General features: G+C 47.5%; 2 protein-coding genes and 2 long non-coding RNA genes across 6 annotated transcripts; 3 read left to right on the top strand and 1 right to left on the bottom strand.

Annotated features, from left to right (window-relative positions):
• The first annotated feature begins 7557 nt into the window (after positions 1 to 7557).
• On the top strand, positions 7558 to 12401 carry LOC308176955. Its single transcript, XR_013938749.1, has 3 exons — positions 7558 to 8150; positions 8543 to 8751; positions 10023 to 12401. It is a non-coding gene; the product is annotated as an uncharacterized lncRNA (long non-coding RNA).
• A 1381-nt stretch (positions 12402 to 13782) lies between these two features.
• Positions 13783 to 24326, top strand: CHMP1B (charged multivesicular body protein 1B). The gene is made up of 8 exons (XM_080553444.1): positions 13783 to 14120; positions 16024 to 16121; positions 16781 to 16927; positions 17581 to 17649; positions 18064 to 18171; positions 19172 to 19215; positions 19947 to 20019; positions 20692 to 24326. The coding sequence occupies exons 1-8, from the start codon at positions 14114 to 14116 to the stop codon at positions 20734 to 20736; spliced, it is 591 nt and encodes a 196-aa protein (XP_080409570.1). The 5' UTR covers positions 13783 to 14113; the 3' UTR covers positions 20737 to 24326.
• A 2583-nt stretch (positions 24327 to 26909) lies between these two features.
• On the top strand, positions 26910 to 40489 carry LOC308176954. 2 transcript variants are annotated; one of them, XR_013938747.1, is made up of 3 exons: positions 26910 to 29066; positions 29236 to 32539; positions 36967 to 40489. It is a non-coding gene; the product is annotated as an uncharacterized lncRNA (long non-coding RNA). The 2 variants fall into 2 exon arrangements; XR_013938748.1 differs by having other exon boundaries at positions 26910 to 32539.
• A 204-nt stretch (positions 40490 to 40693) lies between these two features.
• TBX22 (T-box transcription factor 22) lies at positions 40694 to 46701 on the bottom strand. Of its 2 annotated transcripts, XM_080553443.1 has the most exons (8): positions 46109 to 46687; positions 45866 to 45995; positions 45492 to 45593; positions 45225 to 45399; positions 44984 to 45148; positions 44818 to 44882; positions 44639 to 44724; positions 40694 to 42208 (listed from the first exon to the last, which is right to left on the bottom strand). In XM_080553443.1, exons 1-8 carry the CDS (start codon positions 46242 to 46244, stop codon positions 41598 to 41600), a joined length of 1470 nt encoding a protein of 489 aa, XP_080409569.1. In that variant the 5' UTR covers positions 46245 to 46687; the 3' UTR covers positions 40694 to 41597. The 2 variants fall into 2 exon arrangements, with proteins under 2 accessions (XP_080409569.1, XP_080409568.1); XM_080553442.1 differs by lacking the exon at positions 45225 to 45399 and having other exon boundaries at positions 46109 to 46701.
• Positions 46702 to 66037: the final 19336 nt, after the last annotated feature.

Raw genomic sequence — 66037 nt, 5'->3', positions numbered from 1 at the left:
CTGACAAATGCTGTACAGAACGTAAAGATTTGTTCTGATTTTCATTCTGAGTACATCCTTTAAATGCTCAGTAAGGCACAGGCTGGCCTGGTAGCAAAACTCTTTTAATTCTTGGAGCAAGGGAGCAGTCACGCAGGCTTCTTGGTGGTACCCTGCCACTCGTCCTTACCTGGGAGCTGCCACTGGAGCTGCCGTGCCTCTGCTGCAGGACCAGCGCCAGCTGCGGGACTCCTCCTGTGGGGCTTCCTACTCACCAAGGCCTCCAAACTGGAAATGAATCTCTCCATTGCCTCGCCGCTCCAAAACTCAGAAGGGAACCCAACAGGCTGCTGACGGCACCTGAGCGGCCCAGCTGTCCCTCGGAAGAGCAGGAAGCAGCCCTAGGCAGTTCAGCATTTCTCTGCTCCGAGAGTGAACAAAGAGCCCAGGTGCTGTGTCACTTCACTGGAAGAATTCCTGTGTGGTTCCTGAGTCGGATCACCCAGCGATTGCTTTATGGGGAGCTGGCACGTTGTTTTAGGATGTCTTCATTTAATTCAGCCGTAAAGATTCATGCTTTCCATCGATCCCCACCGGTGGCTGTCTGCACATCAGACACATTTGCAGCTCCCTTTAACGAGCAGAAGGATCCTTTGGAGAGGCGGCAGCAGGATTCTGGGACCAGCCAAAAAAATGCTTCAATGGCTGTTAAGCGTCAGCGCTTGGTTCTAGTTGAAAGGCTGATCATAAAAATGAAGTTGTAACACCATCTGTGAGGCGCCGGCACATGGCAGGTTGGCCCGGGCAGTTCCACCACACGCAGGTTGTGTGCAGCACCGCTGATCGGACGGAGCCGTGCGCTGCTGCGCGCCCCGAGCGGTTCCTGAGTGATGCTTTGTGTTCTGGCGGGCTCAAAGGCATATTCATTTGTTCTTCTATTGCTTTCGTGCCTATGTTTTCAGAAACCGTTGTGAAAAAACAAACGCCTTTGGAGAAAAATTGCTTCCAGCAAAGGAGCTGATGGTAGTTGCTGTTTGACTTCTCAAAATAGCAGTTTTAGTAGCTCGGGGACTCCAAACAACCTCCCAGAGCTCAGGAGGCACAGTTGTAGCACAAGCTTTCTAATAATACAACAACATATTGCTCAGACCCCTGAGAAACGGTGTGATCGTGTTTTCTTAGTTACACTTGCTCGCGAGCTTGCATCAGAGGACTCCTACCTTTCTAACGCCTGTTCTTGCATTTACCTCACCAGTCACAACCACGCAACATCTCCGTGATATCCACCAGAGGAGGCAAAGTAATAATCTACTGAACACATTTTTTACCTTTTGATACAGCCTTCCAGCTAGAAACCAGATTACCACCAGCAAATGCTTCACGGACAGCTGAAGTCCTTGTATTGTTTAGGAACCAGTTGAAATTAAGGTCCTAAAAGCTGTTCTTCAAAACTAGCAGTAAGCAGCATCTGGTGCATACCTTTATGCATAGACATAAGGTATTGGGTTTTATTACCACCAGGTACTGCTTTTCACCTGTGGAGCAAGCAAACAGAAAATGTGCTTACGAAAATCCAAAAGACTCCAACTAAGTGGTGCTGTTTATCACAATCCTGCAAAAAGGCTTGGGGTTACCGGCTTACGTATGGTGAGAAATCTCCGGCATGTTTTTCCAACCACTCAGCATGTGATTATGCAGGGATGAAGCACTAATGTTAACACCGGTTGCTCTGACATTGTCACAGTACACTCTGTTTTTTCATACAGATGTTTTCTTCCATCAGGGAGCTGAAAACGGAAAGGCTGATGAAAGCGAGGATCAAAAGCTTATGCAAGCCGGATCGTGTTGGTTTGTTCTTTCCATTACCGTGACATCAAGGATGCCCGAGGGATGGAGAGGCACTGAGCACAGCTGTGATCAGAGGTCTCTAGCCCCATGGTTACCACCCAGATTTGTGATGGTGAAGTCGGGGAGAGTGCCTGACAAACAGACTACAAATGGTGCTCTCCATCCCAAAATGGTGCTCTCCATCCCATGCTCAGGTGGTCACATCTACTGAGCAGGGACGGAGAGGTGTCTCATCCCACCTGGGTCACCGCGCAGGGGATGTGCCCTGGCAGGGCCGGCCCTGGATGTGCAGCAGGTCCTGTAGCACACCTGGCTTGCACGTAAAAAATACGCTATTTCAGATAAAAATGTGTGCCTCCTGCAGTCTCCGGGAGCCTTGGCAGGTCCTTATCCTCCTCTAAGGCAGAGGACTTAACCCCAGCTACACAGCCTGTTCAGGTGGCATGGCCATTCCTGTGCCTACACACCACCTTTGGATTAATTTATTAAAGAAAAGGGCATTTGGTTTTTAAAAATAAGTAAATATATGTATTTATTTTTTTGCAGGTTCTCTTAACCGGCATGCAACTCCTCTAGCCCTTTTCCAGGAGAAAAATCACTTCCCTGTCACATTAATTGAGTTTCATTTTCTTCTTAAATCTATCCCAAGCCTCTCATCTGCTCAGTGGCTGACAGAGTATTTTCAAAGTCTGAATATTAATCTCTTTAAGAAAAGAAATAAGGCATTTTGTGAAAAAAAAAAAAAAACTTTCAGATCTTCTTCAGCATGAACAGTCTATTTTCTTCAAACTGTTTTTGGTTTGGGTGAAATTCCATATCCTTATTTTAAATTGACTACCAACATCCCATTACAGAACATGACCATTACAGCTCAGTAGCTGGCTGTGTCAGTCTTACTGGGAGAGATAAGCTGGAAATGTACATCAGTAAATTAATGGCAATTGACCATGGGCAACATTTACCAAAAATTCACCCTAGTGATGTGGGGTCCCTTGGTTTTTACTGTACCATTGACTATCAAGAAGGTCTAGCTTAAACCGGCACCATTTTTTTCTCAAAATGACACAATCTGGGATCATGAAAAGTCTTGACGGCCGTTATGGTGAGAACACACACACACGTCCTGTGTGGAATCACGGCTTCTTTTGTCGTGTCTCTGCGACCCACAGGCAAAGTCCTGCGGCCGGGAGGAGCTGTGGCTCCAGCAGGCACCTCTGGGGACCTGCGAAAGGCTCCCAAGGGGCTGAGCATCCTTCTCCAGTGCTAGCACGGGTGCTATTCCCCGATAAGCCCATCTTCCATTCTATTTTGCCTTATTTGTTACTTAAAAAGACTGACCCGTTTTCATTTTAAAATCAAGTGTATTGCTCTGGTGGACCTCAGAGGTACAGAATCAGATAATTAATGACAGTACTGGAGAGTTAAATGGCTTTATTGAACTGATGCTTTTATGCCCTCCAGCTGCCTGCTTTTCAGATCCCGGCAGGTTGGGTCTGAGTACCTAGACAGCGTGTCCAGCTAAGGAGGTTTCACATGCCTGCTTTCCTTCCTTGCTCTCCAAAGAGATGGGAGAAATCCCTGTGCTGCTTCATATAAATAATGCCCATATTGTTCGTTTTGGGTAAAGTACAGGTCAGAACATGAAGGTATTTACAGCATGGCATGTATAAGAAAAGCTATTTGTTGTCATCACACCAGTCAACAGCACCCTGGTCTTCTAGCAGAACTATTAAATAGCAGTTCTGCTCTGTCTCCCTCTTCATCCATGCATGGCTGAAGGAAGGAAGCCAGCTGGATGCCGGCACTTTCCTTCAAGTTGCGTTTGGTGTTCTTTGTGTTCTCCTCAACACAAAAGCCTACAGTGTGTTAAGAGCATGAAGAATAACAGAAAATTAGGCTTTTTAAAGAAAAAAAAACAACTGTGAATTGTTGGACTCTTCTGTCCACAGAAAATTTCACAATTTCTGGTATTCATTGCAAATGGGAGCAATTTTTGCTGAATTTTCTATGGAACTGAAACTCTTAGTTTTGACCACTTCAATGGCATCTGTTAAGCCGAAATATTGCAGAAGTATCTTTATGAAAGAAGAACCAGTAGTAACGCTTCAGTACTGAATGAATCAATGCTCGCATTAAATCACCAGCTCTAGCGATCAGCCCGTCTCCTCCTGTTGCCGTATGCTAGCGGTGATTGTATTGAGTGATGGAAATGCTCATGTTGTGATTTACAATCACACAGTCTGTGGTGCAAAAATTTGCCTCCAGTTACAAGCCTTGTGACGTCCACTGGTACATGCTCCCTATAGCCAGAGCATCCACCTTTACCTGAGTACGAACGTGGGTAGACCTATCTATATTTTTTTATATTTTATATTTATTTATATTTTGCCATCATCTTTCCACGTTGAACTGGTTCTAACTGCACCTCATCGTTAACGCTTTGAACTCGGCTTGCTGCGGCTGCCAACCATTTGCAGTGGGAATCTGGTGTGTCACCGACGTTTCTGGCCTTTAGCAAACCTCACTTGCAACAGAAACTGTTTCAGAGTCCATCTGCCGTAATGAATATTGCTGCGAGTAAAGAGCAAAGTAGGAAGTGGGCAAAGGTTGCGGGCTCCTGTGCCAGGGCTCCTCCATTAGGAAAGCCTGGGGAGGCCAAGCTGCCTGGCTCGCTCCAAGGGCTAACACAATTCAGCTTTCCATAGCCAATTGGTTTTGCTTCAGAGACGCAGAAGGGTATTGGTTAGCAAATATCCCATATACCCTAACATCTTGATCACTTTAATTTCTTTATGCTATAAATACAGACTTTAAATACAATGTGGATCAAATCCTTATATTGCTTTTACTTGGCATCTGGTAAGAAAATTGCATTTTAGTTATAGCAGTGTTCTCCACAACTTCAAAGTTTTCAGTAGCGTTTGTGGGATTCCTACATTTACGTCCAATGTTCTGTCCCCTGAACTTCTTTTCAACAGTTACTTTCTTTTGCACACCATGCGTGACTGGTGCTATGAATGACTAATTGTACAGATCAATTACTGTGATTAAAATCGATCCTCCCTGCAATGTCCTCCTGGCGTCACAGTTCACAAACCAACGCACATGAGCTCACTTGGCTTGGTCTTGCACCGATTACACATTGTGAGAATTTCACCGAATAGAGTAGGGCTATTTCTTTGTCCAAATTACGGCATTGGATCATGAGGAGAATAAAGTGCATGCTGTGTTTATGTACTTTATACCTAATTGTAAAGTCGTATTTGGTTTTGAATGCATTCTAGAAACGAGCCATTTTATAGCAAGAGCCAGCCTGGAGGTTTTATGCAATATGGGACCTCAGGTATCATGGAAGTAAAATGTGCCTTTGCTTCTCCTTATAAAACATGAACAATAACACAGGTTTCTACAGGCTTAGCTGAAAGGCATCAAACAAATACTATTTGTAACACTTTGTTGGGCACGGATAAGCCCACCATAAATAACCAACCTGTGACAAGACTTATATTTGTCTATGTCTGCAGGTAATGTTAAAGCATGTAGGAAAGGGGAGGAAGAGACGGAAAAAGTGGCTGATGAAGGAAGAATAAGAGCAAGAGAGTCTGAGCTGAAATACCACAGACGGAGGAGGAGAATTTTATTTCCTTAATGAATGCTTTAAACCTCACTGCCTCATTCCTGTCCTAAAAGCCATCACCACCTATAAGTGTATGCGTTAAAATGGCAAATCCATACACCTCCATCATGTGTGGAAATTGAATTCTACTGTACTTCTTCAGCACTCTCATTTAATAATTCTGGTGGTTTTTTTTTTTCCTTATTTTCAGTTCACTTCTTTCTCCTAGCTCATCCCCTTGTGCAGCCGAGTTTGTCAGTTTTATTTCTCCAAAGTGCTACCGAGGGCGCAACGTGTAATTCACAACTCAATAAAATTTGAAGAAAAATAAATGTTTGCTGCATCAAAGATGAGATGGAGATTGTGTAGGAGGGAAGGTGAGGGGAGGAAGTAGGAGGCAGACTTAAACTAAATTGCTTCTTTTGGAAGAGGTTTGAGAATTGAGGGTAGGTAACTCGGCAGAGCACAAATGTTCTAAAATGGATTTATCAGGAATTAAAATGCAAACAGTGGAGGAAAGCATTCAGAAATAGTGGCTGTGCAGGGTGATTTCAGCCTAATGAGAAGTTAGCAGTTGGTACTGGAAATCTAAATCATGATTGGTTTGAAGTAAGGATTAAATTGTTTAAAATTGCATTGGCTGGAAAAAGTCAACAACTGCATCTTCATCTTTCAGAAAGACGGGACACGGCACGCTCCTCCTCGTTTCAGAGAGGCAGGAAGGCTGTACCGATAGTTCAGAGACTGGTCAACAGCTTTATTCATTTCAGAGAGGAAGTCGTTCAGATAGCAAATAACAGTGACCCAGATGTCAAAATTACCAACACTCCTTTTCCTAGATGAGACGTGATGGAGGGTCTTAGCACGGCCCGAGTTGCCGTAAGTGATGCCTCATTCTGCCCCAAAATACAGCTTCTGGCCAGCTGAGGAGATACTACCCTGCCAAAACGGAGTTCTTACTGGAGGAGGGACGAGGCAGCACGAGTTAACTGTCGTAGAAAGCAATGAAGAGCCGTGCTGCCCTCCTGGAAATTCCTGCATTTGGGCCTTCTGAGTGCAGAACTGCAGCGGTTCAAACCCTGCCTCTTCCACGGCCGCTTTATAGCCTCCTGCAGGAGCGCTGGCTGGGGCTGGGGCTGTAATTAGCCCCACGCTCCTCTAACGGCGCTGGGCTGCGTGTCTGCAGGTCTCCCCGTGCTGTGAGATCAGCATTTTAACAAATCTCCGTGAAGGCAATTTGCCCTGGCAGATTTATTCCCTTCTCTGTGAAGTAGTAAATTTCAAATGAAAACTTGCGGAGAATGTGCGATTTATGTATTTTAATGTACTTTCAGTATGTTACTCTAATGAAAATGCTTACAAATATATGAAATGTGTAAGCTTCTTTGCTATTTACTAACTTCTTGGTGTGTCTATAACTTCACCCACAGTAGGCAAGATATTTAATTCAGGTTGCTGAAGAGAAGTGCCAGGTAATATGAATCTTCAAAAATTTTTATGTTCTTTTTAGTCATTAAAATTCAATGATTTATGTCTGTTAAAAACCTGAAATTATAAACTGTATTTCCCTAGTAATGCTGCTCGCCTCTTAATCACTGCAGCACTGATAGGATTTGATCATTAACTGGTCAATAGTCCTTACAATCTTCTCTACAGGTTAATCTTCTTAAAGGTGACAGGACTGCAGAGAATAAGCCATGCCATCTGCAGATAAGCTCGAGAACAGTAGGTTTATGGGAGGGTGGAGACCACTCGGTGTTCACTTCTGCGGTCGAATGCTGCACTCAGGCACAGCTCTCCTTAAACAACCTGCTGCTTGGGGTGAAATCCATCTCCCATCGAGCCGACAGAAATCCTAGTGCTTCACATCCTCGATACTGATATTAGCCTTCCAAGTAATTGCAAGGCAATAAAATCCCTTTTTCTTGTGGTACAACTGCAACCACAACGTTGCCATGGCAATGATTAAGATTCATTGGCAATATTTCCCTTACAATCCTCCAGCCATTTAAAGGTGTGCAGGGTTCCCTCCCACCCCCCAAAAACCAACCAACCAACCAACCAACCAAACAAAAACATAATAAATGACTGTGTGAGTCAAAAAAAAAAAAAAAGGATAATTTATCTAGGTTTTTACTAATGTGAAATTAGAAAGCAATAATTAACAAGTTTTCACGGGTGTCATACGTGGTTAAGCTTACTGTTCAAACAGTTCAACTGCCCTTTGTGCTGTTAAGTTTCAGTTTAACTAACACGGCTTTTAAAGAACATCTTCTCTACCAGTGGTGCCATGGTACTAACTTCTTGTTCGATCACATGGAATTCCTAGCTTGCTTCGGGGTTTCTGAATCGAGTAGATTCTGGCTCTCCGTGAGCTGAGAGGCACACGGAGTGGTTCCTTGGGGCCCCATAACCCTTCCCTGATGCCCGTTGACCCCACTGGTGGCCACGTAGGTGGGGGAACGGAGTCCAAGAGCAGCTGCCAGGCGTGGCGTTGGGAACGCTCAGCCCTGCAGGAGGTTCGTGTTCGCCAGAAAATGGGAAGGGACCCCGAGGAGCCCATCACCAGGAGGATATTTCTTCACAGGCCACAGGGGAAGAGGGATGTAGGCTGGAGCTCTGGTGGCATATGCCCTGATCAGCCTGGTTGGCTCCCTCCCGTGTCAGCTGTGTGAAGCTGATCAACCCTTTTTCAGGTTTGACTGAGGTAAGCTCCTATTTCTGAGCAGTTCTTCCTTCTTTGTTCTCTGATATTGTTGTGTATAATTAGGCCATCTTTACTTCTCTTTGACATCACTGGAATGAATCATTTTTTTCCAAGTAGATGATCACTCTAATAGTTCCTATCTAACGTTGCTGTCACCTCCAAACCATGTCCTAATTAATGAGTTCCAGTGAAAAAAAAAAAAAAGAGAGTGGATATTCAGTGATCTAGTGTCTGTTTCTGACCCTGGAAAACCTTACTCGTTTAAGTAACTATTATACATGAGATTGTGCAAGTTTCTAGGAGGTTGATTATAGTTGGGCTGTTCACTCCCGAGTAGTCTGCTCGCAGTTAGTTCTCCATTAAATGTGTTCTCTATTAAATCACTCCTACAGCTCTCCGAAGAATTGGTTTTAAAACCACAGACAATAATACCTGCTTCTGTGAAAGTGATATTGAGAATTATCTACCAATGCGAATTGGATCCAGAAAATCGTACACCATAATTGTGTCTTTTCCCATCTCCTGAAAAGGTACTTTATATACACGTCTCCTGCTAAAACAGAGAGCAGTGCAGCTGCTGGTCACCGCATGTCTGTCACAGGTAGGCATTACAAAGCTTTTACAGTCAGGATTCAGCAATCTTTATCATTATGAATTCAGACTCCCGAGACACAAGCTAGAATAATTACTGTTACTAGCTTTGCTCAAAAGTGCCTGCTGCCATGCTTATTATGGCTCATTTGCTATAAGTACTCCTACATTATTACCATATCTACAAGCTATTCATATATGAATTTCGGATAGTGGAGGCAAATGAGGAAGCCGTCGGTTCAGATGCATCACTTCTCCTGGCAGGTTTTTGCCGGAGATGCTTCAGCAGCACCCGACGCCGGCCACGCAGCCAGCAAGCTCCCGGCCCTACTGCTGCTCAGCCTGAGAGCAGCCCGAGGGCTCCTTGCTCCCGCACCGCCCCCCGACGGGAGGGCAGGTAGCTCCTCGGGACTGCTCGAGCCAACCTCACACTTCCAGAGAAGCTGGAGAAGTCCCATGCACTATATTGGGAATTTAAAAGGCCAATACTAATATAAATACTTTATACTAATAAAAACTTTATACTAATAAATACAGACTTGAATTACCATAAAGCAGCATTAATCTCCTGTTCCAACACCTTTTTCTGAACACCTTATTTATGAAGAACATAGATTTATAGGGCCGTGAGATAAGTTTATTCATGTAATGAGAAAACATGAACTCGTGTTCGAAAGCTTAGCTAGCTAAAAACAATAACTCAGCACTTTTTTTTTCCTAAAAATTCTGCTGTCTGAAGGAAACCTCCTGTGATGAAAGACAAGCAGTGAGGATGAATGTTTTCTCCCAAATTAGCCTTGACCGATTTCCTCTGCTTCCCACAGCTTTCAGCTACCAGCCAGAATGCATTACCAGACTACAGTCAGTTTGGTCTTATCCATCACGTATTTGAAGAGAAAATCAAAGTCTTACTATTTATTAGCGCAACAAACAGCTGACTTAAAAAGACTACTGTAGAGTATGAAGAGTATGAAGTCTAGTTATGTTTACAGCAAGCTAGAAAAATTTGTTAAAGAAAAAAAAAAGCCTTAACGTGATAGTTTATTTCATCTAAAGTAAATGACGAATGAAAACTAAAACCCTCCATGGAAGACTGGGTCTTCAGTATCTCATCCTAAGCCTAACTGCAAATTATACTCCTCTAAATTACGGTGCAATTAACTCTTAAAACCATTGTTACATTTACCTTGTAGCAAGGAAAGTCTGACCGAGAAAAAGTTAGGGCTTGAAGTCAGGGAGCAGAACATGTTCTGTATGTGTGACAAAACTTCTGCCTTTCAGATTGAGTAGCTGTCAGTTCTGCATTAACAGTCGAGTGCTATCAGAAATTAAGCTTATGACACTTCTCAGATGGGGGATGTCACGGCTGTATCACTTCGGATCACCAGATGGCTGATTTTCTCCCATTCGCTACTGCCAAACTAGATGAGAGTCAAACAGTGGAGATGGCAACTGTGCTTTGGGGAATGACACCGAGAGGTTTCTTAATTCCCCCGAGTTCTTCTGGGGTGGTGACAGACAGGCAGATTTACTTTATGGTTAGCTGCAAGTCAATAAATTAGTGACAAGAGGACTTTTAGCATCAGAACAGATTAGAGCCAGAATGTTGGTTGCTGTGTATGGCTCCTATGCTGCTTGCAACTTCATCAGGTGATGCCTTAGCCATAGTTATCAAAGGAATGAGGATTAAAGGGAAATTAAATAAAAATATTACATTTACTTCTCATTATGTACTTTGTATTTAACTAGGATGTATAACTTTTTATCAGGCACTTCAATCACTTCATCCTGCAAAAAATATGTATTTAATTAAAAGCTGGAGCACACTCTCTTCAAGTGATTTAAAGGGTGAAAAAAGTCCTTCAGCTGATGACATGCTTGTGAACTTTATTTCAGAAAGTTCTGTTCCAAAATCTATGTTCCGTCTCACAGTAAATTCAATGGCATAAGTTCTTATTTTTTGCACTCTTTTCTAGGTGTTGAATGGTTTATTAGATATGATGCAGGCTACTGTCATTTTGTTATTTCTTTTTTTGGACAGGCTGGGTTTGGGTGGGGGTCTTTGTCTTAGAAGAGGTCTCTGCAAATAGTTATGCTCTTGTTAACATACAGTGCAAGAAATGAGAGTCCTCCTTGGTTGTTTCAAAGTTATTGGTTCAGGCTCTCAGCCTTTAAATAATTAGACACCAGAGCACTTACTTTAACAGCTTCTGTCTGAAAGATATAATATGAGGAAAAAAAACTTGCATCTCAAGCTATCAGAGTGACTCAGCAAGGTGACTCAAGAAAATAATTTAACTTTCTGGAGGAATTACCACTTAATAAGGCAGACTGTCACGACTTATAAAATGACACCTCCAGCAACTCAACAGTGAACACAGCTCACGTTTGCTCTTTGTGTTCAGGTTGATCTAAAGAGAAATGCGGCACACTTAGTCGAGTATCTTTGACTTACGCATACTGAAATACGTGCGATAAATGGCAGAATTTGGGAACATGATAAAAATACTGTTTGGTATCAAATGCTTGTACTAGTGGCTGCTTGGTGCTATGAAGATTAAGGTCTCTGTTCTTCAGAACATTGTGCATGTGAATATTTGTACTAAATAAAAGTCAGTGAAAGTTGTTCTAGTTATGTAAGTGGGCGTTAAATCTGTATTTTTTTTCCCCAGTTTATTTGTCTTTTTCATAACATACTCAAATTCTGCCATACAGTCAAATTCTATTCTTTTCAGTCTCAGAGGGAAGACCAGAGATGGCACTATCCCAGAATAGCCTACACCTACAGGTAGGACATGCTGCAGGGAATTCAGGTGAGGGACACAAAATTTATAAAAAAAGAATTGAGTAGGAGTCACAGATCATTTAATTAGCTCTGTGCAATAACATTCTGCTCCATTTGAAAAGTAGCTCCACTAGTTTCCGTAGATATTGGAGGACAACAAACAATAGCAATAGAAACATCTGATATTACAGTTTTTCAACGTTTTTCCCAGTGTATCATAATTTTATGTTATTTGCCTGTCAAATTAAAAATGTATTATTACTAAAAAAAGTATTACAGTGTATTAATATTACATTTCAATATTTCCCAAGTGAAACGCCATATCCTGAGAGGGGATACTATTAAAAAGGAAACAGTTTTTTTTATGAAAGTATAAATAAATTATAGGTAACATAAATATGTAGTCTGTTACCCTTGCCCTACATGTATAAAGCTCTCACGTATGTGTGTGCATGTACATATACAAATATATACATCTTATATACTCTACAATAATCTAGCTTCAGCCAGAAGTATGATAATTAACATGAGCTATAGCACTAAAAAACAACCGAGCACGTATGTGTCTTTAAACTTATGAATTAGTCCCATCATTCTTTTGGTTTGTTTGTAGCTTGTTTGCAGAAGTTTAAATATGCTGTAAGGTTTGGTGAGCCAGAGATATACACGCAGCAACAGACAGAAAAAAATATTGGTATAATGTGCTTCCCTGTCTTCTTGGTATGGTAGCATACTTTGTTTCTTTTATATTTCTGTAGTCAAAACAAATCCGTTTTATGTTCATACCTTTTAATGTAAATATAAATATTCTGATCTATTCTGAAACCTGGCACAAAGCATTTTTGTATCAGAATCAAATAAACATCAAATCAGCACATTTTAGCTATTTTATTTTTATTTTTTTTTCAGGCAGAAATAAAGAATACAAATCTAGTCAACATTTTCATACTTTACGGAAAAAAATTAGTATAATCCTGAGGTTTTTTTACAAATATTTATTTGATATTTTAGAATCTTGATGTTAAATTCTCACTAGGAAAAGTCCTCTCTCCTTACTTATTATTGTTACATGCTTAAATTAACATCTACTAAGTTGGCTTATTAGCACCAACAGGACAACACAGAGTGCCCACCATTAAGCCTGCACATAAGGCCCTTCAGGCCTGAGGGTTTACGTTGCATCTCCTCAGAACAGGGATCCTGTTATGTTTTAGTTTAGGCCCTGTTTAGTGAGGCTGCTATTTAAACTGAGGCAGCAAACTTTGCTCAGGTTGGTACGTTCTTGGTGGGAGGATGAGAGGTGGTCGTGAAGAACTGCGGGTAGCCAGTTTTGACTGGCCAAAAAATGACAGATGAAATTCAGTGCAGATATATGTAAAGCAATGCACTGGGAGGAAAAAAGAAAATTATAAAATTTTTCAAATATAATGAAAGTTCTGAGCTGACTTTTATTATTCAAGGATACGTGCTGGGTTGTGATAAAACTAAACAGACTGTTGGGAACCTCTACAAAGGAATGGGGAGGAGAAAATAAAATTACTATTATCAACAATTTTATATGAAAACAGTTCTTTGCAAGAAGTGAAGTTCAAAAAATGCTTGAAATGAAGCAAGACTGAAAAAAATGGCTTTTTTTTTTTTTTTAATTTCTACGGAACTGTGTCAAGGAGTGCCAAGGGAATGACTGTTTACTGCCCCTAGCGATCGCGCTGTGATGTCGTAATAAAACAAGCCAAGAGGAAGCTGAGAACCGAGGTACTTCACGGAATGCACTGCAAGTATTTCAGGGAGGACATTTAGGATGCTGGAACTTTTCATGAACCCGGGGTCCTCAGGTGCGAAATGCAGCCCCACCTCTGCTGCTGGCTGCCTGGAGAGACCTGGGGCCAACGCTGCTGGTGCTGCCCAGGCCTCGTACCACACTCAAAGCGCCTGCTGCCAGCCCTGGGCCTTGCTTTGCCTTTGTGTACTGGTTCTGACGCCCCTTATACACAAATCGCCACACAAATGTACGTGTAAGCTGTTGAAACTTATTTAATAAGCGTCCTGGTCTCAGACCCGCAGCAGCTGCCACCAAACACGCCGTGCCGTTTTCCCCCAGCCTGCTGTCTCGTCGCGTTCAGCACGACCCACTTCGGTCCCTACGGCTGCCCCGGGAGCAGCCCCCAGGTGCCGCGCAGCACAGCTCGGTGCTCTCAGCTCTTGTTTTCAGCGGACAGAGAGGGGCCGAGACAGCAGCTGGAGGAAATCCCAAGCGCTCCATCCGCCGGGGCCCAGCAGCCCAGGCCAGCCCCGCTGCCACCCCGGGCTTCACCCGGCCCACACCGGGACCGGCACCGGGACAGGGGCAGGGACCGGGGCCAACGGGGCCCCACGGGGCCCTCTAAAAGCGGCCGGGCGGAGCCGGGCCGGGCCCAGGAGGCCGGCAGAGGCCCGCAGCCATGCGCGGTCCCGCCCCGGCGCGGCTGCGTGGAGGGGAGCGGAGCGGGGCCCGGAGCCACCAGCGCAGCGCCGGCCGAGGGGAAGGGGACGAGAGGAGAGGCCGCAGCCAGCCCGCCCTGCCCTGCGCCGGGCCGCCGAGTCCGGCATGGAGAGTATCCGAGGGGAGGCCGCGGCCCGGGGGCTGCGGGGGGAACGGGAGGGAAGGAAGGAAGGGGAGGAAGGGGCGGGCGGCTGGGCCCGGGATGCGGGCGGAGCGGGGTCGGGGCGGCGGCGGTGCGGGGCTGCCCCCGCTGCCGGCCGGGCGCAGGGGGGTGGGGGGCCCGGGCTTTCCTGCCGGGTGAAGCCGTCTTGATACACAGACACAAAAGAGGCGTAAAAGTTGACGGAGGCGGCAGTAGCTGAGGGGTGCAGCTGGCGCTCGGCCCTGCCGGTTGTTGTGGTAGGGGCTGGGAGGACGGGGCGCTGGAGCGGCTGGCCGTGAGTCGGGGCTGGCCGTGGAGGTGGCAGCTCCCCCCCGGGGCTGTGGGGGCAGTGAGGGGATGAGGGGACGCTTTTCCAAAGCAGCCGGGCACCGGGATCCCAGGAGGTCAAAGTTAAATGCCCACGCAAGTAACCAAGGAAGTTGTTCCAGAAGAAGCTGCGCCGAACTCGCCTTCCCCGTGCGATGGGTGTGAGCGGGTGAGCTCATGCTGTGCCCGGCTGTTCTGGTCTCTGACCTGGCGTGTGCCCGAGTGAACACCCCAAAGGTATTTTGCTGCTCGGGAAATCATCCAGGCAGTGACTCAGTGCAATACGCGTATTGCTGCGGAAAGGGATGCCGGCCTAGGTTTGAAAACAAAAAAATACAAATACACGGAGAGATTTTAGTTTTACTGCTGTAGTTACCTTGGTAGGTACACTATGGGTATAGGCACAGCTGTCCCTTTTTTTGTAACCTACTTGTGATGATTGCGCAAGGTAACAAACATCAACAGACTTCATAACCTCTTCAAGTTGCTGGCAGAGCTCTAAGATGTGTGAGTGGACTGGAGGAAAAAATGGCTCTAGAATAACTTACATATTAGAAATACTAAAGAAACATCATAATGATTAGTCTTGTACTTTCAATTAACTGTTACTCATCGTAGTATTTGCTGCATCTTTCTCTGGGTGCGTCAAAATGTGGCATGACAGAAATATAAAATATCTGTAAACCTTTATGCTGCTTTTTTATTTGAGAAAGCTCCCAAACAACATCAGTCTTTCATCAACAGTACTTTAAAAACGTGTTATTTTCTTGTAAAAAAAATTTTGCAACACATACTTTATTGTCCTATGCTAACAGTTTAATGTGAATCATTTAAGTCCCTGTGAAAGCCTGTTCTGCTGTCTTAGAGCTTTCGTCTTAAGCAGAAGTTGAAAAATTAAGAAAGTTTCTCTTGCAGACTTAAGCGTTCTTCCCCAAACTGTCAGGTGACAACCACCAGGACCCAAGAAGTGCTCACATGACCCAAGGATGCGGGACTGCATGAGCAATTCCAACCCGAGATCATGTTGTGGCTGGGAAGGACAGCCCTGCCTCCTGCCTTGCACCTGGGTGTGGTCAGCCAAGCCAGTTTGCCCTTACCCTGTAAATTATTCTGTTGTGCTGGGGCGGATCCAGGCGGGCCAGTAAACGGCACTTCCATTTGCTGTGCTCTTCCGTTTCACTGAGAGCCAACGAGTCTGGGTGCGTGAGCGAAAGCTGGCAGAGTAAGGCTTTCGATTTCGCTTGGAGGATGTTTTGTTTTGCATATCTGTCAGAACTAGGTTTGCTGTGAAATGGAGCCAGTTGGGATCTGAGCTTGGTCCTTATGGCCTGTGATTTTAAAACCCGTATGACGTGTCCATATAATTTAAAAACAGCTTGATAGGTCTCCCTATCTTGTGAATTTCATGGGCTTAGTTAAATTACGCTCTTCAGGTTTTAATATCATTAACAGTATAATGCTGGGTTGGTAGCACTTTAAACAGGAGAGCAAAAATACTACAGTGTAAGGATTGATTCTGTTCTTGGACCCTTAACTTACGCTGCAGAACATCTGTTTAATTTGAAGTTTGCTGCAAAGGAACTCAATAGAAACTCAAAAAAATGCGACAAAGAAGAAAAGGCTGAGAAAGCAAAAATTAAGAAGGTAAGCACTGACTCTGAAACATGCTCTTTAGATCTTTCGTTCACATACTATAGCTGAAAAACTTGTGGTTTGTTCCTGTTTTCTTGGTGTGCATGCTGATAATACTGATAAAGGCTTGTGATTTAAATTGTACAATTATAAATCTTCCCATGCTAATAAGTGTAAGGATTCATTTATTAAGAACTTGTGGCATTTACTTACTAAGAAAATTGTCTTAAATGTATTACCCCAGAGACTTATTCTCAAAATTAAAAATGTATAATCTTTTTGAGCTTGTATTAAAAGGGTTTACGAAGAGGTACTTGAAACTAGTTGTGAGTCCTTAAAATAGTAAAGAGAGACCCTAAATTCATTTGACTATATTTTTGTCATGAGATACAGCCATACCAACTGTATCTGCATTTGGGTCTTAAGACTGAAAAAAAGTTTTAGGAAAGAGGAACTTTTTGTAGTTCTGTAAAACCTTCCATGGGAAAGTTAGAGGGTTCACATCTTGAAAAAGTTCTCAAACTATCGGGGGTATTTTCTGTTTTTAGAAACAAGAAAAAAGGTATTGTGATGAATTGATGCTTACTTCAAAAATGAAATAGGATATTTGGAAATTGTCTTCACAAAGATCAAGGAAAGCTAAAATGCCTTTTTTTCCCCTTTTTGAACAGGCAATCCAGAAGGGTAACATGGAAGTTGCACGAATACATGCAGAAAATGCAATCCGACAGAAGAATCAAGCAATTAATTTCTTGCGCATGAGTGCCAGAGTGGATGCTGTAGCAGCAAGAGTTCAGACTGCAGTGACGATGGGCAAAGTAAGTCAATTTTAACAAATATGTTGAAAGAATGAAACCTCTGATCCTCTTAGAAATGACTTAATTCTACCTATAATGAGTTGAAAAGTTTGAGTTTTTCAGACGTAGCCTTTAGTAAATCAGGTACTGGAATTCTCCTGGCAGTTGCCCTTTAGAAATAGGTTGCTATCCTCCATGTTTTTAGCTTGTAACTCCTTTTGCTTGTTGTTACTCGTGCTTCTAAGGAGATTCTGTTCCCCTTGCAAATACATATGATCCTACATGTGTAGAACTAGTGATTCCTGAAATATTTTTAGCTCAGGTAGTCTGTTAAGGTACCCTGCTGTACTGCTCTGCAGCCAGAGAGGCTGTTCTGCCATATGATTTGTGTACCAATTATATCCCTTACCATATGGCAGGTTTTGGGACCCTCAAAAGTTAATGCCATGTAGATCTTAGTTTTTAGTGAGTTTCTGTTCAGAATGCATATTTCAAGCAAATGAGTGAATTTATAGAACTTCAAATGGTAGGAGCCTTTACAAAGTGGTATGTGAGATGGCAGTAACATGTGCCCTGCTATTTGATACTGTAGAAGCTGGACAGAAATAAGAGAACTTGGTAAGAAACTATTTATTTTTCTTTCTGTGTAATACATTTCTTTTGCCTCATTTCAGGTAACGAAGTCAATGGCGGGGGTAGTTAAGTCTATGGATGCCACTTTGAAGAGCATGAACTTGGAAAAGGTAAATAGAAACCCTTCATGGAGACGCGCATCAAAAGCGGAAAGGGAAACATGCACAAGTTTTTAAAAGGGGGAATTTCAAATTAAAGAGAAAATGTTTTGCAGTGGGTGTGGTAGATCTGGGTACAGGTTGCCCATGACAGTGTGGTTGTCAAGCCCTGGTAAGAGGAGGTAATTGGAACATGACTGGATAGGGCTCTTACCAGCCTGCTTGAACTTCAGGGGTAGGTCAGCTTCAAAGTCCCCCCTGTGTGAGGGGTGGGCAGAGCTGGGGGGGGTGAAGTGGCACAAATTGATCTCCAAAACCTGCTTGCAGCCTTATAGTGTGCTTCTAGTTTTACCAGTTGAGATGTATTTCTTTTCTGTTAATCTGCAGATCAGTGATTTAGTTCATGTTTTGTTGTGTTTTTTTTAGATATCTGCACTAATGGATAAATTTGAGCATCAGTTTGAAACACTAGATGTTCAGACACAGCAGATGGAAGACACAATGAGCAACACTACTACGCTAACAACGCCACAAGTAAGAAGAATAATTTTTTTTTAAAAAAGTGATCTTAAAAATTCCAATTGTCTAAACTGTCTGCTTCTGTTCATTCTGCCTGTTTTGAGGCAGCAGGAACTGGAGCATTTTCACTTTGTGTTTATGATGAAGAGACGAGTTCAAGTTACAGTCCCAAGTGTGGATGATCACACGTATTTTACTCAATTTCACTTTTATCAGGCTTTATTTTATATTATGTATTGAAATCTTTAACCCTGCTATTGAACAAACAGCATTTCAATGTGTTCTTAGTAAACTTCTTACCCAGAAGATGCTTTAGCATTATTTAAGAAAAGCAAAATACTGCAAGAAAATCAAGTTCTAATTCACTGATAGTAACAAAATGACATTAGTAACCACCAAATTAGTAGTAGCATGTGTAGTGAAAATGTTGATAATTACCTTTATATATGTTTACTAAAATTCTTAAACAATTCTTAAGATAGTTAAGAATACCGGGATAGTTAATAATGGGATAGTTAGCACCCGTCCTCTTGTGCTGTTCTGCAAGATGCTAAATGTGCTATTTTATCAGAAATTGTCAGAACTTTTTTGGAGATAATGCTTTGTAAATAAAAAAGTAAATAAGCCTAAACCCAAATGTATTAAAGATAGGCTTTATTCCATGTTGTGCAAAGCAGTGTTTTAGCAATTCATAATCAGCAGTTGATAGCACTTACTGTGTTCAGGTGTATGTTTAATTTTTTACAGGTAAGTTTAATTATTTGGAAATGGTTATTTTTTGTTACGCTTTTTTTTTCAGAAGCTAAAGTTCAATGGGCTTTTAACAGGCTTAGCTCTGCTGCTCCTTTTGAGTTCATACAGGGCCCTCTGGTGGTTAAAAGCACAAATAGGTTCTATAAAGGTCTTTTCCCTTTAAATCAGTTTTGTTAAAAATTTGTTCTCTCAAGATTGAACAGACGAGCTTGTTATAAACTACAGTGATGCAACTGAATCGATTTTGTTTTCCTTTCTCTAGAACCAAGTGGATATGCTTCTACAGGAAATGGCAGATGAAGCAGGGTAGGTAAAATGTTTGAATGACTATTTCTTGCGTAGGTCTGTTGGTTCCACCAGCCCTCCCAGGTAAACATGAAGATCAGATACCGATGCTTTAAATGTGTCTGTCTCAGAAGCAGACAAGGATCACTATTTTCCTTTCACCTCTGGGCATCGCCAATTTATTGTTTTGTTGCCAGTATTTCATTCTTTTTTCACTCAAAGCTACTGTGAATGCTGATAACGCATTGACATTGGGCAAAAGCCTAAAATCAAATTGTCACTTGTCATGTCACGATTGCTTTAGCATTAGCAATCCTTGCATTGTTTCTCCACACTTTTTCCCTTTTTTTCCCCTGTTATCACCTTAAAACTTCCTGTAGTTCTGTTCTCACTAGTTACAGAAATATTTCAGAGAATTTTGCTTTCCTTCTTGGTGACACTTAAGCTGGAAGTGCTGCTCTGTTGTCTTAAGGACTCATTTTTAGTAAAAGCCTTCTAGGCTTTCTACCTTTACATCACTTGCACGTATATTGTCTGATGCACCTTTGTTAGACTGAAATCTTGCTCAGTCCTGATTGCTGGTTCTTATATATGACTTGGGTTCTTTGTGATGAAGCTAGTTTCCTGGTCAAGCTGTCTTAATGAGCAGAATTGCAGTGTTGTGGGATACTAGTGACCTCACACTATCCCAGTATTGCTCAACTTGGTGACTATTGTACTTACTCCTTTGTTTTTTTTCCCTTTAACTATAGTCTTGATCTGAACATGGAACTACCTCAAGGACAGACAGGTTCTGTTGGTACAAGTGTTGCCTCAGCAGAACAGGTAAGTTAATTTCAATAGAAATCAATGTTTTCTAGAGAAGTGTGGGATGAGAATTAATGCTTCATTTAGTCAAAACAAGCTTGCTGAATTGTATTTAGATGTTAGCTGTCTAAAAGCAATAGTGTGTAGTTAAAGAAGTCATATAAGCAAAACAATTTTAACAATGTTCGTCTGTTTAGTGTATCCAGTAAGTTCAGGTGGTTTTGGATGGTTATTTCAGACTTCCAAAAAGCTGACTCTGTTAACATATGCAAGGCAGGGAGCCTCCTGTTGGCTGATTTATGTAAGAGAAGCTGCAAATATTCCCAATTATTTTTAGGTTCAGTTTCACCTTGCATGTGACCCTCCAGAAAAGTTAGGCCTATGACTTAGTCAGTCAAGGCTGCATCCAAGAATGCAGTTCTGTAAAAGCTGACTTAAACTTGCAAAGATCTTACATAAAAATTTATCTGTGTGCGCTATGTTCTGAAACTCCTTTCTCTGCTAGAGATCAGAGCGCTATACTGATCTCTGGTCTAATCTGGTATAGCTGTTCTTAAGCAAATCTTGTTCAGATGGTATGAAATTATCTCATGTAAAGTTATAACAAGAGATTACTTGACCATTGCAGAACTTTCCAAAAGTTAATTTTCATATTGCTGATAGTTGGTTTCTATGTTTCACACTTTTCAGGATGAGCTGTCACAGAGACTGGCCCGCCTTCGTGATCAAGTTTAAGTTAAACAAAGCTGCAGTCTGTGTACATGCTTTCAAAATGCCCTTTCTGTGACTAACCCTTCACTACAAACGTGGCTTAGGTGTTTAATATTTGTAATATAGGGTACTTCACTCCAAGCTTGCTCTTCTTTCTAAATACATTGAGTAATCCAAAAGTATCAGCTCTCTGATGTCTTTTTCTGTACATTTTGAAGTTGATATATTTTTTGCAAGCTTTTTTCACAAAATCAAGTTGATATTCTAAGTCAGCTAGTAATGTTGGCACATTCTAGCTAAAAGAAAAGCAGAGTGTCATTGATATATATTTTAAATTATGAAGTGATTTTTTTTAAATTATGAGAACTGTTTATGGTTGGAAAACTGATGTATTCAGTTCTGATGATTGTACTAGCCAACTTTCTTACACAGCCAAACTCCTGGAACACGGAGGTGGACAGTGTGGACTTCATGAAAATACGCTTGTTAAAAAATGAGTGGACTTCAGTCTGTGGTGGTTTTAGTATTTTAAAGATAAGGTAACTGTTCTGAAATTAATGGTTCAGTTCAAAAGTGAGTTTCCAAAAGCTGTTTTAATATAATTGGGAACTTGTACGGTTTCATCACTTTAGTACAGGAGGAATAAAATGTATTTTTCAACTCTTTGTCAGTTCTGTTGAATGCTTTAGCATACTTGTTTAAGGTTGAGTGCTCTAGCTTCTTTTTGCTTTCTTCTCAGTATCCTGAGGTGCAGCCAGTAATGCCACTCTCACCTCTATTTTGACCAACATAGTATCTTGCTCCTGCTGATAGGGAGCTCATGCTATCCATTCTTTTTAGGTTCAAGCTGAGAAACCTTATATGTAGCTGAAGCCTGCTTTTCTTCATTCCTTGTCATGCTGGCTTTTCATCTGGTCACTTTTTAATATGCAAGAAAAAAATCTGGTGATTGTAACATGGCAGAAGGCTGAAGTATGGAATAAGAAATACAAAAGTGCTTTTCCTCAAGCTCACATCTTCAGAGTCCTTCATGAGTCACGGTCCCAACTCTGTCTGCTGTAACCAGGGCACTCACCCAGATCAGCCTTTTTCTCCTCTGCCCATCGCAGCTGGTCTGGTGCTGGGGGGAGAGGTGAGAAGTGGAAGGGTAAGGTAGGCCAGCTCTGCCTCAAAGGGGCAGGCTGCTGGATGGGCGCATCAGTTACGTTGGATTAGGAGCAGCTACTTCATTTTGTAAGGTGCAGTATTGCTGTCTGCAGCTGGAGTAATGTGACTTGGAATATTGCAGTCACGTCTGGAGAGGCTAGTTTGTTTTAGTTATCCCTTCACATTTCTGCGCAGGAAGAGAATCTGCTTTCAGTAGCTTCAAACTCTTGCTGCAGTTGTGAAGTAAAGAAATGATTGTAGACATTTGTAGCAGAAACTACTTGTGATGTGTTGTGATAAGCAGTGATGTTAAAAATCTGTTCCTGACTCTTTGGGCTCAGTTTGTTTTATATTTGTAGGGGTGAGAAAGGTGTATAGCACTAGACTTAGAATTAGTTCTTTATTCACTGTTTTCAGGACCACATGGGTTTTTCAGTGTTGGGGAAATATGAGTTAAAAAAGCAACTCAGCTTTTTTAGTCAAGCAGGATTTTTTCAGTGAAAACATGCAAAAATGAGGAAACATTTCAGAGCTGTTTCAAACTGTTTTTGATGCATTACTCCAGTTACTTTGCAGGTCTAGCAGGATGCTACATACTAAGGTATTCAAGGGTACTGTAAAAATAAGATACGGAAAGTTAAATAACACAATTCCACAACATTTCAGATTGTTTTTTCTCTTGGACCAGCAGCCTAAATTAAAATGATTTGTTTAAAATGTTTACACTTCTTTTCAATGCAGCATTATTTTAAACACCCTTGAGTGTTCCTCCTGTAATTAGGGGAAACTGGAAGGTGTTTTAGAAACCACGTACTCACAACTGTAGTCTAGGTACAATCCTGTAAAACAATTAGTAAACATCTTAAGAAAGAGGCCATGTAGTACACTCTTCTTGCTAGCTACTCCTGAACAGTGTGACAAAAACATAATGGTGTATCTATGCAACCAAGTTACCCACGGTTGTGGAAACTGCTTGTGTGTGCCTTTGCTTTAGTGAACTTTTTTGACGTTTGCTTACTGTACATCTTATGACAGGTCTGGAAAGTTACTATTGTGTAATAATTCCCCATCTGAATTTACTTTGCAGTTGCTTGTTGTTAGAACTGTACCATAAACTACTGAGGTTTTCATTATCTGGTAATTAGACAACTCCAGATATCTTCTCTGGTTTATTTTGTTTTTTTTTATGTTAAACAATATGCTGCTTCGGGACTATTCTTGGTCTTTATTTGAGGGGGTAGACCGCTATTCTCAGGCCTCATGTATTTGATTTTCTGAGTATGTTGCCTTGCCTTGAACCTTGGAGGAATTTCAAAACAGAAGGAGATGAGCCTGATTAAGTTGCTGCAAGACAAATACTAAATAAGCTTCATTATCTTACTGGCTATATGCAGCCTGTTTCATAGTTTTGATCTCCCAGAGGTCCCAAGCTTGTTAGCTCTGGTACCAGAGTAGTTTTCTGGATCTTGTTAGGGATTAACAAATAACCTAGTGGCTTGATTGACATACTCAGTGTAACCTCTGCAGGACTAGGATGCAAAGAAGTAGGCACACTTAGCTGACTCGAGGGAAAAAACGTTGGAAACAAAATTTTTGCCCTGCTGCTTTCACTCAGTGTTGCTGTGCATTTGAATGTTGCCAGGATTTTGTACCACTCACTTCTGCATGGAGATCTGCCCTCTCCTGGGGAAGGAGCGCTTGTGTATGAGAGCTGGCGTTCACAGAGATTTAACACTTGCATTTTTAATGTATATATCTTTCTCCAGTCTTTTGGAAATGCTTAAAACTGGAAGTTACTCTTAAAGCAATATTTGACTTTTGTATCGTTCTTCCATTCAGGTTCTCCTTGAAACATCTGCTCTTTTCTGAACAACTCTGGCTCCTCACTATCTATTTTTCTAGTGTTTCTTGGAAGTTGACTGTGTATGTTTGTAGAAGCCCATCTCATGTTAAATAAATTGTACAACTCTTATGTAACCTCATTACCAAGTAATAGCTCAATATTTGTATTTATGAGCAGACACATCTAAAGTGAAACATTGCTTGAAATGCTTCAGGATGTTTTTTCTTGACAGTTTTTTCTATTTTGCTGAAAAACAGCGGTATCTTTGCATTATATTTCCATCTGCTAGTGTAATGGTAGCCTTCATTCTTTTGAATTCGAAAACTGAAAGCCATGAAAAGCTTCAGATGAGAAGAGAAAAAAGTGATTTATCTTTCTCAATTGTGTTGGGATAAAATCATCACCTTGCCTTTGTGGAGATCCTCAGAGCCAAAAAAAAAAAACAGTGAAATTTTGTCACATATGGTCAGCAACTATGTACAGAAATAAATTCTGAAGTTGGTGACGTGTATAGAGAAGAGTAATTTTTGTAGCTCTGATAGTGTTCATCTGGAAAACTGCATAACTTGTACGGGACAATTTGTAAATGTAACTGCGAATGGTAAATAAAAATTGCACAGCCAAATGATTTCAGGTGTCTTCCTAGGTTGTGTGGCTACCTAGTGGCACGTCTCAGTACATGGATAGACAAGTGGATGCCGTCAAGGTTTTCCTGGGAGAAAATAACCAGAAAATTAGAAATAAGGAGAAGGTGAAGTGGGTGCTATCGAGAAAGGCTTGGGACAATGGTTTGGGAAGTAATTATAATCAAGTATAAGAACATGAAATATAACCTAAGTAATTTAAATTTAATAATACTTATAAATATGTAGTCTGGTCTGGAAGCCAAAGCATTTCCCTCAGGTTTAAGCATCTGAGGGGCTTTTCTTTCCTTAACCTACACAACAAGGGAAAAAGGGCAGGAGCTGGTGGGTGTTTGAGTTTGTCCTCCACAGAGCTAAAAATAAATAAATAATAATAATTTTGACTTCTATTTTCCCCTTCCATTGTTGTTTAGTAACCAGCAGAGGGAGCCTCAAGCTTTGTTTTTGCAGAGGTTTTGTAGCAATGATCTTTGAGCCCTTAAAACAAAGGGGGCTTCCCAGTCACCACCAACTTGTTTAAGCCACTGTTTGTCTCTGGTGGCCCCTCTGTTTCTGGGTGGTGTCCAGCCTCGCTAGGAAGCGCCTGTGGCAGGGCTTTCATCCTTGCCTGGCCGCTGCCCTGTTTGTTGCCCAAAGTGCAAACTGGAAAGGAGTCTGGTCGAGCCATCAGCCGGTTCGTGTTAACATCCAGCCATCTCTGCTGAACACGCCAGGGATTTTCTTTGCTGTTCCTCGGGCATTAATTTGGGTCTTGGAGATCCACTGCTAGGGATGCAGTAGCGTATAATTTTGTTTAAAATTGTTTCAAGTTCCTTAATTTTTAGTTCTTTCTTTTGACTGTTGTGTGGTTCCGGTTTTGTACTGTGATAATTATATTTTATATGGAAGAAAACACTGTATGCAGATGAAAAATAGATTTTAACAGAAACTTTCATTTTCTCATTACAAGTGCTGTCTATGTCAGGTCTTTATTTGATGAAGCATGTGCTTACTTTGGTTTTGGGACTTTCTGTACAGTGTATTGTATTTTATTTTTGGTTTTAGCATTGGCACTTACTCTGTTGCAAAGGCCTGGTTTGAAGTGACTGCAGCATAGTACTCGGCGCTTTCCTTTTTGTCAAACAATATTTTTTCAACGAAATCACAAGAAGGGTCAGTGGCCTTGCTTGTATCGGAAGCAGCTCTCTTCATTACCGTTCGGATAAGGGAAAAGACCGACGTGAACAATCTGCAACTAATTTCGAGTGCCAATTGAGCCTTTTTAACTTGGAAGAAGATGCAGTAAGTGAGCCTTACAGGCTTTCGCTTGACCTTTACTACCCTTTATTAAGAAAGTCACGCTGAATCAGCTGCGATACACAGTTCGAGATAGGAAATCGATGGGCCGTAGGATCTGAGCGCTTCCCAGCTCTTCGGAAACCTTTGCGGTGTCTTCCAGCAGCGCGGGGCTTAAAGGCAGGCTGCTTTCAAGCCGTTACTTACAGAGGGCTGACTTCAGAGTGTAAAAGAGCCTAAGCCTCAGGTTTTTAAACCAAAATGTTTTGCTGTTCAGACAGGCTGTGCGTATTGGTGAGAATGGTCTAAAATAGTTAACTCCAAATGAAGCAATCATTTCACAAAAGTCCGAAGTAATAAATGTTGCACAGTAATAAACACATATCTGAGGAGATAATAATCAGCTTAATTTAATTTCCCTACTATCAGATTCGTAATACTTTATTATAATCAATTTCTGTCAAAAAGAGCTGTCAGGGATAGGAAAACATTTCAAAACTCCATTTAAAGATATTCAATATTCTTTTTTGTGCTTTTTACTGTTCGCTTTTCAGAACTGTCCTTTCTTTTTTTCAAAGATGACTCCAAAAAGCTTTAACGTAGCTTTGTAGTTTTTATAGGAGAGGTTTCGCTTGGTGCTTAGAAAAGTCAGGACTTTATTTTTTGTCTCTCGCTGGGAAAGGGGCTAACGCCAGAGCCATTCAGCGCTCTTACCGGTGATTTTTCAGTTCCAGGTGCCCGCGCGGAGCCCCAGCGTGGGACCTGAAACTTGCCGGCATGGCAGGCAGCCCCGCTCCGAGTGTTGTAAATTAGTTCCAGTCTCCGCGAGACTGCTGTAACTAATCGATATGACCTGGAAGTGGATAAAGTCCATAACAGTAAGATCGACTTTTCCTCCAGTAATTTGACAAACAGAATCTTTTTTTTTTAAAGTCCTGCGTAGATGCCATCCCCCATTTGTTCACTGGTGATGGACGTTGTTTCCGCATGGAAGTGATAATGATTTTCCAGATTTCTGCTGATTTGTATAGCAGGTGCCTTAATTTATTAATGCCAGAAGAAGGGAAGGATTCAATAGCAACAACAAAAAAAGGATTCCTGGCAGTGACCGTATATCAAAGCCTTTGCTGCTCCAGTTACGTTGCTGCAAGCATTTCGCTGCTTAAAAGCTTGATATCTCTGTGCAAAGTGTGTGGTTGTAGCAATTTCTTCTGCAGAGATATGTCTATTTGTAAAGATAGGATTATTAACGTACATTACCTAGTGGTAATTATTACATTTAACTATGTCATTGCTTTTTTAAACAAATATTTAAATATGTATTATTATAATATATTTTTTAATTACACATTATTGGACAGGCTAATACTGGAAGGTTTATTGTGATGCTTGGGAAATCTGGATGCTTTCTCAGGACACTATTTGCAGAACAGCACAAGTATTCTGCCTCCTGCTCTACAAAAAGCCACGTAGGAAGGCTGCCGGGCTGTGGCTGGAGCTCACTGATCATCTTTAGCTCGTGGAAATTGGGAAACCTCAGCGTTTGTATGGGGTTGGACTCGCAGGGCACAAGCTGATGGAACGGGACCCGTGTAATGGAAGCTATTAGGTGCTCAGCATTTCAGTGCCCCATTCATTTAAAAATGAATAACTTTAGGACGTCACTGCAGGAAAGCACACGCAGGTTTTTGCACACAGGTTTCTGCATTTGGGGAATCTCTCGGCGTGCCCGCAGCCCCCCCGGCAGCGCCGGCCGCCCCTTCACCAGGGCTGGTGGGACGTGAACCCTGCTCTCCAGGGGTGAAAGGTTAGGGGACGTGTGTCTTGTTTACCTGCGCTTTTCAGATAGTGTTTTCCTCTAATCTGTTAAGCAGACGCACCATTTTGTCCCATGGCGTACAACGGGATCACTAATGATGCGCTTAATTACTACCAAACCCCAAATGAGTGACCGATGCCAACGGACAAGTGTCAAAACAGTTTGTCAGCCCGGAGGAATTCGGCGAGGCTTCTCTCCCCCCTCTCCCCCGTCTTTAATAGAAACATCTTTAGACAAGCGCTCTAATGTCTGCCTGATTTACAAACAGCTTCAGCAGTGGGATTAAATCCGGTCGGGTGGCTTTCGTAGGAACCTCGACTAATGACGAAGGGAGAAAACAGGTATTTAAAAGTAGGAATGAAAAAGAGAATGAATTTGATTCTTGTGGAGGTTATTTAAAAAAACAACACAACCCCCCCCCCCCAAAACTACAGATGCACAGATTTAATCCAACCATTTTATCCACTGCTGACTTTCAGCACTTTTGAGGCTTTTTTCTTTGCTGGAACTATGACGTTTAGACATTTGCATGTCGTTGCATACTGAAGAAGGCATTTGGACTTAATTTTTGGCACTGCTGCCAAGCTGTTGTGTACTTTAATCAGCCAAGGTATGGCTCGGTCACATGCTGCGCCTGGGCTGCTCTGCAGACACAATAGGATGGAGAAGATACAGCAACACAGCTGCTAAGCATATTTAGCGTCGAATAGTTAGTCACACTTCTGGGTTTTAATTGAATTACCTTTGACAGTGAACAGCAAACCTGGTGGGTGATCTACTAAATTAAACTGATGAATGGGCTCCCTAAAATCAATTAGCATAGAGGGCTGCGAGCATGAACACATCCTGCTGCTCTGCAGGGACCCGCTCGGGGTTAGAATGACAGCAGCAAATGTGAGACAAAGTGAAAGCATGCATCTCCTCCCGCTGCTGACCTCTGCTACCGACATGAAAGCAAAACAGGGGGCTAACAGGAGCTGAAAGAATCTGCCAGTAAATCATTTAAGCTCTGCTTTGCAGAGCTGATACAGGATGCTTCCAAACCGTTTGATTAATGCCGGGCAGTATATTAAAAGCAAGACGTGGTGGAGCAGGGAGGGTGCTGCGAAGCACCAGCCCCGGTGCACCGAGCCGCAAGAAAGAGCAGCTGGCTGCCCCATGTGCTTCTGGTGCTCAAGGCAGTGGGTAGCCAGGAGGAATTGGCTACCTTCCTTTATTTTGCCGGAGTGAGAGGGTCCTGGCGGTAGGCACGGAGCAGCGTTTGCTCTCTTGGCTGGCTGGAGTTGCCGCCTCGTGGCACAGCCGGGCTGGAGGCTGCTCTGACCTCTGCCTCTGCGCAACCTGACTCCGCGCACCGCTCAGCCCGAGCATGTAATGAGCTACAGATGCTGCAGATAGGATAATTAAATACACCAAAATATTCGAGGGGCTCTCGGGTTGTGACAAAGCGACAGAGGCAGCGAACTTGCTGGGGGATGCTGTCCTCCGTTCTGGGGGGAAGGCGATGGAGCCAGCAGCTGCCTGGCCCTGGTGGCCAGGCGAGCTCTGCCGTGGCACAGAGCCTGTGCAAATACTCGATTTATTCGGTTTGAGTGTTGTCTTAAGTGAAGAAGACTCACTTTGGACTGTAAGCTGGTGAATCCCCCTTCCCTGCAGGTTCCCGCCCCACATCCCCCTCCCCATGGGTACCACCTCATGGGGTGTCCTCAGGGCCGTGGAGGGCGCAGCAGGGCTTTGCTCCTCACCGTTGTGAGAGGCGAGCACGGCAACGCCTCGTCCAAATTTTTTTTTTCTAGGCAAAATGTTATAAAATAGTGCTTCCTAAGGAAAATTTCTCAGGGAAGCCCCTCTCGGGAGCTCTGAGGGGAGCACGACGTGGCGAACACCAGGCAGTGCTGCCCCTTCCCTCCAGGCTGGCATCGCCTCGCAGCACCGGCACGCTGCTCCAGGACAGGGCGAAGCCGCGAGGTGTCACTTCGTGCTTCCCATGGACGTGCCACCAGGAGGACGCAGTCATGGCTGGAAGCCATCCCCGACAGCCCCGGGTCTGGGTTTCAAGCTGGCTGCGGTGGTGTGGGAAGAGCTGGAGGAACCTCACTCAGGAGGCGAGAGGAGCCGGGACGAGCAGCCTTCCCCTTCAAACGCAGCAGCCCGGGGCCCGTCCGAGTATTTGGCTTAAAAGGGATAAATGGGAGCACGGAGCTGAGCAGCAGGATCAGCCCCTCAATAGGATTTCATGCGTTTTCAAGTGATATCTGTCTTGATTCGAAAAACAAAAAACAACGAAAAGACAACAACCGAAAACCTTCGCAGTGCACAAAGTGAGAAATGTGGCTTTAATTTGGGCAACTAATCGCTTCCAGCTGAACCAGCCATTAAAAACAGTTGAAGAATTACAATGTAAATAGATTAATGCAGACAAAGCAACATGTGCACTATTCCATGTCTTCTTGTTACCTACAAAATACTTCAGCAGTGACACACTGTTAGTCTAAGCCACTTGTTAGGTTCTGTGCTAATCAGCTAAAATTAAATAAACATGACTGATAAAAACGAATGTTGTGTTTGAAAATTGATGCACCAACAGAATTTACTCCAGGAGATAATTACAGATGATTAAGTAACAAAGAAATAATTCCCCCAGCAAAGGGGAGAACCCCGCGGTGCAGCCAAGGGCCACGTCCGCGTGCGCCTTTCCTTTTTTCCGAGGGATGACCCCGCGCAGGAAGCCCTGCGGGCAGGCAGTGGGACGTGGGACATCAATTTCCAAAGCAAAGCCACAGCCGAACCCTTTGGATGCTCTTCGCTGGATTCTTGACCGTCACTTGTTTTGCTTATTGCTGCCTCATTGACGTGCTGGAGCTTTGTAGACCTTGGTGTTCACCCGCGTACGGCTTGCTTGCAACCTGTTCATTAAATTTCGTCCCTTTAAATCCTTGGTGTTGCATGGAAGTGAGCGCAGGTGAATCACACAGGTGAGAAATACGGTATGTTTCTAAATAACAGCATTAATTTCAAAAACAAAGCCAATTTCCTTTGTCTTCAGAAGGAGAGCAGATTAAGGTTGGTCTTCCAAAAGGGAAAATATTCTTCGGGCATTTTTTTTAAGCATTCATTCTTAAAGCAATTTATTTTTAACACAATAATATTGACTGGATATTTAAGAAAGGGCATATTTTCCAAATTAAGGAATAAATGCTTTTTTTCTTTTCTTTTCTTCTTTTTCCTCCCCACAAGGCGCCTTGGCAGTAGCTCGGTGGTGACAGAGACATCCAAACGGTTGTCAGGCTGACGGAAATAAATAAATGAAAGTCGTCATTTGCAAAGCACGGGCCCTTAATTAATTGAACGAAAAGGCCCTCGTTAGTCACAAGTGAACTTTATCATCGCCTCCCAGACGAGCAGCTCGTCCCGGGAACCGTAACAAGACACCCACCCAGGCTCGGGTTTGTAGGGGCGGCGCGATGTGACCGAATTGATGGCAGCTGCACGCTTTGCTCTCCCCCTGTCCCTCACGAGGGGGCAAGGGGTCAGCTCCTCTCCCAGCGGCGAGGGTGGGATGCTTACGTTCGCCTCTGCGTGCAACATCTCTGATCTGCACATGTTTGGGTTGGGCCCAGCCCAGCGGGGACACCGAGGAGCTCTGGTCACTCGGAGCAACCTCGATGTCTTCTCAAAGGCTTGGCTCCAACCACGTGCTAACAATTCTGCTCAGGCTGCACATAAAAATTAACGTTATTTGCTGCTGTAGCGCCCTAACACATGTGTGAAGAAGATAAAAACCCTATTATCATTTTTTTTTTGGGTGTATTTTAGCTATTGACCCCACTGAGGAGCCCCTCGAGATGCCCCCAGGCACATGTCCAGGAGAGGTGCTGGGGACCCGAGCCCCTGGCAGGCGAGGGAGAAGTGAGCTGGGCACGTGCTGAGCACGTCAGTATTTGCAGGCATGGTGCAGCCGAACACGTGCTGGGTCCGGGGGCAGGGAGCGGTTCCAGCTGCCGTGAGAGCCGCAGACACCAAGTCGGGATTTTCACACATTTCACTGTGTTAAGTGTGATGTTTTGTCACAGCTCCCTGCTGCATTAAATCGACTCCTTCGCAGAGCTTAACGCAGATATTTCTGTGTCACTTCTCTGCTGTATTTCCTCTAGCACCTTCATATCCTTTAGTGCAGCTCCAAAACTCACGTCCACGTTGAGCTCAGCCCCCGTGAAATGAAAATCGCTTGGGGTGCAGAGGGGGAAGTGGAATATTGTTCTTCACCCTGAATGGAAATGCTAGAAGCTGACTTCTGAGCTATACTTCGGGTTACGGAGATATAAATGAGATTGAAACTGGCCTGCTATTCGGGGAGCAGCCCGGAAAGCTGCAGGACCCGTCCGTGCCGGTGCCGAGGAACTCCCCGGCCATCCCGGATCCCTCCCTGCCCCTGTAGGGCTGCGGGCAGGGAGCGGGGCCGGGAGGTGGGAGCAGCACGAGGGGCTCTCCCCTGATTGACGTGCGGGGTCAGGATGTGGAAAGCATTTGTCGGACCCTGTCAGATCCCAGGGAGCTGCTGACAGCTCGCGCCGCCGCTCGCTTCCTTCCCTCGCCGGCGAGATTTACGCCGCGATCGGCGGGCGCTAATTAAGCTCTGCTTTGCAGGGACAACCAAGCCCCCCCCACACACACCCACAACGCGCACATTTAACTCTGGCCTTTTATTCTGCAGGGGCTGGACAGTCGGACTTCTTTGGGGGAGCACCGCTCTGCAGTGCTTTGAAATATTAAAGCAAATCCGACGTGACGTGCTGCGAGCGTGCGCTCCTCGAGCCAGCGTCGTGTAGCAGCGCACAGCGCTCTTCTGCGGACCATTAGCAATTAGCAATCAGCCCGGGACGCCGCAGATCGCCCACGACAGGCGATATTAGGGGACATCCGATGCGAGGTGGGTCTCGTGCAGCTCCCGGGCTGGCCGAGGCAGAGCCGTGGGGAGAGGTTTTCGTGGTTTCTTGTCCAAGTGCAATTCAGAGCGTGCCAAAAACCCGTCAGCCGTGCCTGCGGACAGCGGGATGCCTGTGTGCTGCGGTGGGAAGGACGGGAGAGCTGCCCAAAACAGTGGGTTCACGGCTAATTTGGGCTGCTCCCTTTTCACTTGATCGCGGCCGAGCTTAAAAACCATTTGGGGAGGTGGTGGTGGTGCCTGGTAGGTTGGGGAGGGGGGGTGCTGCTGCTGCTGCTGCTGCTCCGGTTCATCTGGAGGCACCCGAGCTGCAAACCCGTCCCATGGCACGGGGATATTTTGTCCTGGCGTGTGCTTTGGGCCCGTGCAACAGCACCCATGGGTGCACTGGCAGCGGTGTTAGCCAAATGCTGCAGTCCCAAAAGCTATGGTGCAATGCAGAGTGTGGCAGGAGGCGTTTCCCATGGCAGGATCAGGCCTTTCCCTTTGCCAAGAGCTTGGGGCCGGGCACGGTGGGCAGCCAAAAGCAGGCTCAGGTCCGCCCTGGCTGCCTCTTGCCCTCACCTCGATGCTGGGACTGCTGCTTGTCTTGCAGAATGCCTCCAAATCTGCAGATGCCTCAAACTCTGCAGCTCTAAATCAGAGAAGCGTTCACCTCTGTGTTTCTGTGCCAGGGAAGGTAAAGATCCTCTATGAAAAATCAATACGGAAAGCTAGAACTGATATACTCCAAGCCTGTATTTCAAAGTTACTCCTGCTTTAACAAAGAATTTGATTTTATCTTTCATTTGCTAGCGCTGTGGATAGCTGTATTTTAACAAAATCGGTGCAAAAGAGCCTCTTAATAACAAAACTGCTGCTGTTATCTCAGTGGACAGCGGCGTTAATGCGCAGCGTGCCGGGGGAGAGGGAGTCGGGCACAGAGCTGCCGACAGAAGTGCTGGGGGCAGGCAGGACTTACAGACATCATTCCTCACGCTTCCCATGTCCCGGCACCACTAGACCACGCCACAGGGATGCGGGAAATTCATTCCCGGATTGTGGCTCCCAGCTCCTTCCTTTCCCTGTGGCTTCAGCCCGCAGCAGCTCCGCATCCCAAAGGGGACAGGGCTGGCGTCTGCCTGCTGCGGGGGGGGGACAGTGCCAGGCAGACGGGGGGCAGGTGCACACCCTGGGAGAATTACCAGCCTTAAATAATGTGTTATGTATCGATTGGTGCAAACAAGGAAAAAGTGTGTTGGGCTGAGATGATTGAACGCGATGGGGTCCTTTTTTTTTTTTTTTTGAAAGCGGTGAAAAATACCAAAGGCATGACCAACGAATTAATATGCAGCTTATAAACACGCTGCGGGGAAAAGCCAAGGGGAAGCAAACAAAAACCGAAATAGATTTATCTAAAAATGTTCCACGAGGCCAAGGAATCTGCTGATGTAAACACAGTAATTGAAACTGGCCACATGAAACAAAGCCTCGCTTTCAGTGGCACCTGGGAATGGTGAGATGGAAGTAATTCCTCTTTAATGAAGATATTGTTATGTGTTTGAGGCTTTCGACAGAGCAGCAATCTCCGCTGCCTGGGAAAAGCGTGGATTAAGTTACAGCGCGGTCCTGCTGGAGGAGGAACTCGCTGCTTTAAGCAAAACCTTAGCCTGCATTATCTGTTTAATGTGTTGCACGCCATTTGTGGCATAAACATTTCCAGTTCATTTTAATTTCATATCATAGGAGAATAATAAAGACAGCGGAGTTATTGGTCACAGCTGCGTGAATGTGGCAAATGTAACTTGAAGAATTGTTCTGTCAAAGAGACAGAGCCAGATATTATTGTTTTTTTCCCTTACAGTCTTGCCAGCAGTTAAATGTGGGATTTTATTAAAAATATTTATGTAATTAAAATCTATATTCTTGAAAGTCTTTATAGCAACTGGAGTTAAACCAAAATAACACATTTACATTCAGATGTTGTCGGCTTGTAACAATATGACTCTGGTTTCGGTTTAGAAAGCAAAAAAAAGAACTTTTTAGCTGGAGTCTGAAGGTTAATATATAGGTAGCTTTGAAACGTGCAGAAATGCGAGCAGCTTGGAAGGATGACTTTTCTAGGAAATGCTGAGTTTGCTTACAGAAACCTGTGTCACTTGTGGTCCGGGGCACGGTGCGTTCTGAGACTGAGAAATGAGTTTTATTCAGTGCCCATGGAGCTTAAAATCAAACGACCAAGATCTCATCCGCTGTCTGTCAGCACGATGCATCGCCCCTTGGGCAGCCTGGCCCTTTCCTTCCCTTCCCTACCTCCAATTTTTTCTTTTACCTCCTCTAATTTTGGGGAAGGCGGCAGCCGGACCCTCCCCGCCATCACCACTCCAGCAATGAAGCCGAAACAGGGAATTTTGTGCCGTTTCCAAAAGTGAAGGAAATTCCCCTGGCAAAAAAGCAGACTCAACAGCAACCCAGAGCCACGTTCTTCTTTTTCTTTTCTCTTCTTCTTCTTCTTCTTTTTTTTTTTTTTATTGAAGCTTTGTCCAGTAATAAACAACTGTTTCAATCTGCTGCCCTGATCAAAAGAAATGTTTTAATCAGTCCCAGGCAAAATATCATGCTATTATGCTATCACTGGAGCAAATCATCAAAAATACAAAACAAAAATATCAGTTTAATACGCTCCAGATCAGGAATGTCTTGAAGAAACTCGCCTTCCTCGCAGGTGTGTCCTATTTTAAGAAAAAAGACAGCAGAATTAGAGCGTGCGGGCCGGCTTTGGGGCGAGCGTGGCTGTCAAAGCAGAAACTGCGAGATCAAAACTGACCAAGCACAATTACTGGAAATAAAGCGCTCAGAGTGCTTCCCCCTGTCCCGTGTATGTTTTGATTATTTTTTTAAGCTGACAAATTGTCTTAAAATCACCCATCCATGTTTTCACCTGCTGCACAGCAAATCCTCCTCGTGGCGAGGCCTCTAATTTTCTTTCCTGCCATTAGACAACGAATTGCTATTCCTGGGCTTGTTCAGCCTGTCAAGGGGAAAACGTTTCCGTGCTCTTTGGCGTTTAATCCTCCTGCCGATGCGCTACCAGGGGGTTCCCGATGCCAGCGGGAGGGAGGGGAAGGCTGCGGGCGAGCACCGGCTCCATGCTGCCGGTATTGGGGTCGGTTTCGCCCCAAAAGGGGCAAACCCATCCCCGTTTGTGGGAGCCACCCCTGCCACCGAGCTCGAGCAGAGCTGCAGCTCGTTTTCCTTTACGGGCTGTTCTGCGTCCAGGAGACCTACCCGGTGAAATTCCTCCTTTTTATGGCCCATGACTCCAGCTGCACGGGCGATACTCGAAAACAATTTAGAAGTACGTTGTATTTCTACCACGGGGGGAGCGCTGGCTTGGAGCAGCCTTTCGCATGTGTCTCCACGGCCAGGGAGCTGGCAAGGCCCGTCTTTGGGATCGGCAGCTAACGGGAAGGCTTTCGGGTGCTTGCATCGTGCTGAAGGGCTCCTGACTCCTCTCGGCTCTTCCCCACACGGGGAGGCGCAGCCCTCCAGCGCCACACAACAGGGCTCGACCCAAAACCAGTTTAGAAAGCTGGAATATCAGCCAGGGGAGGAGAAACCGCCGAGGCGACGGAGCTGTAGCCAAACCAACCCTTCCCCAGCCTCTTTCTGAAATACCTCGTGGCGACGCCTTCTCCTCCGCAGTTCTGCCGCAGAAAACGCCCAAGCCAAGCCAACACGAGGAGCGTCGGCACTTCAGAGCGTGAAGGCCCTGGAGATGTTGGGTTTCGGGTTGAGATGAAGTCTCGGGGCTCCTCTTCGCTTTGCTTTGTTCTAATCTGGAAAATCTTCAGCAAATAGAGCTCTGTTTCTCCTAACAGCCCGTCGCTCACCTAAATACTGGTAGTGCTGAGCACTGAAGCAGAGGGGGCTGATGTTATCCGTCCGAATAGCCCCGATAGAGACATTAGCCTGTTTTTATGAAAGCCAAAGGCCAAATTCATATTTATCTGAGCTGCAGCAAAACCTGGCTTATATCCTGGACATTACAACATACTGTTTCAATCTATGTTTTTATTAGCGATATTGATAACGCTGGAAGAAATACGATACAGGAAATGGCTTATCAACTTCAATTAATTTTACGGTTAAGACTTTTAATGAAGATAAAGGAAGAATTTGGTAAAGCTCTGAATCTAAAAGTGTTGTCAGTGCACAGAGGAGAGGGATGCTGAGAGCAATGCTAAGCGGTACCTGCACGTCCTGGAGCAGGCAGCTGAATATTCATGACAGTTTTTACCTGGTGGAATAAAATTGGTTGGTTGTCAATACTTATAAGACCATTAGTTATCCACTTCAAGAGTGCGAAGGTTTTACTAGGGGTGTACGCAATGGTTTACTGAAAGACTGTGGAAATCAAGGTGTTTGTGTGAGCCTGAATAAAATCTGAGTGGTGTGCAGGGGCATTTGTGCCTGTGGTTCGTGCCTGTGCCTGTAAAGCCCTGGGGAAATGCTCACAGGGGAGCATTTTTTCATTCCCTCACAAGGTAATTTTTTTATTTGTATTTATGAATGATTTATACTTTTTTTTTTTTTTTTTTAGAGCCTGCATGGAGGGTTTGTGGTGCCGGTGGCGGATAAATCAGCCCAGCCACCTGGATTGCTCCCTTTTGTCCTGCTATCAAAAACACCCACAAAACACAATCCCACCCTCAAATTTAGCAAACTGCCATAAATCCGCGGGGCCTTTTCTGCAGCGCATTTAACATCTGTCAAGGGCAGGGCCTCCAAGGCATTTAAAGTAACGTATGATGGAAGATGATGGTTCCAGCTGCTGAGCGTTTGGGGCGAGGTGGGTACGGCCAGGGCAGCATCCAGCCACCCTAACAGGTATCGTGGTCCCTCCCTCAGCAACACTTCTGACGTTTGATGTCACGTCCCTTCGACGGTATTTCAAACCTTCCTGGTGAGCGCAAAACCGGCAAGCACGTCTTTCTAAACCTAAATCAAAAAGTGAATTTCTGCCGGCTTTAGGTCACAGGTCCGTGGTGAAGGGGTAGGGCAGCGAGCGTCCCCAGAGCATCGGCTGAGCACCAGCATGGGCAGCCGCAAGCAAACCCCACCGCTCCGTTGCTCTTTCCTCCCCTTTGGAGCCGAGGCCCCCGTTTTGTTCGCAGCCTGACTGGAAGCAGATGGAGCTGTCGGGGATCGCTCAGGCAGGTGAGCCGAACTGGGCTGATTAGCTGCTAAGTGCTCCCAGCTGCCCGCCGCGCACGGAGGAAATTGTTGGAGCTGGGACCCTGCTCCGAGAGGAGATCTGGAGCCAACGCCAAGAAGGAAAAAGTGGATTTCACCGAAAAGGTGCTCTCTCAAAATCTGAAGGAGCGAAGCTTTTACGATAACAGAAAATGTCTGAAAACCTCTTTAGTGCATCCAATATATCTTCAGACTTCAGAGAGGCAGAAACCATCCCCAACCCCTGCCCCTGTCTCTGGCTTTGTTCAGGAACTGCCTCCTCAGGCAGCAAATATTACTTTTACCTGGGGTTTTCCCTTAATGTCGGTGTTTTCCTCTCCAGAAAGGTCTTGAATTTTACTTTCTGGTTTGTGTCATTTGATTTATAAGCTCAAAGGGTCCCTCGCGAAACCTGGAATACTTCTTCTGCTTAATTGCCACAATAAACTCAAAGCTCGGTGCTTTCGGAGAAGCAATCTGCTTCGTGCGGAAGGAAACCGTTTGATGTAAGGAAGCAGACGGTAGGTTCTTCTCATGAATGTCACCGGAGGGACACAGAGGAGAAGTGGATTTATAAATAACCATAAAATTCAGAAACTACACAAGCTCAGAGAAAGCGAAGCTCTAGTAAGCGTGAGCGGCTTGCGGCGTAATGCCCAACATCTGCGAGCGCCCTTGCAGCCAGGATCGTTCCCAGCAGCTCCGAGGGCTGCATCCAGGCTGCCCAGCACTGCTGGACCTCCTCCGGGGCCAGGAGGCTGCGAGTTGCACGGACCCAGCCACGTACGGGACAGGGTGCCTGGGGCCTGTGCCCTAAATCACAAATTGTGGGGTGGCAAAAGTTGACTAACATGTTACAGTCTTGTGTACGGATTGCAAGGGAGGTGTTTTTCCTCGTCTGCTGCAAAAGGACTTCACACAAACTAGCTGCCGGGCTGGTGATTTCAAAATGACGTGGTCGGACGCAGCGCCTCCCGTTCAGCTTTGTTATCCCCGTTTTACGGAGTCACTGCGCGTTTTGTGCGTTCAGTGCACACAGATCTAAGAAGAAAGGACGCATAAATACTGCAGAGTCATCTGTTTCCTATAGTGTGTGTTTACATATTAATGTGCAATACAAATTTGTAAACATGAACATTTGAAACTTTCGTAGGAACCGATACTGGCCTTTTCCCTTTCTGTAACTTTATTGGAACAACATGTCCAATGTGGCCTGAGCCACACATGTAAATAGTTTTAATACTGGATACATTTCAAATGTTCCGTGTGCTTATTTGTTCTGGTCTACATTGCTAGCCAATCCTCGTTTGTTTTGCATAATTGTGATACAAATTATCATCTAATTACAGAGCAAACCTCAAAAGATCAAATGTAAACTAAGGCACTTCTATCAGTGCAGCTCCATCCAGTGCTCCCTCTGCACGTTTGGCCAACTTTAAACTTCTCCGGTGAGTCCATGAGACTTTGGTGAGGCTGGACAGTAAACCGCCCGTTGATTAAAAACATTTATTGTTGGTTTTTTTGTCTCCGTGTTTTTTAAATCAGCCTCTTGTTGTTTGAACACCAAGCCCATCCCACGTCCCAGCGCAGAGGACAAACGCGGCGCCTCTAGCGCTGCCGGTTTCATTTGCCGAGTGCTGTAAATGTGATCAGCTATTTGTGAGTAACTTCAGGCTTCTCTTGGGAAAGGTCAGGCGGCTAATAGCTGAGGTTGTTGAGCAAGTTCAGTCTTTCCGAAAAAAACTTTGCTTCTTTTCTCCCCGTTCCCATTAAAAGCATAGCACAGTAATACTGGGTTTATGTTCTTATTCACCCCCTACGTCCAGACAACCGAGAACTTTTGCAATTGTCACAGTTCTCCAAATCATATTAGAGGGAGGAAGCACAAAGCAGCACGTAACGCATGTGCATTTACAGGCACGTGGCCTCACCTGAAATGCTGACCTCGATTTCCCCGCTTTCACATTTAATAAATAGCGATTTATTATACCGATGGTGATGGCAACACGCCCAACTTCCCCGCTAGAAAGTTCCCCACTAGAAAATGCCATGCAGGCTACTTTGGGCAAGGTTTGTCTCACATAAGCAGAACCGTTAAGGCATGGTATGAACAAATCCAGCAAATGAATTTCCACTGTGAGCATCGCCACCGCCTCCCGAAGCCTCCCCAGGTCCCCGGGCTCCTGCAGGACCTGCCCCGAGCGGCGCCGCCGTGGGTTCCACCGAGTGGGAATTTGCTCAGCTGCAGTAGATGGGATTTATCTGATCTGAATTCAAACAGCTATTGTTATAAGTTTGTCTGTCCCGAAAATAGCTATCCATCATCGGTCGAGTCTTCGGCTAGACAAACACTGGTTTGTTGGATGAGCAGCTCGTGGCCAGCAGCTCTGGAATATTTTACGCAACTGCAGCTATTTGGAAAATTGGACATTGCCCCCCGGCATCCACCCGCAACTCCGTGACTGATCGGGAAGAGCCTCGCAGAAAGCACGACCGCGAGCAGAGCACCCAGCCCCGGGGATCACCCCGCATTTCGCAGGACCCGTCCCAGCCTCCGCTGTGGGCTCGTCCACCGGTGGTGAGCGATGGCTTGGAAATAAGGACTCCCAGAGGAAAAAAACGTTTCATTTTTTTTAATAAAAACAGTGAGATAAACTGCTAAGGAACAGCACGGGAAAGCAGGTTTGCACAGGCTGTTTAGCAGGGCTGGCGTGGCTTACCGCTGCATACTGCTATCACCCGGGGCTCTGGCTGCTCTAAGGACGTCGGGGAAAGCAGTGCTGGCAGATTTTTAGCAAAGTCTCGTGAAAGTAAAAGTGTGAATTTTTTTTTTTTTATTTGAACCACTTGTTCTGTTCTTAATTTGATGTCTGCCGTGGATGAAAATAAAACCAGGACTCTGATACCGGTTTTGATTCTTAAACCTACATTTAATCCCTATATATTGCTGTGTTATGTTTGTAAATACAGGATTCTTTTATCTTAATCCCAAAATATGGCAGGCCCCACTCAAGCACTTTTTTCCAATCTCTGTCACATACTGAGTGATAAAACTGGTTCCAGGTATGGACTGAGCACTGATCAAACAAAAAACATAATCTGTGCCCCAATTTATTGCGAGTTACTTTGCGCCCCTGGGACTAGAGATTATTTACAGGAATAACAAGAATATCCACAGGTTATAATAAAACAAACAGGACTTTTGGAAGGGATTTCCAGTCTCGTGCTTCAGGGCTTGTCGAGCTGCAGCCCTCCAGAAATGACCCACGTTCTCCAGCAGTTTCAGGAGGCGTTTTTCCCTGCCGAGGTCTCTGAGCCAAGCCCCCCGGTGTGGATCCGACCCGGTGCCTTGCTCCTGGCAGCACACAGCAGAGGGGCTCCGGGCTCTGTGCCGCAGCCCCTGGTCACTTTTCCCGTCCTCCTTCACCTTGGCAGCAGGGCCTTGGCTTCATGTTCCTGCTCTGAGAGCCGAGTCACCCCGGTCCTGGAGCATCGAGGCACTTCCACGTGGTTATTCGGGACTCAAGGCAGCGGCAGAGCACGCCCGAGCTCCTGGCCACGCACAGGACCTCGAGGCCTCAGACAGCCCCTCTGGGTTTAGTGGAAAATCTCCAGCGGGATGAGCTCACAGGGCTTTGAGCTAACTAAAGGAAAGCTAGATAGTTTCAGGAAAACATACTTGTGGAAGTGTATACGGCTACGTTCCCGCTTCAGAGTGCAAATATGAAAAAGGTGACTGTACAGCTCGCTCTTAATCTACAAGCATGACATAAATACCACCAACAGGTATCACCTTGCTGCGGCTCATCGCAAATCCTCGCTCCCAGATCCTCCGCACTCCCGGCAATACGACACATTTGCCCACCAAAAATGAACCGCCTCGACAGAGCGCTCCTGCCCCATGCAGTATTTCGTACTTGGAAATTAGCAAGCCCCTGGGTATGGCTGAAGAACAGGCTTGCTTTACACGCCAATGCTTAGAGATATGACAAAATCCATCTAAAGGCAATGGTTAATTGCCGAGTGCCAGTTGGAGTGATTACATCTGCCATCTCTAAAAGAAGCTGGAATGCTGTCACTCACTTTGAAATGGCTTGCTGCATTCATCAGTCTAGATGGCACAGAGAAGTTATAACCGTACAAGCCATATGGAGGATGTAAAGAACAATTAAGCGCTTCCCGAGCAATGGGACTTGATGGGAAAATGTTTCCAGATGCATGTAATCCATACAGCATTTGACTAGCAGAACTGGGTACTTGAAGGCACTGCCCGTTTAAGTCTTCAGATTTACCATTTTTCAGGCTTGTTACGCCGAGGGCAGAGAGTTTGGGCATATCCACCATGAAGTGGGGCAAGGCCGGCGGGCTGGCGCCTCCCAGTTTCTCGTGGCTTGGGAAGACGAGGGACTGCTGCCTCAGGAAGCTCGCGGGGCAGATCTTGTAGTAGAGGGGCAGGCTGAGGCTGTGCAGGTAGGTCTCAGGGCACGGCACGCCGATGTTGGTCGCTGACAGATGGAAGGCAGGAGGGGAGCACGACGGGGAAAGCAGGGGGTTGAGAGGAGAGGGCGTCCCACCGCTGGAGGTCACTGGAGAAGAGCTGGAGCTCCCACCTGAAAACAGGAACAGAAATCACCCACAGTGACGGCCGCAGACACGGAGCCCTCGGTGGACTCCTGCTCCCGCTGCATCTCCCTGCTGCTGCGCTCCATCCCAACGCAAAGCAGCCCCAAAAGTCAGCTCCCGGAAAATGGGAAGACCTCTCCGCAAATTCCATGTTGCTGTTACTCGGTGCTTGTCTAAGAAATATTCAGACCTGTCCAACGCCATTAATTTGACTGGGATAATGATGAGGTTCCGTTCCATGCCAACAGATATCTGCTGGGTCCGCACCTCGCTGTACAACTGATAACCTTCTCCTGTTACACGCACACTGTTGCCATTTTCAGTTCCCTATTTTTCGTGCAAATTACAGGCAGCTTTTCCCCCATGTATATAAGAACAAAAAAATGTATTCAGCCTGATGGAGAATTTTTTGTACCTTCCTGCTCACAGGAATTGACTAATTTTGCTTGGCTTCCCATGCAATTTGAAACACACACTCGACTCCTCTAGGTGTCTGCCGGAGCCTTAAACGCACATGTCGTTTTGACATTCTCTTCTCCGAAACGAATCAATGGACACTTTCATAATTTGGTCGAAAAGCGACACCGGCTTACTTCACACGTGTGAGCGCTCTTGAGGCTGCTCGTGTGTGTAACAGCACTGTTGGGCACCGTGCCTCCGAGCAGCACCCGGAGGGGCAGCTTCACGTTCATCACCGTGCTCTTTTAGAGGCTTTTTCCCCCCACTTCTTTTCGTTTCTTACCAAAGTCAGCTAGTATAAGAAATCTAACAACAACAACAAAAAAAAGTAAAAAAATACCCAACAACAACAACAAAAAAAAAACCAACAAAACGCAGATTGTAGACTCAGTGCAAATTAATTTTGCAAGCTCCCAGCTCGCAGAGGATCCCCCAGGTTGGGTAAGCACCGGCAGCACCTCTTCGCAATAGCCCTGGAATGCTTTATTTTAGTGTCTCGCCCCTCCGCCACTGATGTCAGCGGCTGCTTGCGGACTGACATCGGTGGGAGAGGACGCAGGGAGCTGGGCTCCTCCTGGTGCGCACATCCTGACAGCCTCCCAGGATTTGTGGGCTTTCAGACACGTAAAGGGTGCAATGAAGCCAATAGTTGTGAGCACGGGACAGCAAACGAGTCCTTGTGCAGACAGCTAGAGCATGCATTCTTGCTCTAGGCAGTACTGACTTCAAGGTATCCCAAGCTGTAGCATCACACAGCTTCCAGTACCAGTCTGGGACTGGGGATAATGGTGGAAAGCACAGAGCAGCTCAAATAGCTGGCCCTTACTGCCATTTCTACGAGCCTTAAAAATCCCAAATTTGTTGCCAATTTTTTCTTCAGTATATTATTCATGCTTCCTTTAAATTTGTCTTCTGGCTTTGGGGATTCAGGATTTCTATTTCAGCTTTTTTTAATTTCTTTTTTCTTTTTTTTCCTTTCTTTTTTCTTTCTTTTTTTTTCTTTTCTTTTCTTTTTTTTTTTTTTTCAGAAATGCAGTTTTCTTACTAGTGGAAATGGGAATGTTGTTATATTTACATCATTCCAGAAAACTGACCCGTAGGAAAAATACGTTACACACAATTATGGTACGATTAGCAAAAAAAGAAATCCCAGGAAGCCCTAATATTTTAGCATCTGTATGATAATAACTGCAAAAGCTGTGCTGGTTTTCTCATTCCTCACCGCAACCCGTCCATCAGCTCCTCTCCCTGGTACCACAGCCTGCCCAGTAGGTTCAAAAGGAGCTTTTTGCTTTAGAAATGTCTTTTCTATTAAAAAAAAAAAAAAAAAGTAGCTCTCTTTACAATCTGGTAAACCTCTTAATTTCTCCAGAGCCCGACCCTTTATGTCTCTGCATTTTTATGCCCGTACAGCGTGATTTTTTTGCTGTGTTTTTTGCAGCATTTCCCTGCAGAGACCGGGACGATTCGGTGCGCACCGATACAAATCTGAAGAGCTGGCGACATAAAGGAGCGTAAAAGCGGCAACTTCAACCCCAAACCGGAGCGCTCCAGGGTGCAAAAGCTCTGTAGGTTTTTCCTCCGGCGCTATCAAAAACCACTTTACAGGAACACCTCCAGAGGCCGCCGGGGGCTCGGAGGGGGGCTGTAGGAGCCCCCCGCGGGTGCCAGCCGGGGCAGTTTGTGCTCGGTGCCCGACTGCCCCCTCCTCGCCCCGCGTTAAGGGGTTGCGGGAGTGCGGCACCGAAGCGGGCGGCCGCTTTCCCTCCTGCGGGAAGCGCATTTTTTTGGGGAAAAAAAATAAAAAAAGGGACTGCCCGTGTCCCCCCTGTGCCCCCCGTCCTCCCTTTGTCCCCCCCCCCGCCCCGCGTCCCCTTCCCACGGGCGCTCCCCGAGCATCGCCCGGAGCCTGCGGCCGTCGGGGGCCGTCGGGGGGTGTCGGGAGCCCCGGGACTCACCGTGGCTGTCGGCGCCGAAAGCCTTGAAGTCCAGGGCGAGCGGGGGCCGCCACGGGTAGGGCTCCAGGAGCCCGTCCAGAACTCCCCTGCGGGCGACACGGGGCTGAGCGCCGCGGCGGGGCCGGGACCGCGACGGGGCGGCGGGGGGCGGGGGGGTGCGGGCGGGCGGCGGCCGTTACCTGTTCCTGCCGGGGTCCCGAAAGCCTTTGGCGAAGGGGTTCCTGTCGATCTTCAGCTTCGTGATCTGCAGGGGAAGGGGAACGAGAGGGGCCGTTCGCTGGGGCGTTTTGGGGGGGGGGTGGGAGCGGGCCCGTCCGCCGCGCCCGTCGGGGCGGCCGCCGGTACCTGCTGGTTCTGGTAGGCGGTCACCGTGGTGAACTCGGTCTCCGGGAAGGAGAAGGTGTGCACCCCCTCGGCCGGCAGCGACTGGATCTGCGCCAGGTCGAAGCGGGAGTCCTGGGCGATAACGTGCACGCGGGGCTTGTACTTGTGCATGGACTGCAGGATGATCTGCGCGGCAGGGAGGGCGCGCTCAGCCCCGACGGCCCCGGCGGGACGAGGCCGCCGCGCCCTGCCCCGCACCTACGTGCCCCTTGTCGTCCAGCTCGTTGTTGGTCAGCTTCACCCGGTCGAAGCTGACGATCTGCCTCATCCACGTCTCCCCCGAGCAGGGCGAGTCGGGGTGGACGTAGAGCCGCGGCGCGATGCACGAGTGGTCCGTGTTCCCCGCCACCATCCACTGCGAGCTGTGGTAGACGTACCTGGGCCGCCGGGGCCGCCGTCAGGCCCCGCAGCCCCGCCGCCACCCCCCCCCCCCCGACCCCGTGCCCGCCCCGTCGGTGCCCGCCCGTACCTGTAGCGCTTGGAGTCCACGGGCACCACGTCGATGGCGATGTAGTACTGCTGCAGCGGCTGCAGCCCCTTCACCTTCACCCTGACCGACGGGAACATCCTCCTGCGGGCACGGGGAGGCCGTCAGCCTCCACGGCGGGGGGGGACACCCGGGGAGTGGCCGTTTGAAACGGCGACAAGGGGTTGAAAAATTAAACGAGGACCGGAGGGGGGTAAAAAATATATATATATATATATCGAACGAAAAATATCGAACGAAAAATACCGGAGGAAAGCGGCAAAGATAAAAGGGGGAAAGCCCCAGGGAAGGCGAAGCGGAGCAGGGAATGGGGGGGGGGGGGGTTGCGGAGCTGCTGGGGGGGGCCCCGCCGCTACCTGCCGGCCTTGGTGATGATCATCTCGGTGCCGATCTCGTGGAACCTCCTCCAGAGCTCGGAGCCCTGCAGCTCCACCTGCACCTCGTCCCTCGCCTCCCGGCTCTCGGCGCCGGCCTTGGGCCGCTTCTCTGCGGGGGGAACACAAAGCGGAGGGGGCGCCGGGGCGGCTGCCGAGCCTGCCCCCCCCCCCTCCTCGGTACCCCCCCCCCCCCGGCCCCCCGACGGCCCCGCCGCTACCAACCCGGCTCCGGGGCTCTGCGGCTCTGCCTGCAGCCGGCCCCGGCCTCCTCGTCTCGCCCGTCGGGCACCTTCCTCTTGGCCGAGCGCCCCACCAGGGCTTCCACCGAGAAGGCGTGAGCCCGGGAGCTCAGCGCCATGCCCCCCTCCCCCGGGCCGGGGTCCCCCCCCCGGGCCGCCGCGGGGCTCAGCGGGGCGGCGGGGCTCCCGGCGGCCGCTCCATGCGGGGCCCCGGCCCGTGCCGTCGGGGGGCAGCGGGCGCGGCGGGGTCCTCCCGCATCCGAGCGAGGCGAGAGGCGGCTGCGGCTCCCGCTGTTTGTTTTGGGAAGTGGTGGGAGCAGGAGAAAGCCGGAGTGGCATTTCGTGGGGCTGGGGCGGGGGAGGGGGAGGGAGGGAGGGGAAAGCGGGCGGCGGAGGGGAAGAGCGGGGGAAGAGGAGCCGGCCCCGTCTAGGATCAATAAAAGAGTTACTGTTCTCCATTAAATTGTAAAACTCAAAGAAATTTGACATAATTGCACACCAGGGGCCACTTTTCCAACAAAAGTGCAAATAACGTTTAACCAGAACCAGCACAAAAAAAAAAAAAGAAGAAGGGGGGGGGCGGAATGAGAGGGGCGAGGGACGGCCGCGCCCCCCCCCCCCCCCCCCGCCGTCGGGTTATTTCTTGTTTGTTTTTTAAAGACAGAAAATCCGCCCCAGCCCGGCCCGCTCTGGCATGACCCCCGGGATGTTTCCACGGCCCCGCTTCAAAGCGGCGGCAGCTGCACCGCATTAGGGGCACGAAGGCGGCTTCTCCTCCCCCCCCCCCCCCCGAAGCCCTCCCCGCGCCCCGCAGCGCCCGAAGCCCTCGGGGGGACGGCCCCGGGGCAGGGGGACGGGGGGCAACAGGCGGGACCCCCCCCCCCTCCCTGCCGCCCTCGGGGCTGCTACCCGGGCTGGGAGGCACCAAGCCGACCCCAAAAGGAAGGGGAGGTCTGCGGGAGGCGTTGGCACAGCACCGGGCAGGGCAGGCGAGCCTTCACCTGAGACCGAGGAGGAGGAAAAATGGGCAGGGGGCAGGCTGGGACGGGGCCGGGGGAGCGCCGGGTGCCCGACAGCCACCCTCTGATGAGGGTCTTGCCACAAGTGTGCCCCAAACCCCGTGCCGTGTCCCCAAATGCCCGTCCGAAGGATGCTCGTTGCTCCGCTTATGGTGGGTTTTTCACACCGATGCCCACGTACACCCGTCTATTCCCACCCATACATTTCCCCGCACATTGACACGCCAAACTCCGGCTGTTTCTTGCTGGGGCTGAAGGCCAGAGCTCGGCGCCCAGCTCGGCAGCCTGACCCGGGAGCTGCCAGCGAGCAGCCAGGTCTGACAGCGAGGCACAGAAAGATCCAGCGGAGCTCACACTGAGCTCATTCGGGAAAACTGACAGCACTGCTTCTAATGCCCATCCCTGTCCCTGTCCCCATCCCTGTCCCTGTCCCCATCCCTGTCCCTGTCCCCGTCCCCATCCCCATCCCTGTCCCCATCCGTGGGGCAGAGGCTGGCGGAGGACAGGGTGGGGAGGAGGCTGGGACTCATGGCGAGGTTGGCTGCACCTACGCAGATCTTTTTTTTCTTCCTACAAAGAAAAACGAAGCATTTCATAAACATCGTGGTAACAAGGACGGCATCAGCTCGTGGTTTAAAGCCAGGTGAAGCTCTGGCCCTGCCCGCAGCACGGCCACGCCGGCTGCGCTCCTCGCGGCGCTGATAGAAGCCAGCTGAGGGCACCGGGTGTGAACTTTTATCTCTGCTGACATGACATATTATTAAAAAGTATTTCAAGTAATCTTTTATTTCCTCAGCATTGCAACACATTTCAAGAACTTGGACGAGGATCAACCGACCCTTTTTTAATTTCCTACAATGAAAAATAAAACAAAAATAAAGCACAACCGAGATGATATAATCAGGAACATTTTGGAGGTTTAGGTCAAATTAATATGTCAGGGAAGTGTTTTCAGGGGCCTTGGAGAGCTTTAATCCGTCAAGGACTGACTCAGACCGTTCTTGGGCTTTGTAATCTTATTGTCTTTACCAAATTATGTGGTGGTATGTAATATATTACCGTCATCAGAAAATCGAGCAAATAATCATTTGGCATAAAGTTCAGATTAACTAACTTAATTTTAAAGCAAGCGTTATACAATACTCCAGAAATGTTTGCTTAACTTTAAAATGATCTTTTAATACTGACCGTTAATCTGTTAGAGCACACAGGTAAATGCCAAACGCAGACTTTTCTGGTTGTTTCTCGGGCAGATTTTGGGACATTTAATTGTGTCCAAGCAGTGCTTGGCTCTGCCAAGATTAACTTTGCATTTAACAAAGCAAAACCAACAAACAAACAAACACCAAACCGAACTTGACTCGTGGCTTAGGGGCAATATGTGACACGTAAAAGCCACGTGCTCTGCGTTACACGTCTGATGCTTTAATCTGTTGTATCCACACCTGATACGTCGTAGGTTTATGTAAAGCTGCATTTATAAATCTGGTGCTGAAACTTCTTCAGGTCTAACAGAAAAACTGGAAGGACTGGGAAGGGCGGTTTGGTCTCTGTGTCAAGAACTGTGAGCAAGAAAATCTTTCCTTTTATATTTTGAAAAATAAAAACCCTTTTTCTGATCTTGCAAACCTGTACGTTCCTGATGATGCTAATAGGAAAGGTGCTCTCAGCTAATGGCAGAATGACAGAATTGAAAACCTCTAAACTGGACTCAGAAACATAGACTAACAAATATTTTGACTATGAAAAGAGAGCCGGTAGCGTTATATCATTCATCTGGGTCAAACCCCTTCAAAACCGCCCACTCTACCTGTTCCTAACTGAGACCTTTAGCGGTCAAAGACGAACATGGTACGTCCAGGGGTCAGGTTTTTTTTGGCAGCCCTTTTGCAGCTGATGCTGCCCTCCAGGCGGTTCCTGACCAGGGAGGCACAGCTCCGCGTCGCCCTGTGCCTCCACAAACCCCTGCTGCGCCTGCTTGCCGAGCCTGGGTCTTCTGATCCTGGTGTATTTTCCTGTCGTGTAAATATAAAGGAGCACGCTTCCTCTAATCTCACAGGGGCAAACCCGACACGGAAGAAATGCAAGCGAAAATCTAATATTCCAGAGAGCAAACGATGGCATTTTCTCGAAAGGAAAAAACCTTACGAGCGGCAGCATGCTGCCGTCGGCTGCCGCTATCTGCAGCGGAGGGGAACGTGAAGTTTGCCATGGGGCAGCTTCGTGGCTGTCACAGGACCAGCTTCTGAGTGCCCTGGCTGACCGGGACCAGCTTCCGAACGCGCTGGCTGGCCCTCAGGCTGCAGCCGGAGCAGAGGTGGAGCTGAGCTGCAGCATCTCCATCCTGACTTCGGCGACGCTCGGCTTTGCAAGCGCCACACAGTAATTTTTCCGAGTGTGGCTGCCACTTCATCTGAGTCATTAAGCGATTACTTATTAACAGATTAACAAATATTCCTAGCAAGAAATCTCTGAAAAAGGCGCTCCCAAGGACGGAGTAAATCACGGCAGGAAACACCCGTAGTAGCTCAGAGCGGCGCTTATGAGATTGTTTCCCCTCAAGTTCTCGAATGTCAGGTCCCACAGCATAGCTTTAATTTCACTCTCGCTCTAATTTGGCCCCTGATGAACTCTGACGAACCCTGGCCTGGGATCCAGGCGAGGTGCGAGGAGCGAACCGAGGCGTCGCAGAGCCCAGGTGTGAGGGGGTGAGGAGCGGTGCTGAGCAGCAGCGTGCGACCACGCGCTGATGCACGCTGTGAGCACGGCCAGGACTGGGGGTTTTCCCCGTTGATTTGGGGAATCGGGACGTGGCACCCTCTTAGGATGGCCTTCTCCTTCCCCTCCTGCCACAAGCGCTGCGTTAGCTAAAGGCGCATTAAAATCAACCTCTGTTATGTTATTTTATACATAAGAATAAAATAAAAGGTTGTAGAGGGAATAGGATTAAGCTCTAAGGAAATGATTCAGTGAAGTAAAAACAATATACGCAGTATTTGGGGAAAGTTAAACCGAATTAGGTGCCTCGGATCACTTTGTGGTGAGAGGAGGGCGGGCGGTGTTCCCCACCTCACCCCGGGAGGCCGAACGCTCACCTGCCGCCTGAGACCTTCCCGAGACCACCACCACGGTGGGGCAGAGTGTGGGGGGGGCTTCTGCCCCACACCCCACTGCAAACGCAGCACATTTTCTGGAAAAGCAAGGTTTCTTGGCTCTGCTCTGCGAGGAGCACGTGTAGCAGCACCTTTCCTACCCAGCTCCTGCCTTCTGGCTGGTGTTGGTGACCTCTTCCAAGCCCTGCCATGCGTCCAGGCGTATTTATGGGGCTGGGGGAGGCGTTTCTGCCCGGTGGGAATGGGGGCTCATGCGGGGTGCTGGTGGGCATCCCCATGGGAGAAGGATGGGAGGAAGGTGGAGCATCTCCCCTGGGAAGCCCCCACCAGCCCTGCCCCTGTGCCCGGCTCTCCCAGCCCCGTGTCTTCCCCAGGGGTTCTCCAGAGCACCGAAACACATCCCAGAAACAGCCCCTTCCCCCTGCCAAGGCAAGGGGAACATTCCTGCCGTCTTGAACTTCTCCCGTAATACTTAAAGAAAATACTTCAAGAATGTGTAATAATCGGGGATTTGGAGAGAGCAAAATTAACCACATGGACGAAGCGGAAAACCTCCAGAATGGCACCAAAATGTATCCTGTCCCACTTCACCGCGGGGAGGAGTTCTGGGGAGAAGGACGGGGCTGGGGGACGTGGGGGACCCCCCCTCCGCCCCACGCTTCTCTGAGCACAGCAGGGACCAGCGAGCGCTCTCCATTTAACTGCCGGGGGAACCACACCGGAGAAGGGAAATTAAAAATAGTGCTGGGGAAGCTGATTTGGGGTTATCCTATATCCCTGCGCAGGAGAAGATTGCTGGGGCCGCGTTTCCTGCCCCTTGCATCCCGGGGTCCAGCCGGCCCCGACGGGGCGTTACGAGCAGCCAGTCCCTCCACGGAAAGGCACCTGAAGGCAGAAAAGCCTTTTCAAGGAGGAAAGTGAGGTTATTTTCTTTTTTTTTTATGAAATGCAGCCTACATCCTGGTTTGCTTCACTGTAAATCCTAACGGGGTGCCTTGGGAGAAAGGTTCTTTGAAGGTCTGCACCGCGTTGCCTGCGCTGAAAGCAGAACTGGACAAAGTCTCCTGCAATGGCCAAGGTTTGGGGCTGGGGAGGATGGCTGGATTTGTAACCGAGTGGGTCCACAACACACATCCCAGCCGGGACTGGGCACCTGAATCGATGCTCATTGCTGTTGGGACCAGTGGTTGTACCTCCTTTAATAGGATTTACTAAAACCAGGCCCCTTTAATAGGCTGCAATAGCTGCCTCTCCCTTACTGTTGCTGCCCCAGAGGCATCCCAGGGCCGCCTGTTCCTGCACTGGCTGCCAAAATCCTTCTTGGGGCTGTGGCTGAGTCCCTGGCCTGCCGGGACGACTGTCCCCAGCGTCCCCACCTGGGGTCCCCGGCTCTCATGCCTTTCTGGGACAGCCGTGAGCCTGGAGGTAGGCTTAGAAAAGCCTTGCTGCCGGGATGCTCACGGTTATTTATTGCTCATGCAGCCACCACAGGTTAGCACAGCTCTATCGCACCAAATCCTGGCGGCTGCAATAGGTTTTGCTCCTCAGTCCTTCGCTGGGCTTGCTGAAGGTGGGTCCGAACACGACGCGATGATTTATCCCTGATCCCACTAGCTCTGCTGCACGGCGCTTTGCCAGCGGGTTATTTCTTACCCATTTCTTCCCACCGTGCACTGACCGAGCGCTTTGCAGCAGCCGGTTTGAAGGCAGGTTGGAGACGTGGTGGCAGCGATGAATTTTCTTTCCTCAGCTTTGTTTCACTATTTTCTCCTCGCTTATTGCAGCTAATTACTGCTGCAAATGCAAACAATACTGGGAAGAGAATAAAAGCTTGGAAAAGGGATTGCGTTCGGGAGGACAATAAATCAGAAAGTTTGCAAGGAAGCTTTCACTCGTCTTCTGAGCACTGATGTGCTTTTGAATTGTTCGCTTGCACTTTGGTTAGGAAGTGACTTTTGAAATTAAACAGAAAAGATACGATCTTAATATTTCATGAGACCTGCCAATACAAATATCTGTCAGCAGATGTGTAAAAGAACAGCTTTAAAAAAAAAAAGGAAAAAGAATCACACGACATCTTCTAAAGAGGGTGATGTCACCCCCCGACCAAGCTATATATTCTTTGTATCTGAAATTAAAACCTCATGAACTCTCAATGCGAAGCTGGGTGAAACCCTGTTTTTTCCGAGTTTCCCCTTAGGGATGAAGGATATTATTTTCTGCTTTTAATTTGAAGTAATAAATAAGCGAGATTGGCTTGCCACCCGACGGCACCATCTGAGCTGTGCACAAGCAGGAAATGCAGCCCGCGCGTGTTAACGTGCAGGTAGCTGCCATGCAAAGGCTGCCAAAGAAGTCCATGTGTGGCTGATGGTGCTGTAGTAAAAGAAAACCAGCGTTAGCTGAACTGGGCAACAAGCTTCGTGAGGGATTTCAGATCAGAGAACAGGAAAATCTGTCTCCGTGGTATTATCCGCGCTTCCAAAATTTCCTTCTGGCTGCACTGGGTCACAGACCGCCGACTGTAAATTATACAGCAAGAAATCGAACGATCTTTTTCAATAAGGAAAGAAGAAAAACATGCAATGATTTAATATACGAAGCAGTTCAACGTATGGGTTCCTTTTGTTCGCAAATGCGGACAGTTCTGTTGAGATCCAAAAACCACTCCAAACCTTCCAAATTAGCAAATAACCATCTGGCCCCGTGGCTCAACACCTTCCGTAGCCATAAATCCAAATCCCAGCCACATTATCAGGGGATTTGCTCTGAAAAACCAGCTCGGGCCTTGGGTAATGTGAAAACAAGGTGGGACGGGGAAGGGCGCAGGGGGAGCCACGGCTGGGGGCGGCGCAGGGTCCGTGGAGCACCGCTGGGTGCCTGGGGCGAGCTGGGACACCCCGCTGAGCCTCCTCCCGTCCCAACACCGTGGGTTGCTCCACGTGTGCTAGCTCCGAGCCTCGGAGCACGCTCCTGGGGTTTGCCGTAGCCAATATGGACATGGAGCAGTGCTCACCAGGTGTGCTTTCTTCTCTAAGGTCTAAGGTTTTAGATAAGATGCAATTTAACAAGCATTAAAGAGGTAATATCCCTGAAAGGACTCATCTGCAGGCAGAAGAGCCCCCAAATCCTCATAATAGCTGTGTTTCTGGACACCATGCCCCAGGAACTCAAATCAGCCCTCGATCTATCGCATCTGCCTTTATTCATCCTCTGCCTTGCCAGTCTTGGCCAGGAGTCCGAGTTACGATTGTAGTTCACGCACAAAAAATTTGCCTCTTCCTCACCCTCAAGACCTGGAATAAGCAGCTGAGCCTGATTTTGGATCTGCAGCAAGTTTCAGCCATCAGAAAAGTTGTGTATTCACTGCACATCTGGTCGCATTTGTGGTCGATATTCCCTTTCAGTGCTGCTCAAGCCTGTCCGTGCCCATTAGTTACCAGAGCAAAGAGCCCCTCCGCGTGCAGAAGTCCACTGTGGGTGACTTGGAGGACATTTTGCATTTAAATATTATTGGTAATTCATTACTAATTGTATGCTAGGAGCAAGCGTGGCATTAAATCAGACAGGGAGCAGAGCTGGCATCAGGATCTCGATGTGGGCACCTTCCAGCTGGCGCCTGCAGACCCATGCAGGCAGCTCGTGGAAGGGCAGGGGGGTTCCTTTAAGCTGCACGGCAAAGGACTGTGTATGTTATTTGGATTTCTTCCTACGTTCTCGCATCTGCTCGGTTTTATTATCCCATATCCCACAGACTTCAAGCGCTTCCACATATAAGGGAATTAATCCAGCGCAATGAAAACCAACGCGAAGTTCAGCAGCCATGCTCACAAACGCGTGCGGCCCCACTTTCCGCTCCTCACATCTTCTAACTCGGGATCTTTGGGACCTCCCCAAGAAACTGCAAATGCAGTGAATCACGGAGGAGTCAGGAAAGCTTCAATTACAACTCCGCTTTGCTGTTGGAGGGCAGGGAACAACTCCGTCCTTTATTTAACGTGCTCCCACCACCACTTTCCCAGCTCGGCGGCAGCACGTGCCGTGGCACTGCGTTGCCCAGCCCAGTGTGTTTTGTGTTACCTGGTCCGTGCAGCTGGAGGCTGGAGGTAAGAGGACTGAAAAATGCGTTATCCTCTGATTGTGAGAATGCAGGGCATAGCCATGGTATCCGGAGTGAATCCGCACTCCACCAGCTAGAGAGAAATAAATACTCAGATGACAGCACGGTGATTTATTTTCCTGTAATTTATATCAATAAAGCACAAGTAGGAAGGTTTGTAGGAAACTAATAGGAGAAATCTTGCCATTTAATCTCCGCTGCTGGCAGATATAGCTGACTGCCAGAAAAGTGGGTCGGAGACCCGGGGCCGAGCTGCGCGGGGCTGAGCACAGGGCTCGCTGCCTGCTCCTGCTGCTGGCGTGGCAAACAGGCTCGCGCGCTTCTGGGGCGGCTGCTGTGCGAACGGACCCGAGTTTGAAAACTGTCTTCCTTTGTTGACCTGCCCAAAAATCAAGAACACGCTGAGAATAATTTGTAAGACAAAAAGAAAAGCCTTAATTCAGCAAGCGCCCGGTTCAACAGCTAATATTAACTGCACTGCGCTACCAGGAAAGCCTCCTGCCGGGGTTTCGCACGTGCAGGAGATGCTGCTGCTGCCGCAGGGAGCTCCCGGGCAGCTTCTCAGTCGTGAAGTTACAGAAAAGTTCTCGGTTTAAAGGAAGAAAGTCAAATTAAAAACATGTAATGCGTTCTGTCTTGCCCTCCGTGCCTACAAATTGCAGCTCAAATCACTGTAATCAAGTGCAGTCGAAGGAAAACAGTATTTGTTACTTTCTGCAGCTTGTTTCCCTTCGCCCTCCTGTCGGGGGGTTCTCAGGTTTTCCTCTGCTTGGTGACCAGGGCCTCCTCTCGTCTTGCTGGAAGTTTAAAAGCAAGGAGGGGAAACAATAGTAAATATTATTGTTATTTGTTATTAAAGGCACAATAAATCCAGGGGCAGCTACAACTGAAACCTTTTCAGCTAAAATTTTTATCTGTGTTAGGTTTTTTGATTAAAATAGGTGCCTTGAATTAAGTTTTCCTTTGAGGCTGCTGAGTCGGTGTCGTTGGGGTGCTCAGAGCAATAGCTTAGGAAAACATTCGACAGAACTGCAGTTAGTGATAATCCTGATATTCAGAATTTGTTAAATTATTTGTCTTTCGTTGTTTCCATTCTGTTTGTAGTTTGTGCCTAACCTGCACTTGTAGAAGGCTTTTATGCTTTAATTTCTCCAGCTACTGAAGGATTGGTGTAACAAGGACCAACAACGGGTTGTTACAAATTCAGTGATTGCTTTCGTAAGGAAGTGATGGGATTTACCTGTGATGGCATTTACCTGGGCTGTGGCAGTTAAGAGAAAGTTGTGGTTCTCTTGGTCCAGCCACATCATGTTGTGTCTTGAACGCTTCTGCAAATAATTCAGGGAAGAGATTTATGAAAAAATTTTTTAAAAAGTAAATTAATAATAATAATAATAATAATGATAATAATGATTGTGAAAATAATAATAATAATAATAATAATAATAAACTTGTACTAAAATAACCTAGTTGCTGGGGGAAAACCCCAAACAAACAGGCTTTTAGCTCCCATATTCAACTCTAAAATAGTTCTGCGTACGGCTCCTGGGCAGCACTTGCCTGTGGCTGGTACGAAGCCGGCGTCATTCAGACTCCGGCCTGAGGACGAGGGTTTCGGCAGCCGGAGGAAAGCTGCCTTATTTTCTCTCTTCCAGTGTGAAATCTCCGGTTGCTGCCCGGCCCGACCCAGCAGTGAGATTTGGGAAGGGCTTGGGGGCAGGGGTTAGGGTTTGGGCAGGACACCCAGCCCCTCGGGGCTGCGGCACACAAACCGAGGGAGGAACCCCCCCGAATTCAGCATCGCTTCTGGGGCCGCTGAGCTCTGAGCCGGGCTTGTTTGGATTTAGGGAGCCAGGAGCGTGAGGAAAGCAGGTGAGCCCAAGGTCCTGGCACGTCATGTAGTGCTGTGGGTTGTATCACGCTGCGCGGCACGCAGCGTGTTCACGACAGCCTTACAAGCAGGGCCTGAGGAAACCTGCTCCCTGCCTCGCGCCAGGTGGAAGCTTTCCCTCTGGAATCCAGGGGATGAGTCCGGAAGCAAACCTAAACTATCCGCAGTGTCCCCGACCTTTGAAATCCCTGGGGGCTTTGGCCAGGCTTTCTGGGCAGGCGGGATTTTGCATGAGGAGAAGGAAGGCATCAAAACCTGGCTCGTACGCAGAGCCGGTAGTGATTTGTTTGGGTAGGAAATACTTCTTATCCCCCTCGCAAAAAGCCCTGCAGCAACCGAAAGGGAGGAAGAAAGCCTTCGCAATTAACCCCAGCCCATAAAGCCTGCTCCAAACGAAGAAGGATTTTTAAATTCTATTTAGATCCTTTTTTTTTTTTTTTAAAAAAAAAAAAAGGCATATCAGTTTACATTTATAATGTTGGTATCATCCAGTATTTTAAATCAAATTATAGCTGTATCAGGCTGCTTAACAATGTTTCTTTTTAATTAGGTTTACTAGTCCCACATGCATTTTTTTGAAAAATAAATTAAACAAACTTAATTAAATTACATGACAGGGGTTAGGTAAGACTGTAAAAAGCCCGGCAAGAATACAAGGGTTGAGAAATGCTTTAGGATACACTCACATTTTACACTTTTCCTAAAAACTGTCTCCTTTAGGCTGATTTCCAGAGGTTGTGTTCCCTCCTCGTGCACCCACCACCTGCAGTGCCTTATGTCCACGGCATTGTCCGAGCTGTCTCTTTTTTGGTAATTTCCCTTAAACATGTTTTAAACGCTGCCTTTGCCGATAGATTGAACAGGGAGCTCCTCAGAAAGCTGAGAATCGACAAATTTGCTTTAATTTCCCTGCTCTGTACAGACTTTCTCAATGAGCAGTGCGTTGTGCTTACAGGAAGGCTTGCGTGCCTTCGGCAGAAACCTGCGCCGGGCATCCCCGGGGTCCCGGCTTTGTAACCGCTTGCCCCAAAGTCAGAGTCTGTCCTCAGGGTTTCCTCCTCATTTGATTGCAGGAACCCTATCAAGATCGGGATTTCTGTGGTTTCTGCAGCATTTTTCGCTTCGTGGAAGCCCCCCGTTTTCACAGAAAGCGAAAGCATTTGTGCTACGCCGCCACTACCAAGAAAACGGCCTGTTTGCTTTCATACTGGAAAAACGTGGATATAAACGTATGGGGTGAAGGGAAGGGAAACCCCCAGGGCTGGGCAGCGGGCTGCAGGGTGCGGAGCCGAACCCACTGCTGCTGGCTGCGGCTCAGCGAGCGCGGGGTGGGCGCTGCAGCCGGGCATCACAGGGCACACGTGGTCCTCTGCAGCGCCACGGAGCACGAACATTTCGGTCATTTCCCTATTTAAAAGCAGTCTCAGGGACTGCCGCAGCAGGGGAAAGCACCTTGCTGAGGAAGCACTCAATACAGCAGATAGCATCGGGATGGATTCACAGTTCACGGTAAGATTACCGCGGGTGTTTAAGTGGGGGGGCAAATTGAATAATCCCATTGAGGAAGAGGAAAGCAGCAAACCCGCCTGCCTCCAGCCACACGGGGAGGTAAAGCACGGCGACGGCAGCCACACGGGGCTGCGATCATCCCTCAGAGCAATGGGGCATCTCCCCCGACGGAGACAGACAGCTGTCACCGCGCCGCGAGCAGCGCTTCGGTCGTGCCGGTAATTCCCCCGGCTCCGAGGGCTCTGCATCTGGGTCTGCAAGGATGAAGTCAGCCCCGGAGCCGCTACGGGCTGGAAGTGATTTCACCGAGCTGCAATGCAGATGGATTAATTCCAGTACTGTAAAGTCAACATGGTCGAACACTGGCTACATCACAGTCTTCATTACTGTGGTCTGGATCGGGTTTTGATGAAGTAATTTCCCTTGAGTTTAGCACTTAGAAAACATATAGGGCGTCCTTCTCGGATTTGTCTGGAGAGCGGTCCCCCCCCCCCCCCGGCCCCCCCCAAATTGGCCTTTATCAGTTGCACATGGACCCCTGCGATTTGGAGGGCTTTCAAACGAGGCCCATATGGCCTGTGGCACACGATGCCCAAACAGTCGGCTGCATGAAATGGGCCGCGCTCTCGGTGCGGACCGTGGATGTTATTAATAACAAATGATATAACACTCCGAGCCGGCGTCCCCAGATGAGGGCGGATTAGCGATTCCTCCGTCCTCGCCGAGGGCCCTGGCTCCCAAGCTGCTGCCGAGGAGCACGGAGGGGACCCACAGCACCACGGCACGGCGACCAGGGGGGACAGCGGGTCCCACGCGGCCGGGCTCAGCCACAGTGAGCGGCACCAGGAAGCCCGTGCTAATCATCCCGCCCAATTTGCAGTTCCCAAGACTTGAAGAGAGCCCTTCATGCAGAGTAGATGTTTATTTTGTATTTTTTTTTCTTGGCTATAAACTGTAACTGAATACTTGTCACGTGCAATTTGCTTCCTCGGGAGAAACTCCTGGAAACGTGACCCGGCTCTGGGCACCAGGCTCCCACTGCCACCAACCACTCCAGGAGCCTTCCTGCAGGAGCTGCCTCCCAAAAAGTAGCTCCAGCTCCTCCACTTGGCACCAGGGCCTGAGCAAAAACTGCTCTGAAGGGTCAATAACGGGGTGCCCCCAGTACCAGCTCCTTCATCTTCAGAGACCTCTTCCCACCACTGCTTGATGCTGGATGTCAGCACCCAGGTCCTGCTCTCCTGGACGAGGGCATGAGGGGTGAATGACAGGGAGGGCTGGATGTCAGCTGGAATTACGGCTGTGCTTTGCTGAAAATCCTCTCAGAAATGCCAGCAGGCATCCCACTTCTCATCTGACTTGCAGCAGGGGTTGCACTGAGCCCGTCCCCCCCACGTTCTCCTCAGACGCGAGGACCAAATACCTCATGGCCAAAAGCATCGGGAGCTGTTCCCTCCCTCCCCGCCCTTGTTTTCCGTTTTGCCTTTTTTATGACTATGAACCCATGAAAATAAATTTAAAAAGGTCTATAAAAGCCTGCAACGGGCTGGCAACAACAAGCAAACCCAGGCAAACACTGAGGTGGCAACAAAACGCTAAAAAAAGGACATGAAGAGAAACCAAAACCTGGCCAGCACTGAGCTAAAATCCATGTGGCTAAATGAGGCTGAGCCAAGCAACTTGTACAGGGTGAAATGCCGGCGTTTGAGCAGTCAGTGCCATTCCTGAGGTCCCTACAGCCCCCACCTGCTGGCTGCAGCCCCCCGCACCCCGGGGCCCTCCTGGCCGGGGTCCTGCGGAGCCGATCCCCATCGCCCAGCCACGACGGGAGGGAAAGGTTGCTCCTCTCTGCTTCCTCCCTGTTTTCTTTTGCGGGTGCTCTCTGGAGTGATAACGTGGAATTTCCTCCGAAACTCAAGCTGAGGGAAGGAAATTAATTTTCCCTTTTTTTTTTTTTCTTTTTTTTTTTCCCCTGTAAAGAAATTATCTCATATGCCTGAGACGAAGTGCCTTAATAAGCAGACCTGCGAGGTTTAAATTCAAACAAAGCCATTCTCGGTAGTGCCATTTCCATTGCTCGCCTGCAGGCCTGCAGGGGAAGAAAAGCTTTCCTGGGGCAGGCAGTAAGGCCGGACTGGGGGCTGTGTGCGGCTCGTTGCCTTTATCCAGGGTCAGGCATTTACGAGGCTGAGGCAATTGCTGTACCCCCCCAAATAGGCTTCTGTCCTGGAGTTAACAGGTTCTGTGCTGAAAAGTTTTATGGGAAATACAGAAAATTCATTAATATTCCTGAAGCATGGATGCAAAGTGTTTACCTCTGAGAGCTGTTGAATACCCGGGCCTGTTTTATTCGGGTTAAAATTTATTCACATTTTATAAAGCAGTCAGTAGTAGGATACTATTATATAGGAAACTAGAATAATATATAGGATATATTAGGATAATAGGATACTATTATTAATTTTTTTTATTTATTTTTTAACATATTATAAAAAATCACAGGGAAAAAAATGTTCCCGGCTGCCCTGATTTCCAAAGGGAGTGTTTTAGTGCCTCTGTAAGCAGGGAGAGCCCGTGGAAGGGGCTGCAGATTTACCAGGAGAACGACAGTAAATGGGAGCAGGAGTTCAATCGCGCCGTCGGAAAGCACCGCTCTCCCTGGAGCCTCTCCCTGGTCAGGGCATGATTTACACCGCCCCTCTCTCTGTACATTAAAGCATTCCCAAGCATTATTTCCCATTCGGTGCTATTTACTCTATTTGGTTTAATTTAAGACAAGGGGAGGAAATGTGTGTCCGGGTCAGTGGCCAAGGGCCTGATCTGGAACTGGCAGCAGCAACTTTTGTTATTTTTTTTTTGTGTTAATCTTCAACTTTTGGATAAAACGACTTGTCCATCAAATCCTATCAACGCTCAGTTTTGGGTTATATCAGCCCATAACCAGCCACCCGTCCTTACATTACGTTTCGAGGCTGTGACAGAGGTGGCTGCTGCCGGTAAACCCCGTCGCCCCCCTCTCCGATAGCTTTGCTTTTCTAACCCAACGCATTTATTTTATTTTCCAAGCGCTGTGGCCCGCTCCCTTCCTGCCCTCGCCGACTGGAAAAACGCTTTAACCTCGATTGGAGCGGCGCAAAGAAAACCGATACAAGGGCCGCGGATTTGTAAAGGTATAGCTTCCTCTTCTTGTTTTCCTTGTCAATCAGCGTCCCCGCGAGCCCGCAGCGCGGGGCGGCAGCCGGGAACTCGCCCCACGCTGGGCCGGCAGCACTCGCTATTGCCACGCGCTGTCACGATTCACGCTCTCCCTGTTAGGTGTTTGCTTCCAGAAGCTGGCTCTGGTTTCATAAAGTGAGCACTCCCAAGTTAGTTTGAATAATTTACATTTTTCTCCTGCATTAAAAAAAAAAAAAGGAACATAAAATGTTGCAATTTATCAAAACACCTGACGAAGCAGCCCAATTTTTAGGATTTCTTTCTACCATTTATTTATATAGCATACTATTTATTTATTTTACCAATGCTATTTATTTACTCAACACCCCCGTGCACCCTGACGGTGGCAAGGGCACAGGCAGATAATTTTCTAAAGCAGCCCCTGGGATTTTCCTGCGGGATTCGGATGCCGGAATTGCTCGGATCCCCTCCGGGGCTCAACCATCAGCCCTGCAGCGCGGGACCTCCAGCTCTGAACTCGCACATTTGCATCTCCGGAGCTGCAGAGCAGAAACGGCCGGGGCACAGGCAGCTTAATAGCTTAAGTAGAGAGAAAATTGTCAGGATGTGCAGGATTCAGAGCCTGCTCACTTGCCTTGGCTCTATGCCCCGCTAAAAAGGTTTTTCCTTTCATGGCCTTTCACAATACCACATTTCTTTTTTCTTTTTTTTTTTTCTCTTTTTTTTTTTGACTGACTTGAGCCCTGAAAGGAGTAACCCTAGACAGAGTGAAATTTTCCAATCACAGATCCCCCGGCTGCCCTAGAACAGCTTCGCTGTTATTTTTGCCCGACAATGAAATATTTTGGACTGATGAGAACAGAACACCCACCTTTTGCCGGCATCCGAAAAAATATCATTTCTCGGAGCGAAACAGACCCCAGTATTTGAATTATGGCCCCAAAACCGCAGCCTCGTCCCTGCAGCTCTGAGGTGGTGATACGAATCCATCTGCGGAGAGCAAGGCTCGCACCACGGGCCGCTGATAAAGAAAGGGCCGGGGCTTTTCTGAGCAGAAGCGGTTGTTTCAGATCTCTGCTATGTGAGTTATTTTACACTTTGCCGATACGTGTTTTTGGCAACAGGAAAACAGGAAACCAGCTTGGAAAATATTAACTAGATGGAAACCAAGATCGTGAAGTATTTTGGTCTGGCCCGCTTTCGTTCTTGCAATCTGTGAGCGCGGCAGAAGCAGAACTGTAAACCAATTAAAGGCAATCTCATTAAAGAGGCTTCTCACGGAGGGAAGAGCTCTGGCGTGTCTGTGGCGGGGCGGCAAGCAGCGAGGACACCACCAAGCCCAGCACCTGTGGGGATATTGCTAACAGAGACGGGGCTGGGGCAGGGCGGGATGCGATGCAGATGTTCCCAGCACCGGCGTCCCTCCCGCTAGCTGCAGACACCAGACATGGGCCGCTCGGGTCAGATTCTCCCTCAATTATTAAGGGAATCCGACGCCGTTTTTTTAATACCACCAGCATGTATTTTGGACAGGTTTGGGCAATTTGAGAAGTAATGGAAATTTAGCACCGCATGGCCCTGGGGAAGAGCAGACTCAAAAAAAGAAAGGCCAGGGGCGAGGGGGAGCGCGGTGCAGGGAGCGCGCTGGCTCTGCCGTGTCCCTGCTCACCCCCGCCGTCACCGCTCGGGAGCCTTCCCCCGGCGGCATTTTGCCCCTTCTCTCAGAAATTCCTCGGCTGCAGCGCTATCCAGGGTGCCACGTCCTGCTCCTGAGCAGTTTTTCCCACAAGAGCCCTTGCCGCCGGAGGCCACGGACTCGTTTTTCCCCTCGGCACCCAAGCCGGCGAGCACTTACAGCCCACTTTGCATCCTGAGAACTCACCAACAAATTGCTTCCACACTACACCACAGCTTCAGAAATTGTGCAGTACAAGGGTTAACCAACTTAAACGTTTAAAGAGTCATGAAATGGACTGTTTCCGCTTTCCATCTGGCTTTTATCAATTTTAAGTCGGTTTCAGAAGTACTGCTACACAATCAAAACACACAATCTCCCTAGTCAGATAATTCAATTTTATAAATGAATTACTTATGTGCCTATAAGTAAATACATTCCTATGCGGGGAGATATTGACTGCTGTCAATGAAATAATGAGGTCCAGGGGATGCGGCCGCGGCTGCGAGCACCGGCCCCTCGGAGATGTCCTCCTGCGGTGCCGTGGGACCGACGGAGCCCCCGGCACACAGGGACGTGGTCGGACAGGAGGGGCTGCCCCGTGGGAGGGGACACCTCGAGCCTCCTCTGAGGACCTCGGTGTGGACCACAAGCAACGTCATGGGAGCAAAAGGGGATGGACTTGGCCATGAGTTTGAGATGCATGGTAAGTAGGGGGAAAATATGTTGGAAGGGATGGTTGGAAGGTACAGAGACCCTACGCAGGGGTTGTAGGAGGTCCCAGCCTTCCCATGCAGACACATCTCCTCCCCGCAAGCTCTTTCAGCCCCCCCTTGTCCCACAAGGTGCTAAAACCCACCCTTATACCTATCAAACTGCATGCAAGGAGACCTGATGCCGCAGGAGATGACTTGTCAGCTATCGCGTTTTGCTGCGTGGGGTCTTTATCCAACAGGGGCTTTGAGTGTGGGCACAGACACAGACGTGCACCCGCATTCAGCAGGGCACAGCCTGCTGGCACCCCCTCGGGTGTTGCTCAGCAAAATGCTGCACACGGGACCGTGAAGACTCCTGCTATTGAGTCTCTGGAGCAAGGAAATCTGCAAAATCTGATGGCCACACATGGCGGGTATGATTTCAGCCTGGGGATGTGGCCCAGGGATTTTTGCTTCCTTCTATTTACATTGCTTCATTTAACAAGAAGCTAAAAGTACCTCAAGGCCTGTATCAGGCTGGTGCTGGCAAAGGAAGGATTCAAGCGGGGAGCTGAACCTGCCCTGGCTGCCAGGGCACAGGATCAGTCCCTGTGCAAACCCTTTCGAACGCAAATATTTTGTGATTGACAAGGAAAGTGTGACTCTTTGGGGGCAGTGTAACTGCTAAAGAGTGTTGTTCTGTGTTTTTTTTTTATTTCCCCCTGCTATCTAACAGCGTCAGACTGACGTCTGGCAGGGCTGCCTGTCTCCAGCCAGCAGCTTTTCCCACTAAACCTCTGCCAGCGGGGGCTCGGCCCACGCTTTCGACCAGCTCAACACTTTCAGATGCTGAGATTCCAGCAAGGCTTTCCATCAACACTTCAACATTGTTTTCCAGCACTTTCCTGAGTAGCATTTCCCATTTTCTGCTCAGTTTTGGTGAGCACGAACACCACGAGCTGTGTCCTCACTCAGACCTCCCAGCCCAACCTGGGGGCAGCGGCTTTGCCCATCGCCCAGCCCCGGCAGCAGCACCCAAGGGTGCTCTTTTGGGTCTCTCCGTTCCTCCATGCTCACCGAAAAAGCTCCCATGGGCGAACAGCCCGGCCCGTGGCGCTGCGAGATGCGGAGCTGAACGAGGAGGTACAACAGGAATCGCATCGGGTAGGCAGCCGTTGGGTTTTATCTTGTCTTTTTGACGCCTGTTTAATAGGAGCCAAGTCAAAAAGTCAAATTTTGGATAAAATAGCACTGAGTCGCCTGAGGAGGGGCTGCCAGGAGCGTGAGCTGGTACGGAGAGCTGCCAAGAGCATGTGCAGCGTTTCCCACCCTGGACCCACGCCTCCTTGGGCTAATCTCTCACTTTTTCAGTTATTTCCTTTTTCTGTAGCAGGGATTTGGCAGAATTTGAGCAGCCCTGGCTGACGGGGCCGTTTTGGTGGGAGCTTTGCGGGGTTTGCTGCTGGGGTTTTGTCCACATCACATGGGGTTTTGAAAGCGGTACCAAGCAACCTGTAATAAAAAACGGATATTGCAGATTTGAAGTGAAAATCAGAACCCTTTCCGCGATGAGTGAAGCAACAAAATCCCGCTTGTTACATCTTAAACCATCACTGAGGCTCTTAGGAAAGAATGCAAAAAAAAAAATAATAAAATACCCTGCTTTGAACAGAAATGACGAGGATTTGCTGCTAAATAAATGTGATCCTTGCAGGCCTCCTGCAGTGTCTTTTGTCTCACTGTCTCCATTTGGAAGCACTCAGAGAAACACCTCTAACCCAGACAAAAGCAGACGTCCCTGCCTTTGGGGTTGGTGCGGGACTGGTGGCCTTGGGGAGACCGAGAGCCGGTGGCACACCCGCACCCTGCCCTCGTGGCCAAAGCCCCATCCCAGGCAGACCAGCATCACCCACGGGGCGGTCCCGGTGATGGAAGTGGTCTCCTGGCGCCTGCTCCAGCCCGGCTCCCTCCGAGCAAATCCGGCACGTTTCTGCATAATCACCCTGCAGCTCTTCCCCGCTGAAGGGGACGCAGAGCAAGGGTAGCGTTCGCCCTCTTCGGCGGCGAGTCGATTGCTAAATAAATACAGTGCTGAAAGCCCGGAGAAATTCGGAGACAACTCTTCAAAAGGACAATTTCTGGGGGGGTACAAATGGTAACCGCAAAATCTGCATTTACATCTGCGTCTGCGGGTAATTGTAAGCATGTGTAGGGCTGAGCGAGCGGGGATGGGGAAGGCACATCCCCGCGTTCAATAAAATAAAATAAAATCCTCACATTTAATAAAATGAAATGAGATGAAATGAAATGAAATGAAATGAATAAAATAAAATAAAATAAAATAAAATAAAATAAAATAAAATAAAATAAAATAAAATAAAATAAAATAAAATAAAATAAAATACCCAGTTCGATCTTAAATGTAAAGTCCAGGTGTGCTTAAATGCCTATGAACAAGCCTCATAGCATTTCCCATCCGAGTCCTCTCTTGCCTCAGAGGGAATCAACCTGCCAGACCCTGCCGAAGTCCCTGCTACACCCAGCTTTTGAAAGTGACTTCTGCACCCTTGCCTTAGAAAAGCCAAAGGAGCAGGGTCTGCTCCCTCTTCTGCTCCTTCTTTTTGTGCGGGCCAAAAATCTTTGATGCTCAAGTCTCATTTTTTCATTTGAGAAATTGTATGGGTGCTGGCAGCCGGCAGGCATTTCGCAGCTG

This window comes from Anser brachyrhynchus, assembly GCF_964034855.1.
Source record: "Anser brachyrhynchus genome assembly, chromosome: 13".
Classification (NCBI taxonomy): Eukaryota; Metazoa; Chordata; class Aves; order Anseriformes; family Anatidae; genus Anser; species Anser brachyrhynchus.
This window is presented reverse-complemented; position numbering and strand designations above follow the sequence as displayed.

Bases quoted from the DNA above. Each gene is read 5' to 3' on its own strand.
- CHMP1B (XM_080553444.1), top strand. The intron at 16,928-17,580 runs GTAAGTCAATTT...GCCTCATTTCAG, and splicing joins CTGCAGTGACGATGGGCAAA to GTAACGAAGTCAATGGCGGG. The intron at 19,216-19,946 runs GTAGGTAAAATG...CTTTAACTATAG, and splicing joins GAAATGGCAGATGAAGCAGG to TCTTGATCTGAACATGGAAC.
- TBX22 (XM_080553442.1), bottom strand. From the start codon at position 46,614: ATGTCAAATTTCTTTGAGTTTTACAATTTAATGGAGAACAGTAACTCT. The intron at 44,725-44,817 runs GTAACGGCCGCC...TGTCGCCCGCAG, and splicing joins CGGGACCCCGGCAGGAACAG to GGGAGTTCTGGACGGGCTCC. The intron at 42,209-44,638 runs GTGAGTCCCGGG...TCCTGTTTTCAG, and splicing joins TTTCGGCGCCGACAGCCACG to GTGGGAGCTCCAGCTCTTCT.